At 40.4% G+C, this 72,089-nt stretch overlaps 2 protein-coding genes across 5 annotated transcripts in view; both read right to left on the reverse strand.

Annotated features, from left to right (window-relative positions):
* Nucleotides 1-856: 856 nt before the first annotated feature.
* Nucleotides 857-42,856, reverse strand: TMPRSS7 (transmembrane protease, serine 7). 2 transcript variants are annotated; one of them, XM_021716849.1, is made up of 18 exons: nt 42,436-42,856; nt 39,641-39,890; nt 35,169-35,299; nt 32,568-32,635; nt 30,924-31,117; nt 28,403-28,441; nt 27,425-27,653; nt 25,969-26,099; nt 25,172-25,284; nt 16,986-17,092; nt 13,812-13,948; nt 11,700-11,807; nt 9,443-9,553; nt 8,505-8,621; nt 7,190-7,361; nt 5,105-5,373; nt 2,885-3,021; nt 857-1,087 (listed from the first exon to the last, which is right to left on the reverse strand). In XM_021716849.1, the coding sequence occupies exons 1-18, from the start codon at nt 42,481-42,483 to the stop codon at nt 917-919; spliced, it is 2,532 nt and encodes an 843-aa protein (XP_021572524.1). In that variant the 5' UTR covers nt 42,484-42,856; the 3' UTR covers nt 857-916. The 2 variants fall into 2 exon arrangements, with proteins under 2 accessions (XP_021572524.1, XP_008064775.1); XM_008066584.2 differs by lacking the exons at nt 28,403-28,441; nt 39,641-39,890; nt 42,436-42,856 and adding an exon at nt 38,322-38,454 and having other exon boundaries at nt 30,924-31,114.
* Nucleotides 42,857-63,162: 20,306 nt separating this feature from the next.
* Nucleotides 63,163-72,089, reverse strand: part of TAGLN3 (transgelin 3) — a 15,035-nt gene continuing 6,108 nt past the window's right edge. For all 3 annotated transcript variants that reach the window (XM_021716847.1, XM_021716848.1, XM_021716846.1), the window contains exons 4-5: nt 65,498-65,600; nt 63,163-63,636 (exon numbers count right to left, since the gene is read on the reverse strand). In XM_021716847.1, the coding sequence (XP_021572522.1) occupies nt 63,495-63,636; nt 65,498-65,600 (245 nt within the window). In that variant the 3' untranslated portion in view covers nt 63,163-63,494. The remainder of the gene's footprint in view (nt 63,637-65,497; nt 65,601-72,089) is intronic.

Consider the following 72,089-nt stretch of genomic DNA (forward strand, 5'->3'; position numbering starts at 1 on the left):
TTCTGCTAATGAAAAGTGTATTCTGAGATCAAGTATGAAACCTTCTAAATCAAGGCAAAATAAATCAAGAACCAGGATATACTGAGAGTGTGCTATAGGTTTACAACTATGTAAGGTTTCATAAGACTGAATATAAGAGAACGTTTTGGCCATTGGGGTTTTATAAAAGAACCAGAAGCCAGATGGTAATATTTCTGAAAAATATATCTTTCAAAACAACCACCCAAACGTTCCTTTGCCTTTTCACTGCTGACAGCACTACCACTATTTCTTTGAATCTCATATATGTGCTTTCAGTCCAACTGCCATGATGATTCATTCTAACATTTAGTATGGTTGCTATCAGTTTTGTTGGTTGGTTGATTGGTTTCTCTGTATACAACATTACCACATGCCATGACTGAGGAAGGTCCATTTCACTATGGTTAGACAGAATTGATTGTAAAGCAACAACATTGTTACTTCCTCTGTCAATAACTAAGTTTTGCTTTATTTGTATTTGTGAAGAAGATATTTTGTGCATTTCATTTCATGAGAATGATACTCAGGTATGGTTTTTTACCAGAATTTCTTATTTCAATTAGTCAAATTTGCTTAATTTTTTATAAACATCTGCACCTCAGCAAGGGACATAAACTAAGAACACCTGAACATCTCAATTTCTTGGTTCATGACATTAGCTTAGGTTTCTTCCATCCCTGAATCAATAGCCTTTTGATACTTAAGAATGAATATATATCCTCGGGGCAATTTTTATGGAATACATATTAACCTGTCTGTCTCTCAGTAAATATCAAATGTGTGCAATTTGACATTTCCAGTTGAAAAAAAATTGACTCATTTTTTTGATAACTAATGCGTTATTTTTAAAGTATATTTGTAACATAAATCACAGCTTAAAATCCAACTGTTACAATTACAAAAGAGAAGGGACATATTTATTAATCCAGGGAACAAAGTTTGACACCCTTGTATAAACACCAGGAAAGTTTGGTCTTCCACATCCATGTCCCCAGCTAACAATGCCAGTCAAAATCCATTTTCCATCACTTTTTCTTCGACAAGATAAAGGTCCACCCGAATCTCCCTACAAAAAAAAAAAAAAATAATGCAAGTATGAAGTACATTTCCCATGATGATCAATTTCATAGTTAGTGTATCTAATGAATTGTGTTCAAAAGTCCCTTTGTGACATATTTTTGCTTGGCTAATCACTATGCATCTTGGAAAGTCTCAAAAATAATATGAAACTTCTAATGTCATTTTATAATTATTCCTATCATCAGAAAGTTGTATTCATTACAAGAGTCTTGGCTTTCAAGGTTAAGAATAAAAAGATTCTTGAAGAAGAAAATAATTCTCACATACTCCAAACAAAGAATAAACCTCAGTAGCAGTAACAGTAGCAGTAGCAAAAACAATAAAGACTAACATTTATTAAGTGCTACCTGTGTGTTAAGAACTGTTTGGGGTCATTTAATCTTCACAACAACCTTATGAGGCATGATTATCTTGGGAGATTGACTTCTATCTCCAGGCTATACAACTTCAGCAAGGAGGAAAGAAGAGATGCTATTTAGTTAGCTAGGTCCAATGAAGCAGCCCTCACAACAATAGCCCACAGCTATTGCAGACACTTCACCCTCACTCAGGAGTTCCTTCTGATATCTCAATTCCACAAAGCAAAGACTGAGATAATTCAAAGTTTAAACATCATCTTCACAGTATTAATCCTTTAAATTATAATATTCACGTTTTATTTTTCTATATTGGAAGGTAGATAATGTTGCAACTTACTCAGAGGCCACAAACTACTCCCTGTATTCACCCTCACAATTTTACACCCAATTAGGAAAATTTAGACAACTGGGGAAACTGGGCCCTTTATTTTAATTGTTGCCACACCAACTCTAATATTAAGTCTGATTTAATGAGTAAACCCAGTGGCTATGTGGAACAGCACTATATAACTGACCAGCGAGCTACAGAAGGTACCAAAATAGAGTAATTTTAGCATTAAAGAGGCAACAGTTCAAATCCCAGTTCAGACATTTACACTTACTAGCTGTATGACCTCAGGTAATTTCCTTATCCTCTCTGTGCCCAGTTATCTTGTCTATAAAATGGGGATAAAAGAATGTTTTGAATGAATTTATGTAAAGGAACTAGCACAGTGTTGCCACAAAATAGAAGCTCAAAAGACAACTCATTATTATAAGATGAGTTTTTGTGGCATAATGACTAAGGTTATGGAATGATGTAGGAACAGCTCTCACTCTCCCTCTTGCTCTCTAAGTCTTCTGTTTATTCTTTGGCAATCATGTTGATACCTGTATAGACTGGAATATCAGGCTACGAGCCATGTCCCCCCAAAGGTGACCAGCTTTAGCACCGTCAGGAGCCTACCCATAGGCCTGCATATGAGTACTCTCTGTCACCTCTCCATTCCTCTCCTCTTTCCTCCAGCCTATGCGTCAAAGGCATGTGTAAATCAAACCCTTGTAGTTTCAGAATTTAAACAGTTGCTGCTAAGGAAATAGGTAGTAATCATGAAACATAGTGTGTCTTTGTTTTGCTTTGTGTTTTTTTTTTTTTAGTTTTTGGTTATAAGAAAATCATGGCAGAATGATGAACACTGAATGCCTCATCCTCTAAATGCTGAGGGAAAATACATGAGGACTAGAAAACTGAGTTCTGTAGAACCAGTTCATTCAATACCTTTCCCTTATCTTAGGCAAATGATTTATTATAATTACTGCCTGAGCAACTCAGATGAGTTAAGGGGAATACCTGCCCTAGTTATTTCTCAGTGTTGTATAGATGAAATGGGAAAACACTTATAAATGCACAGCATCTTAGGCAAGAGAAAGATACAACAACTCACTTTGCAGGCATCTCTCTTGCCTGACATTACACCTGCACAGAGCATCCGAGAAGTGATGATCCCATAGGTGGAAACACAGAGCGTTTGATCAATGACCTCTACCTCTGCTTGCTGCAGAACAGGGGAACCTTTATTATCTGGAAAACACATCGGAAGTAGAAATGATGGTAATGGCAATGACTACACTTATTTAGGGCTTCACTTGAACAATTAACTCACATTATCTCCTTTATCCTTATTGCAATTTTTTAAGGTAAATTCTACTATTACGCCCATTTTGCTGATAAAGAAATGGAGGCTTTGAAGATTAAAGAACATGTCCAATGGCACACAACTGGCAAGAAACAGCAGGATTCAGACCCAAGGTCTGACTCAATCACTTGAGTCACTCTGCTGTACCCCTCATGTCCCTCCTGTTTTCAGTAGGATGGTGAGTCAGCATCAGTTATTACTAATATCTGCTAGTCAGGAGGGCCCCTTAAATGAGGCGGCGTTACTGATATATTGGAGTCTCGGAGGAACCATAAAAACTTAACAGCTTGCCTGTAGTTCTTTCACTTCCTCTGTAACCTAAGATGATTCATAAAAATAAACATATACACAATCAATATTCAGGCTTATATACAGAAAACATCTCATGAAAAGTTGGCTGGATAGACTCTTTCATCTTGTGATATATGATAATGGAATTAAAGCACTGAGCATAGTAACCTATTAAGGTTAAAAGTGATCCAATAGCTCCTTCCCTCAGGGGGCTCCTGAGACCTCAATAGACCCCAAATGGTGGAGAATATTATTACTTCAATAACCAAATGAGAGTGGTGAGCATTTGAGAAGCTGCACATGATGAACCTTTAGAGTGTCCAAGTGAGACTACAGGATAAGGTTCAAGAATGACAGACACTGTGTCTGTTCTGGACCCTGGAAAGGACTGCAAAGAAGTCTGAAGTGATTGAAGGACCAAGGGAAAGCATTAGCACTAACCTTTGGGGACATGTTCATGAAGCACTGGATTCTTCCTCTCACTATATAGAGGGTGTCAAAAAACTTATTCACATTTTAAGAAAGGAAAAAATTGAATTAAAATTGTTATACTCCATAAGGTGAATACAAGTCATGTTTGACTTCTGCAACTACAAGAGGTGCTCAAACTGGTTACCATCAGCGTCCAGACACTTCTGATTATGACAAACATCTCTTAAAATGTGTATACTTTTTTTTATATTCAGAAGCAACCATGAATCCCAGAACATGGGAAACATTGGCAGGATAGATGCATAGGACCTTCCTGCTATACAGCTTGACCCTTGTGCGTATTGAAAAAGATATCCCCTCTGGAGAGGAGTTGCAAAAAAGGCATCTCCTCTGGGTGAATCAATTCAGGCCAGTATAACCTCCAGTCCTGATCTGAAGTCTGGGGAACTAAGAGCAGGCTGGAGTACAGCCTTCACTCTCATCCCTCGGTGAGTTGCCCTCGTGCAGGACACACCTGTATAATCCCCCAGTTGGTTATCTATGAGCTGACACAATGGGACATGCATGTGTGTGTCCCTCTCTCCTTTGTAAAAACGAATGACTTCTTCAAATAAAAAGGGAACCTAAAATCAAGAAGGAATCACTCCTCTATAGTAGAAAACATAGCACACCCTTCAGACTTTGAAAAGGAACTGATCTAGTCAATCCTGTCTTGCTAATATATCCTCCTCTCCCCTTTAATGATGCAGACGCTGCTTTCTTGGAGCAGGTGGAAAGCATCATCAAATAGGGATAATAAAACCCTCCTCTGCTCCAATTTTCCAGAAGGATCAAAAGAGATGATGTGCAGGGCTTGGTGGCTCAGCCTGTAATCCCGCGCTTTGGGAGGCCGAGGTGAGTGGATTGCCTGAGCCTGCAGGTTCGAGACCCGCCTGGGCAACTTGGCAAGACCTCATCTCTACAATAAATCAAAAAATTAGCTGGGTGTGGTAGCGCATGCCTGTAATTCCGGCTACTTGGAAGGCTGAGGCGGAAGGATGACCGGAGCCCAGCAGGTCGAGGCTGCGGTGGCTGGGAGCGGCCACTGCACTCCAGTCTGGGTGACGGAGTGAGACTCCAACTCAAAAAAAAAAAAAAGAGATGATGTACCCAAGCCCTCTCTGTGCATGCATCCTAAAGTGCTACATCAACACAAGTTATTCTCCTCTGTAGGGGATGGGTGTGACAGTCCATTCATACACACACCTGCTTCATGCCTTTGCCCCCAACCGGTTACCCAGCACTTCTCCCCGCTGCGCACTTTCTGGCCAGCGGGAGGAATACATATTGGCTGAATGAGTTGCTTCAGGGTCTCAGGCCAGGCGATACTGAGCTGCAGCAAAGCAATATCATAGTCAAATGTCTGACTGTTATAATACTCGTGGACCACAATTCTTCTCACTGGAGAGACAAACTTGGCATTCCCCTGCACATACATCCCGAGGTGAGCAGTCCAAGGGGTGGGATCTGACAGCCTGGTTGAAAATGAATGAAGCACAAAGTTAGTGCTTGGAAAGCCCTATATGGTTTGGAAACAAGCACTCTAGAGAAAGGGGAGGGCTGAGAAAGGAGGCCTGAATTTCAGTGCCCTATTATATAGCCACTAGCTCTGTCCAGAAACATGGTAAGAAGCACTTCTCTTAGCCTTCCTTGTCTCCTTAGCAAAACCAGAGATGAAGTAAGCTATAGCAGCAATGGCAAGTTATAGCTATGTTCCAGAATATTCCCTCAACAATACCCTAAGAAAACACCCGGAAATTTTCTTGCCACTGGTATTTCATGAACCTCACACAAATAAAAAATGTTGGTAACTAGAACTAATCTGTTACATTCTTCCTATTAATGCTGACAATGACACTTGATGGAGATAGATAGAGCCAGTAAGGCAACGGTCTTGAAACTCTACTACCATATCCAAATGATATGTATACCAAGATAGCTTTTAAAAAATCAGTGTTATACAAAAGAATGTCATGAAATCTCTTCTTGCAAACTATCAGAAGCCGTAAAGAGCACTTCCCTGACTATTCAAGTATGATCATTCACAGGGTCACTAACTCCCCTTCCCCTATAAGTCTTTCCAGAATTCTAATCTTAACCCCCATGGCCTTGCATGAGTCACAGAGGGGCATGCAGTTTCCATGTGGGGCTTCCTCACCAGCATAGCTATGGGGGCAAAGAGTAGGGGTAAAGAGAATATGGATATTCTTTAAGAAAAGTATGGTCACTAATCTTCTTCGCTTATGTCTCATGAGTGGCACAAGAAACTGAAAGGAATATTAAAGTTAACATAGTCTTTGGAGCAGTTTCACAGCATAAAGAATTAATTAGATCAAAGAGACTTGAAGGTATTTTTATAATGAACACAAATCCCATAATTTCCAGGAGAAGCAAATACTCAAATTGTATAACTTCATTGAAATACTCCACTTAAAAAAAATTTCAGAGCCGGGCTCGGTGGCTCAGCCTGTAATCCCCGCGCCTTTGGAAGCCTGAAGTGAGTGGATTGCCTGAGCCCGCGGGTTCGAGACCCGCCTGGGCAGTGAGACCTCATCTCTACAATTAAAAAAAAAAAAAATTAGCCGGGTGTGGTAGCGTGTGCCTGTAATTCTGGCTACTCGGAAGGCTGAGGCGGAAGGATCGTGGAGCCCGGCGGGTCGAGGCTGCGGTGGCTGGGAGCGGCCACTGCACTCCAGTCTGGGCGACAGAGTGAGACTCCAACTCAAAAAAAAAATAAAAAATAAATTCAGGAGAAATGAATAATGCTTATTTACCTAAGAATCAGTAGATTCCAAATAAATTTATATTTTAAGTGAGGTTATTTTCTAAGCTCTTTTTTCACCCTTAGCTGGAAGAATATCTGTCCCATAACAATCCCATTGGTAAAGACAGACAAAGCCCCTCCAAAGCCAATCCTAATATCACTTCCCAGTAACTCCCTCCTAATTCAAACTGGAATCCCCACACCCCAGTCATTCTCCAATGCCCATTCTCCACGTTCTCCACACACATAGATTTTCTTCCTCTGACTTGAAAACCCTGACTTGTTTCCTCAGTCTTAGTGAAAGCCTACTCATTCTTGATGTTTTCTTTGTTTTCTTTTTTCTTTATATCAATAATACCTAAAAAAAAAAAAAAGCTTGGCACACAATTGGGAGCCAAAAAAGAAAGAAAAAAGTCCAAATGAATTGACTGAGCATCCAACAGGGAGCTTCTTCCCACAACTTGAGGACAGATGCCTATTGTGTGTTTAGAGAGTGCCACTTGAGACTAAGGATCGTGATGCCCTACCTGTTCCCGTGGAAACAGTGGGCGGCAGAGAGCAGCCACTCCCTGGAGATGACTGAGGCACCACAGTAGGCTGATCCAACAAAGTGGAGACTGACTTGCCACGGCCAGCTCCCCTCCAGGGTGTCAGTACCCCCAATGATGCGGTGAAAGGTAGAGGAACTCCTGCTGCAACCTTTAGTGGAAGAAAGGGCACATGATTTAAAAGTAGACTTGGAAGAAAAACAAGAAATTAAGTCAGGTTTAGTGCTGGTTGGGAAGTGACTCACCAGGAAGCAATCTGAAAATCTCCTGCTTATCTAGAGGAGAGAGAACATGTGGGTCTGTCTGAAACCAGTACCAACAAGTCATACCCTCCTTCCTGAAACACGCTCTGATCCAGAGTCTCTCTATACAACAAGTCATGTGAAGAGGAGGGGGGACACCTGTAGTGACAGCTGGACTGTAGAAACAGCAGCTGTGACGTTAGGTTGTTAGGAAGAGAGGAAAAAGTAAGTTCCAAATGTAACAGAATTGAGAAGGTCTTTGAAGTTGTGCTGATGTGAGAGAAAGCATTTGGGAGAGAATTCCTAAGTCCAAGATAAACGAAAACCTACTAAGAAAAACTATATCAGAGCAATTATTTTCCAGTGTAAACAGTATCAGTAAAAATGTATAATTAACATATTGCCAAAGGTCAATTAGAGGCCACCTGACTAATAAGGACTATGATGGGGCAACCTCTTTCAGATTCTCTCCCACTGTGGGAGTTTCCTGTCTTCTTAATAAATCCTACTTTCAAAAAAAAAAAAAAAAAGAACTATGGCAGATTATTTATTGGGTCTTAGCTAAAGAGAGAACCAGAGCTTAATATTGTTTGTTGCAGAGGATTCGTTATTAACAAAGCCATACATTGAATTCCATATCTATTTCTTTTCTCACAAGTTTTTTATTTAAGATCTTCTCCCTTGATTGGAGTTATAAGAATGTGGAAGTTCTCATTATGAAAAATCTAGTGCACTAGTGCTGTTATCAAGAAGACAGAAGCTACTCTAGTGTTTTTATTTCTGAGAATGAATTTCAGAGTCAGTTCACCAATATTTACTATTCTTCCTTGGCTTGTGGCAAGTGGACTTCCTTCCTACCAAGAAGGAAATGAAAAACAGTTAAACTGAGGAGAGAATACAGGAATCAGAAGGAATGAATTAGGCTGGGTGTGGTGGCTCAAGCCTGTAATCCCAACACTTTGGGAGGCCGAAGCGAGAGAATTGGGCAACAAAGTGAGACTACAAGTAAAAAAAAAAAAAAAAAAAGAAAGAAAGAATGAATCTGTACTCACTGCAGCCTTCTTCATCACTTCCATCTGGACAATCCACCATTCCATCACATTTTGCATTTTGTTTTCTAAAGCAAATATCATTGCTACACTTAAAAGTTCTGTTGTTGCATGGAATACCTAAAAATGAAAAAAAAAAAAAAAAAGAAAGAAAGAAAGAAACAGCTTCTCCTAGCCAGAAACAGATTTGAGTGAATGACCTGGACTACACATACACACACACACACACACACACACAGGTTTATTCACGCGGTTTGTATGTGCTGTTCTGGGGAAAATGGCAGAGAGAAATAGAGCAATTCTACAGTGACCAGTTCCTTCACCTAAGCTGAGTCATTGGAAGGCACATTTGATAAGAGTCATTTCAACCACTTCTCCTTTCTTCTACTATAGGTGAGATGAGTAGGAGTTGTCGACATCAGTAGACTGATGAAAAAATGACTATGTTAGGCTTCAACCTCTTTGCTGTTACCTTGTCTTAATCTCCAAGAAATTTTTTGAGCAAAATTCACTGTCATACTTTTATATCATTAGGCGAGAAAATGGACCAATTTGTGAATTATAGCACATTTATTCACAACCCTGGACGTTTGTGTCTTTGCAGGGGTGGGAATAGAACTTGTGCCATCATGGTTTTGGGCAAATTCCTTTATATCAGGTCCTCAGTATCCTACAATCTTGAGCAGCATTAAAAGCTCTAAAAATCTGCCAATATTCACACATGAACACACACATCTCCCCCAATTTAGAGTGACCAACTGTCCCAATTTATCTGCGAGTAAAGGGGTTCACATGAAAAGGAATTTTCTGTGCTAAAACTGGGACAGTTCTGAGGAAAAAAATAGGACAAATTGATTGCTCTAATCCAGCAGAAGTGTTTCAATTCTGATTGAGTAGCATTTTATAAGAACAACAGCAGAGCGCAGAGAACCCTTCCTCACTTTGAGTGCAGTTCTGCTCATCCCGGCCATTCTCACAGTCCCTGAAGCCATCGCAGACCAGAGGGCCATGTGGCCTGAAGGAGCTGGTATTGCAGGCAGGCTTAAGGCTCACTAGAATGAGAAAATACAGACAGCTCACGAGGCTGTGACATCAGCTGGGCTCTCTAATGACCAGCAGTGTCCTAATAAAGGCACAAATCATTCAGATGATGTACATAAAAGAAAAATTGTATTTTCCTCAAAACTGATAATTCTATGAAGAAAAACAGATGTTTAAACTTTGGTGTAATTTTCCCAGCACTTGAATGAGTTGGAACAGATTTTTTCTTTTTGCTTTTGTATAAATGTATTCAACTCTGGTGGCTTATTTATTTGATCAAAATAAAATGCATCATGGCAATCTATTTTAAAGAAAATAAAAATCATAAGCTGTTATTTCAATTGCCTTTAGATCAGTGACAGGCACAGTATATTAGCTAGCACATTTTAAAAGGTATGATTATTTAGAAACCTATAGTTCTGGTTATGTGAAAAGTTATCAGTTTTATTATCTGCTTCTGTTTATTTCAGAGATATCTCTTATGAAGGCAGATGGGAGAACGTTGCTGCCCTGAAACTGTCCTCTAAGCCTCTGAGCATACCCAACTGACTCCTAGAAACTAGCTCCCCCAAAAAATGGTACAATGAGGACTAGTGATCACAAAAAAACACTCCTTATTATAAAGTATCAATAGTCATTTTTGTTTAGAGCATCAGCACAGAGAATGAAAATGTTTTAAAACACTTCAGTTACTATAAAAAGATCAGTATTTATTTTCTTAGGAACTAGAAGACTATGGCTTTAAATAGTCAACGAACCATAAGTTAAGAAAAATTTTGTTTTGTTTTGTCAATTAAAAAGAATCCCAGGTGATTTTTCATGGATATAATTTTTCAGTTAGTTATAGTATATCAACCATAACATTTTTCCAAGGATATGGAAAAGATTAAATAACATCGCCAGCCGGGCTCGGTGGCTCAGCCTGTAATCCCGCGCCTTTGGGAGGCTGAGGTAAGTGGATTGCCTGAGCCTGCGGGTTTGAGACCCGCCTGGGCAGCGAGACCTCATCTCTACAATAAATCAAAAAATCAGCCGGGTGTGGTAGTGCGTGCCTGTAATTCCGGCTACTCTGAAGGCTGAGGCGTAAGGATCTCCGGAGCCCAGCAGGCGAAGCTGCGGTGGCCGGGAGTGGCCACTGCATTCCAGTCTGGGCGACAGAGTGAGACTCTAACTCAAAAAAATAAAAAATTAAATAAATAAATAAATAAATAACATCGCCATTGTGAGTGTATTTGAATTAAAGACTCTGGACATTTAAGAGAAAGTGTGGCCAATGGTATCACATTGTCCAGTGAATTGTCCTTCTCATTTTGCTCCCTGAAAATAGAAATAGATTCAGGAATGAGGTGCAAATGTCAAAAGAAAAAAAAAAAAAAGACAGAGATTCTCCACCCAAAATAAGAATATCCAGTACTCAACGCCTTAGTCGGTACCAATGTGATGTCAATGCAAACTGTACAGGTTGACAAAACAAAACAAAGCTTTCTCTTTTATTTACAGACAACAGCGGGGCTCCATGAACGAGCATGCTGGAAGAGTTTAATTCTATGCAGACTCTGAACTTCTCACTAGATTGAGAATTTGTGCTTTCAAATGGGATTGTTGTTTTTAAGTTTGTGAAGGATTTGCTATTAGCCATAGACCTCGCTCTCTGTGGTAGTATTATGCTGTGGCCTCAAGGTGTGCAGAGTAAACTTCCCTGACCCTTGACTTTGTCCTCAACTACGTGATTCGCTTTACCAATGGAATATGGCACAGGTGATACATGCCAGTTCCAAGCCCAGGCCTTTAGAGGAACCATGTGTTTCTGTTCACTCCTCCTTTCCTCCTGACTCTGCCTTGACCAGCCTACCGGCTCAGTGAGGAAAAGAGCCAAAAATTGTAGACCAGATTCCAGCCTTGGAAGAACCAAGCTCAGAAGGACCCAATGCTTGAAGCAGAGCCACCTATATGAGCTCAGCCTAGATCAGTAACATCTCAGACAACTCACAGATGCATGATTGTGAATAAATGACTGTTGTAAGCCACTGAGTTTTGAGGTAGTTGATTATGCAGCAGTAAACAACTATAGAGACCAATGATTTACACCAGCAGCAACAGTGGCCCTGAGAAGTTACTTATTCATTAGCAAGTCATATTAAAACCTTGAATACCCACCACAGAAAAGTTCATCACTTTCATCAAAGCAGTCATTTACACCGTCACAACGCTGGGCCTGAGGGATACAAAAACCGGAGGAGCATCTGAAAGATCCAACAGGGCAGGCTACAGGCAATAAAAAATAGAAAATCTTGGGTGGGTCCCTGAAAATAGCCAGACCATATTAGCAAAGAAATACAAGGTGTTAAAGTGGTTCAAAGTTGAATTAAACAGTATCTCCATCAAGTTAAGACTGTCAGTGATTGAAAGACAAAGATGAGCCAGGCGCAGCGGCTCACGCCTGTAATCCCAGTGCTTTGGGAGGCTGAGGTGAAAGGATTGCCTGAGCCTAGGGGTTCAAGACCAGATTGGGCAACTTGGCGAGATCTCATCTCTAGAATAAATCATTAAAAAAAAAGAAAGACAAAAACGGGAACTTAGAAAAGCAAAAAAGAAGTCAATCCACCAGAAGCTCTGAGTGAACACTGCATCCGGGTCAGATGCACAAGCAAACTTTTACTACCTCCATAGCTTTGCCTCAACTCGATGGCTTTTTTCATATGTTTGAAGAACATGAAAGTTTCAAGATACCTAAGAGAACCCAGCTTTCTTAATGTCTTTAAACTTTCCCAGGGAATTATAAATGGGCTTCTGGTTTCTCTGAATCTTCTGTGATCAGATGCATTATTCTACATGTCTCTAATTACATTTTCAAGTGATCTCTGTTCCAAGACATATTAGTAACCACTGATATTATCATGTTGAGCCTGGAAAAATTAGTGACTGGCCTCAAAGCCCAGGACTCTTGCCTTCCACCTCCCTGTCCTTCATTCTTCCCACTTCACCCAGGCCTCTTGTCAATGATCCATTTCCTGCCTAACCTTGAATCATTCAACCTAAGTTTGTAGCTAGATAGTATAGAAATAATAAATCCTTCCTCCCCTGTGCAAAAGAATGGAGGAGAGTGTTTGGTCAGGTCTAACACTGTCTTGATGGCACACGATGGAATGGATGAGCCGCTGGAAAATAGTCATGGTTTGAAAAAACAATTAAAAATAAGATGCCTTGGCTGGGCTTGGTGACTCAGCCTATAATCCCAGCACTTTGGGAGGTTGAGGCGAGTGGATTGCCTGAGCCCGTGGGTTTGAGACCAGCCCGGGCGACTTGGCGAGACCTTGTCTCTACAATAAATAAAAAATTAGCCTGGCGTAGTAACGTGCGCCTGTGGTTCCGGCTACTTGGAAGGCTAAGTCAGAAGGACTGCTGGAGCCCAGCAGATCAACCCTGGGGTGGCCTGCACTCCAACCTGGGTGATGGAGTGAGACTCCAACTCAAAAAAAAATAATAATGAAAAAAAAAAAACCCAGGAAGACATCTTACTTATCTACCAATGACTCCGCTAGTAACTGTAATATTCCAACATTCTGAAGCCAGCAGCAGGGATTGACAAAGAAGAACACAGTCTAAAGGACCTTCCTCTCAAGTCATAGCCTCATAAACTTCTCAGTGGGTAAACTTTACTTTTTACCCTTTTAAAAAGTGGTCAAGGATTTCCTGAGCAGGTCATTATCTCCTCTCTCCAGCTCTAATGACTTCCTTCAAACATTGCCTTTTCTGCTGACTACTTCCTGGCCACTCTTCCAGCAGTTTTCCGTGAACTTCAAGTACAACATTCTGAAGGCTGATATTTGAACTCTCTCCACCAACCAGCTTTTCCTGTGCAGCACAGGCCAAAGTGAGTGACAAGTGTTGGACTCGAATCCACTCTATGTTGGTGTAAGCATCAAACTTACAGAGAATTATGGCAAGCAGGAAGAACAACAAACCAAAAAATGGGCTTGTCTTGTATTTTAGGAATAATGCAAGAAATTATTTTTCAATAGTAAATCAGTAATATCAAAAAGCTATGTTCTTTCTTCTATTGTTTAGAACAGTAATACTAAATATATAATTTATATATATTATGTTTATTTGTATTATATTTATTTATTATTTCTTTAAAAAATAAATATATAAAACCAAGTAGGAATAAAGCAATATTCATTTCTTAAATTCTCTAAGTTTAGAGTTATAGAGTGATGTCCTCATTTATTTATTAAAGTTTTTCTAAGGAGCCGATCCCAGGCTTACGTTGACTGATGTTGTAACTGCCATATTCTACCAAAAGTGGCTTGTCCGAAAGCCTTGAACTACACTGAAGCTGAATGTGAACCAGAGGGCTGGGCACTCGGAAAATCGTCTGGTGATCCATGTAGGAGCCACAGTACCTGAGGAGACAGGAATCAAGAAGACACACACTTCAAGTTTTGTCGACTGCATTTCTGTTTACAGTGAATTCACTAATGCTTTGGTCATTTGGGTCTCAAAAACAGATATGTGTGGTAAAGCTAATGGTAGTTCTTCATTCTTTGCTATGTGACTGTCATCAATGACTTCTGCCCCTCAATTTTCTCCTCTGCTGAATAGAAAAATAATGGTATCATTGACCTGTTGCTTTCCTCACCAGCACTTATGATCAAAAGAAATAGGGATTTAATTCTCCCAGTCCTTTCTCCTTTTACAGGATATAAAACTATGTGACAAACAAGAATTGCCTACTTTTGACCACAAGTCTTTCTGCAGAGCCAAGTGGAATCCATTATTTCAGGTTGAAAATTTGCAAAGAATTCCAGCAACACTAAAAGGAAAAGACATTATTTTAATCTAAATTGAAGTCTCACATGCACTTCAGGGCTTGTTCTTGGTAGCATTTCAATAAATTAATGTCTCTCTATATTCCTACCTTGATTTTTTTTCTTACCTCTCATCAAATATTGCTCCCCAGGTTTCTAGTATCCTTTTGAGAAAATATCCATCCCTTCTGTTAATAATTCTTACTACATTAGCACTGTGGTTAGTGGAGTACTATTACATTGTAGGCACATGACAAGTTAGTGCACTGCCCTGTGTGGGCAAGGCTTCTCTCACAGTGAAACCTACAAGGTCTTGATGGGAGACAGCAGATACAAGGCTTGCAGGTGACAGACTCCACTAGATCCTGTGAATGCCAGTCACTCTAGGCCCCCAAAACTTGGGACCCATGCATGTTCGTGGATCAGACTGGCATTCAGGGGCACAGATAATCTATGATTTTAAGACTTGAAGGGGGAAAGCATTCATGTGTTATTCAGAAAGAGTCTTTCACAATTGGCTGAAGTTCAGGAACTGATGAGTTGATAGGCCAGTTCCTGGAAATGAGGAAGAGACAGCCCCTGCTGGTGGCCACCTGGCCAAGCTTTGTAGGAAGGCCATCTGTCAGTTTCTTCAGAGTTCATATACTGCAATTCAGTTGCCCTGAGCATTCACACCTCACCCCCATGCTCTCTGAATCACTACTGAGGAGATTCTTAGGCTTCTTCCAGTGAGCATTACTTTTTCCTTCTTCCCATTAAAGCTCCAATTCCCTTAGGCTAACTACTCAGCAAGGTGTCTGATTAGGTCAATTGGCGCTTTTCCTTTCTAGATGAAAAGTACTGATAATAGGAAGGGCTGGCATTTTAAATCCTGAAGGTACAACCAGCATCAAATGAATCTGATAGGATTTCAGCCCGTCCACAAGACTAGCAAAGAACTGACTCTTGAGGGAAAGTATCTGGGACAGAGAGCTTTCCTGGTATTGGCTGGGAGGAGACCCTGCTGCTACTTTAGCGGCAAAAAACACATCCTGGGTTGTTGTTATGATTTAGGAATAAAATAGTGCCTCATTTTTATTTTATTTTATTTATTTATTTAGTTATTTATTTTTGAGTTGGAGTCTCACTCTGTCGCCCAGACTGGAGTGCAGTGGCCGCTCCCGGCCACCGCAGCCTCGACCTGCTGAGCTCCGGTGATACTTCCGCCTCAGCCTTCCGAGTAGCCAGAATTACAGGAGCGCGCTACCACGCCCGGCTAATTTTTTTTTTAATTGTAGAGATGAGGTCTCACCCAGTTACTCAGGCGGGTCTCAAGCAACCCACTCACCTCAGCCTCCCAAAGGTGCAGGATTACAGGCTGAGCCATGGAGCCAGGCTGAGCCACGGAGCCCGGTTAGTGCCTCATTTTTAAAGCATAGTCCTGCCATAGACTTATACCTTCACAAAAGGTTTGTAAAGATTTGTTTTCTGGATCTCTATTTTAATTAAATATCAAAATATAGTAGCTTTAAAGCCTTGGGGCACATTCTATAGTATGCATTCATCCAATGTCATTTTGAAAGCAATCTTGCTATTTTTACTAATAATAGCTAATATATTTTGACCTGTAGTATACATTATTTCATTGAATGCTTATCAACAAACAAAAAAACCCTGTTAAGTAGGAATGATTTCATTGGTCTTATTTCACAGACCAAAAATCAAAGAAGTTAAATAATTTGTCCTAGTTAATATAGGGATTAAATGTCAGGGCTGGAATTTGAATTCAGGTCTTCTGACTCTCACATAATAGAGCCTTGATTCAATTATACTCCCAAAGTAGTACAGACTACATTTTAGTAATGAACCCAAGAATGCCTCTGAATCTGATAGGGCCTATTCCAACAAAGACCAATTATTATTTTGCAAGTCTGTCTAAAGAGCTGAAAGAGGGTTGTTCAGGTAAAGCCCTCAGAAAGAGAGAGTTTCATTCATAGGATAATGATAAGCAAAGAAGTAACAGACAAATCCTTTAACCTCACTGGAAACTGAACCGAGAAGCTATTTTGCTGTCAAGATAGGGTATCCTGTATTTCTGAATACCTATTCAACTGAGTGCCTATTGAATACTTATTTTAGATTTAGCAGCAAATAAACAACAACAAGAACTAAAGGACAAATTAAGACTGAGAGTAAGGACCTACTAAGTTGGCTCAGGAAGCCTAAGCACCTAGAGTTCTTTGACTTTATTTCTAATCAACCTCAACCCATTTCCTAGCCAGGCCAATTGAGACTCTCTTGCCACTCAGAATTGACTAATGGTTCCTAACTTTTATACCCCCAGAACCCCAATTTATTGTTTCCCCCTATGGCTCCAGGATTTGAAAACTTTATCTGTCAAATTATTCTGTGAAGTGTAAAATATACACATCTGTAGCCCAGCAACACATTGCAGTGGTGGAGCAGGAGACCTAAGACACGGGTTTGAATTCTGCCTCAATAACTCATGAAATGAGTGACCTTAAGCAAGTTGCTTAACTCCCATATTCCTCAGTTTCCCTATCCATAAATGATAAAATGCAAATTCTTCAAGGACAAGGAACCCACAGCTGTGAACCTGTCATCAGATTCTTCACATATGGAAATCACTTACATGTGTTCATTGATTTCCCACCATCCATGCTCACAGCCTTTCGCACTCTTCTTGGTTATTGAATAGTTATGGAATTTCAGTGCTATGCCAAGAGTTGATAGGGGAGTCTGTGAAAAACAGATGTTAAGGCATTAAAGATTAATTAAAATATTAAGTCAAAATGATTCAATTGAAAGACGTTTGCTAATTTCCTCAGTTTGTTGTTTGTGAAAGACGTTTGCTAATTTCCTCAGTTTGTTGAGCAAACACACACACACAAATACACACACATATACACACACATTATGCAACTGATCTTTTTATTGTGTTGTGTGAGATGCACATGCATTAGGTATATCAAAATTTTAGTTTCTATTTTCACTTAACCTGGAGTTATTTAAGATTTTTTAAAGTTTTTTAAGGTTTTTACATTTGAGAGAGTTGAATTTTGATTTGCCCATTTTCAAGTGTTCTAATGACATCTCAACTGAATAAAACATTATTACTTATACTGCTTTTAATTTTTCAATTTATTTATTCATTTATTTTTTTGAGTTGGAGTCTCACTCTGTCGCCCAGACTGGAGTGCAGTAGCTGTTCCCAGCCACCGCAGCCTTGACCTGCTGGGCTCCGGTGATCCTTCCGCCTCAGCCTTCCAAGTAGCTGGAACTACAGGCGCGCACTACCACGCCTGGCTAATTTTTTTTTTTATTTATTGTAGAGATGAGGTCTCGCCTACCCAGGCAGGTCTCGAACCCGCGGACTCAGGCAATCCACTCACCTCAGCCTCCCAAAGGCGCAGGATTACAGGCTGAGCCACCGAGCCCGGTTAATTTTTCAATTTATTAAGGATTTTTGTTTTACGGTGTTCTACTCTTTGTGCTCTCTTTTGGCTCTTAGTGGGATAGACCAGTTCTCCTGAACAAAGCAGATGAAAAGGAGAGTATGATAGAAAAGGAAGCAGCCAGCTGGGTACTCAAGGGAGCAACTTTGGGCTCCAGGTAGAGCTGGGTGACATGGGATATATCAGCATTTCTGGGTTTCAGTTTGCTCCTATTAGGTGAACTTAAACACCCACGTATGAGTGTAAGCACTTTCCTCTTTTGATGTAAAAAAATGACATGGTTTATTTAAAGCATCATTCAGATTCTTTAGATAAAGGATAAATGAAGCAGCATCCTCTTCACATTAAATCTGGGTATTTCTGAAGGTTGTTACTGAGTTACCTTAGGTCTTCTCAGAATAGATCAAATGAGAAAGAGCTGTCTCCCAGCCACCTAGAGTTCTTTGCATTTGACATTGGATGAATGCTCACACACACAAATACACACACATACCACATATACACACACACTATGCAACTGATCTTTTTATTATGCTGTGTGAGATACACATGCATTAGGTATGATATACTAAAATTTTAGTTTCTATTTTCACTTAACCCGGAGTTATTTAAGAAAGAGATTTTACATTTGAGAGAGTTGAATTTTGATTTGTTCATTTTCAAGTGTGCTAATGACATCTCAACTGAATAAAACATTATTACTTATACTGCTTTTAATTTTTCAATTTATTAAGGATTTTTGTGATCGAGTTTATTAGTGCTTCATGGTCACTTGAAAAAAGGAGTATTCTCTACTCACATACAATATCAAATTTTTTGTATAATTTAATATCCTGCCTAACCTTATGCATTGCCCCTCACTATTTATCATGAACCAAAAGAAGGGAATTAAGATTTCTTATCTAACTACTTAGAAGGCTGAGGTGAGAGAATCACTTGAGCTCAGGAGTTCAAGGCCAGTCTGGGAAAAATAGTGAGACCCTGTCTCTAAAAAAAAAAAGAAAAAAGGTTGGGCTTGGTGGTTCAGCCTGTGATCCCAGCACTTTAGAAGGCCGAAGCGAGTGGATTGCCTAAGCCCACGGGTTCGATACCAGCCCAGGCAACTTGATGAGACCTCATCTCTACAATAAAATACAAAATTAGCCAGGCATGGTAGCGTGCACCTGTAGTTCCAGCTACTTAGAAGGCTGAGGTGGCAGGATCGCCGGAGCCCAGCAGGTTGACACTGGGGTGGCCATGAGTGTGCCACTGCCCTCTAGCCTGGGTGACAGAGTGAGACTCCAACTCAAAAAAAAAGAAAAAGAAAAAAAATACCAAATAAACTCTTATTTGAACATTTCCACTTCTTTGTATTTCCTAGTTTTTGATTGATGGGTATTAATGCTAGTTACTTGCTGCATAAATAATAATAATTAGATCTTGTGAATCACCTTTTATCACTACAGATTTCCTTTCTTCTCTTACTTTCAAATTAAGCATGTCATTGCTCTAGTTTTAGTGTTGCCTGGTAGAAAGATTTTGAAATCTGCTTCCTTTTTATAAAACTTTCTTGGTATAATATTGTCCATTCTTTTTGTTCAGCTTCATGGATTCACTTTGTAGTTTACTTTGTCTTTTAAAAACAACAGAAAGTTAACTTTTAGGTAATACTTTGTAATTCAGTCCTGCCATCTTTTTCTTTGGGTGAATTTTACCCATTGATTTGTATTGCTCGGGCAGACATCTGTTTTGAGTTATGGCATCATATTATATGCTATTCTTTCATGGTGTATGTGTGTGTGTGTGTGTGTGTGTGTGTGTGTGTGTGTGTGTGTGTGTGTGTGTGTTTGCTTCTTTCTAATGTGCAGTTAAAAATAGTAAACCACCCCTCACCACCATCTTTTGAAAGGAAATGAATCAGATACTTTATGTTTTTCATTTCAACATCACAACAAGATTTTTATGTGGGTAGTATGATTCCCACTTTATAGAAGAAGAAACCAAGGCTAACAAAAGATAAGTAACTTTCCCAAGGCTAGGAAATGCAGAGCAGAGATTTTAAGTAGTCCTGCATTTCTTTGAAGGCCACCCTTTCCCCAGAGAGTCGTGTTGCTTGGAAACCAACAAAGGGGACTCAAGAGGAACAGGGTATTCTTACATTCACCAAAAGTCCAGTGCTCACAAGAAGACACAACCCATTTTGTTCCACTCTTGTCATTTGGTTATTCTTCCATAAAATATTTACAAATTGAGAGATAGTATCTTAATAACCAATGTAAATTTTATAGTGTAAGAATGTTTTCCAATACAATCCTCTACCAGGAAACTTGTATAGGCATTTTTACTATGTTCTGCTGTTTCAGCATAAAATGAATTTATATGCACCACCACCCTCCAATCTACAGAATTTCTCCAAAGAAATGAAATAAGTCTCTTTGCACACTGATTCTACTAACACAGACCTGCACACAATTCTATATTTGACACAGATTGGCCAAGAGGCAATACTGGTATTAACCTGCTTGACACATGGAGGGATGAGGTGCAGTTTCACAATGTGTTGCAAGCTACTTTGACAAATGAATGACAGCAAAAAACAAATAAACAAACAGACAAACAAAAAAACAACGCTATTTTCTTATATGCTCTGTATTCTGAGTTTCTGTTCCCTACCCCCTGCCTTTGCATGGCAGGAAATTTAACCAAGTAAAAGAAAGAATTCTCCCAATCTGTAATTTTTAAGTACTTCTCTGGCTAGTAATAGTGACAGGTTGCAGGACACACTTTATCTTTTAGTCACCCCTAATTTTTAATTGGTTGTGCGTAATCAACCTAAGAACCCACCTCAGATGTGCACTGGACATTTCTGAGAGGTACTTACATAATTCCTTCACAGAAGCAGGAAAAGAGGGGCTTCCTTCTAGGGAAGATATGAAGAGATGAAGATATGAAGAGATGACTTCTTGACCCATAGTAATCACTGCTTATGTCTGGTGGACCTAAATTGGATGGTGCTAGGCTGATGACATCTGGGATTAAACAATTCAGAGTACTGTTCCACTTTCTAAGATTCTATAACAAAATGTGTTGGAATACAAAGAGGAGCAAGAGAGGAGAGGTAAATGTTCAGGTGAGTGAGTGTTATGAAACACAGGGAAGCCGAGCATCCTTGGAAACCCAGCAAAGGAAAATAGGCTGAATTTATTTATGGAGGAGGCATGATTCCTTCCAGTCCTCCCTGGGTCACTTTCTATTTGAGTGATCATTTGAGTGATCAAATGATTTGCCTCCAACTCCACTTCCTTATCTATAAAATATGGTAAAAATATCTCTTCCATATCAGAGGTGAGTTTTGAAGAGCAAACAAAAATATGCTGCCACAAACGCTATAGTGCTAAACAAATGTAGACACTATATCATAAATGCAATACTCTTTTTTAAAAATTTTATGTATATGTTCCTTCTTTCCCTATAATCTGTAAACTCCAGGGAAAAAAAGGATTTTATCTTGCTACTAGGTGTCTCCATATGGAGCCTGACACATAGCAGACATTTAATAAGCATTTGTTGAGTGGAATGCCTATTAACTCGAGAGAGGAATCAGGTAGACTTTACACTGGAGCAGGATTTAATCCTTCTCAGACAAATAAGACCTTAAAACTCAACTGAAAATGAGTTTGCAAAGGGAGTTGATTGTGCTTCAGTTCATTTGGAAATGAAACCAGATGCTAAGAAGAACTGAGGAAGAAAGAAGCCAACTTTTGTATATAAAAAAATTTTCTTGTGACTTGAGTCAATATTTTTGTTACTTAGGTCATCTAGTTCCTAATTTATTTTTAATAACTTCAAAGCTATTTTACAGGTGAAGAAATGCAATACTTTTTACACTGCTTTCCATTCATGGAAACACGCTCTCACACTGCTCTGGGTGGCTGTGCAAAGCCTTCTGAGAAAAGAGCAGCTTTATTTCACCTGCACACAGAAGAGGACAAACCCTGCTCTCGGGGAAACAAGTTTGTCCTTGTCCCTGGTGTTTCCTGATTCCTTTTCCCCATTCCTCACTCCTCCAGTGGGAAGTCGTTTTCCTTAAAAAGACTTCTTTTTCTTCAGCATTTCTAACCTTCAATCCTCAGCAAACAGAAAATAATCTGATACTCATTTACACCCTGACTAAAAGTCACAGCAATGTTTAGAGATTTTTGTTTTATGTCTATGGGGTTACTATGGAATCAGCAATTATTTTATCTCAAAGGAATTTCAAGTATTTGACAGAGCTTTTGAGAATGGCACCTTCCTTGTTCTGGTATCATATTAACACAAGAAGATAAATCTGCTTTTGGAGAGATTGAAGAGACAGAGACTTGATGTCTTTCCATCTTCTTTCCCCAAACTTTCCTTTAATTTTCTCTTCCTCTCACCTCCTTACCAACTCTCAGACCCACTGGTTATCTTGTTTCTGCTGCCTTGAAGCCTTGAGAATCTGGAGTGAGCAAGGGCTTAGCACTTCTGTCTTTTAATTAGGAAATGTTTGTGATAATGATTAAAAATAAAGCATGCACAGGATATGGGTAGAGTACTAAAATTATTTTAACTGTTTAACTGTTATGACTATGCACAAAAAAATCATATATGCATCAAATGTCCTCCTGTCTCAGGGTCCTTGCTTCAGCTTTTACTTTTACCTGTAATATTTCCATCCTGTGGTCCATAAGGTTAGCTTCCTCATCTGTCTCAGGTTTCTCTGCAAATGTCCCCTTGTCAGTGAGGCTTTCCTGAGCCATCCTATTTAAGATAACCAACGGCTGACTAGCTACCCCCCACACCCCTCTACCCCTAAGCATGCCATAGAGTCCTCTTCCCTGCTTTATTTTTCTCGGTGGCATTGTATCACCACAAGACATATTACATATTTTTAACTTGTCTGCTTGTTTATCACCTGGGTTCCCCTATTGAAAGGGAAGCTCGATGAGAACAGGGCTCTTTGTTGTTGTTGTTGTCTGACTTCATGGATCCTCAGTGTCTAGAATAGTGCCTAAGTGCCTGGCTCATAACAGTCATTCGATAACATACTGAACAAATGCAAACGACAAACTGATTGCCACTTAGGTCTCTTTACTGTGCCCCACAATCATGATTTTACATGTATATGCTGAATGATCCAAGGTGACACTTTGACCTATCTCTATATCGTACTATAGTTGGAGTAAGAAAAATAGTTTACTGTCTAAGATTTAAAAAAAAAAGGAGAAACGTCTTTTCAAGCACCAGAGGGAGATGTGTATAGTTCATATAAATTTTTTTAAGTAAAACTTGTTTTTATTTGCAGATAACATAATCATTTATGTAGAAATTTCCTTAAAAACCTACAAGAAGATATTAGAACTAATAAAATTATTTATCAAGTTCATAGAAATCAAATGGAGATATGCACACACACACACACACACACACACACACACACACACACACACACACATACACCTAGTTTTTTTGTTTGTTGGTTGGTTTGTTTTTAGGGTCTCACTTTGTCACCCAGACTGGAACTCAGTAGGACAATTACAGCACACCACAACCTTCATCTTCTGGACTGAAGGGGTTCACCCTCCTCAGTCCCTGGAGTAGCTGGGACTACAGGCGAACATGCCCAGCTAATTTTTTATAGAGACAAGTTCTCACTATGTTGCCCAGTTGGTCTTGAACTCCTGGGCTCAAAGGATCCTCCTGCCTCATCCTCCCAATATGCCGAGATTATTGGTGAGAGCCACCATGCCCAGCCAGATATGCTATTTTCATAGACTGCAAAGTTCAGTAGCATTAAGATGTCAGTTCTTCCTAAATTGATCAGCAGATTACACAAAATGCCAATTTAAGATTTCTTCTGGATTTTTAAAAGTAGAAATTGAGAAGCTGATTGTATCATTTATGTGGAAAGGACCTAGAATAATAAAACCAATCTTGACAAGAACAACAGAGTTAGAGGACTTATACTACCTGACCTCAAGACTAACTACAAACTACAGCAATGAAGAGTGCGATACTAGCATAAGGGCTGACAAACAGAGCAATTTAACAGAACAGAATGTTCAGAAATGGGTCTTTAAAGCAACCCAATGAGGAATATAAAGTCTCTTCAAGAAATGGTTTTGAAACTATTGAATATCCACCATGTGAGAAAACAAAAACAAAATAACTTGACCCTTATCTTACAACATACAAAATTTTGAGGCTGAGTGACTTAACTGTGAAAGCTAAAACCAAAAGGCTTGTGGAAGGAGACATAAGAGAATACCTCTGTAACTTGAGGCTAAACAAAGATTGCACAGACAGGATGCAGAACATCAAAACCATGCAGAAAACTAATTATAGACCTCATCAAAAAAAATTTTTTTTGGTACACTCTGGTTTACTTATACAATTGAAATATAATAATTGCCCCTCAGTATCTGCAGGAATTGGTTCCAGGAGCCCCATGGATGCCAAACTCTGAAGATGCTCCAATCCTTTATACAAAATGGTATAGCATGCCTGTAATCCCAGCACTTTGGGAGGCAGAGATGAGAGGATTGTCTGAGGCCAGGGGTTTGAGACCAGCCTGGGCAACTTGGCGAGACCTCATCTCTACAATAAATCAGAAAATTAGCTGGATGTGGTGGCACCCACCTGTGGTACCAGTTATTTGGAAGGCTGAGGTGGAAGGATTGCCTGAGCCCTGCAGGTCAGGGCTGCAGTGGCCGTGAGCATGCCACTGCACTCCAGCCCGGGTAACAGAGTGAGACTCTGACTCAAAAAAAAAAAAGGTGTAGTATTTGCATATAACTTATGCACATCTTCTTGTATACTTTTTAAAATCATCTCTGGATTACTTATAATACCTAATACAATGTAAATGCCATGTCAATAGTTGTCATACTGTATTGTTTTTTATTTGTATTTCTTATTGTGACTTTTTAAAAAATATTTTTGATCCATAATTGGTTGACTCCATAGATGCAAAACCTATGGAAATGGAGAGCTGACTATATCACCTAATTCAATTTATTATTTCTTTATTATTTATATAAGAATGCTGATGATGAAGTAATTAAGAATTGACCAATGTGCTTTCTTATAACAAAATGATGATTTGATCCTTCAACAATGCCTTTTATTACTTAATATAAGCAAAATAAACCCTAGTCTGCTAAGAGCAGTTTATTTGTGGGTAGAGGGTTGAAATTACAGGAAAATTTTGTGTTCAAGATCATATCTTTCAACAACTGTAAAATTAAGCAATATTCCTTCTGTTATTTAAAAAAATTATGGTAATAAAATAAAATTGAAAAATAAAATGCTACTGAAAACAGAACAGCAATATTTTTCTAAGATACTGGTGAAACTAGACTACCTGAAATTTCCAGGTACACTTGCATTTTGGAGGATAGTAGCTCGGGTAATATGGACTTGAAATTTTCCCTTCAAAGCCAGTGATTTCTTTGACCAACACTGTGTTTTCACACTCTGAAAAAGATACCCAGTAGCACATGATGATTGGCAGCTGTGGGATTATGGGAAAATACTCTGTATACACGTCTTGATGACTAATGCACACTTCTTTGTTCAAAAAGTGTATATATTTTTTAAACTTTGTTTTGTTTTTAAAATAGTACCCTACAGATATACAGTTTAAAATAATCTTGCATTCTATATTCATTTTCAAATTATATATTTTGGCTACAGACTTGTAGGATGCTATTCCTTTCTTTTAAAACATAGTTCTGAACCCAGAGATACCAGCAACAGCTGAACAGAACATTTCCTCAGAGGCCTGAGTTCCATTCCACAGACCCCTTCCTTTGAGTTCTAAACTATAATAATTTCAACCTCTCTCCTTTGTTCCCCAGCCTTAAGAGTGATAGTTGCTTCTTACATGTTAACACACCCATGATACCTAACGGTTGTCCTTTTTGCCTTTTGAGTTACATAATTAACACTTTTACTAACTTAACAGTTCTTTATTAAATAAACAGTTCTTTATTAAATTCATTAAAACAACTAATATGATCACTCTCTCCTGACTAGACCTTGATTCAGAGGCCCTGACTAATACAACTAGTATTACAACACAATCTCTAGAAAGATAAGCCTAGAATATCATAATAAATATCTCTAACAGTGACTCCTCTTTACTTGGGAAAGACTTACTTTGTTCTGGAATGATCTCAAAATATGCCCGGATTCCTGATAGCCTCCGTACATGAGGAGACTTGAATGTCATCAACATGAGATTATTTGTAGAAACAAATGACATGAATGTTCTCGTGGGTTCACAAATTCTGAAACAAGATAACAAAAGTACATGAATAAGAGGTTGTTTGAGAAATAGGCCTCCTTTCAATTCTATTCCACGTGTTTCCTGGGCCTCAGTTCTTGTGGATCTGTCTCTGCCAGTCAGGTCTTCATCATTTAGCAACCAGAGGGCACTATGAATGGAACACAGAGCAGAAAAGGGTACAGAAATGTTTATGGAGTAACTACTACCAGAGATTTCTTCTGGATGTATGTCAGTGGACCCTCTTTGCGTGCCAATGAGGTCTAAAGGCAGTGTGTTTAATGGCGAAGGTCCCAGGCTCTGCCCTAAGGAAAACTGAATTCAAAACTCAGTTCTATCACATAACTGGATGAAATATGCCTGGCTTAACACTTTGTAATCTTTCAGTTTCCCTTCTGTAAGATGGTAGTAATAATAATAGTGTGTTCCTCATAGCACTGTGGTGATGATTATATGAGATAATAATTAAATATGTCTAGAAGAATGTAAAGAAAAACTGGTAATAATGATTGAGGAATGAGAGTCAGTGGTAAATTTACTTTTTACTACATACTCTTGTATACTGTTTGAATTTTTAATATGCATATTCTTCACCAAAATATAAATACAAACATATACACACAAAACACTGTTACATACACACATATACACTGCTAAAATATAAGACAATTCATGTACTTTTTTAGCACAGTGAGCAACAAATAATAATTTATTAATAAAACCTAACTCATTATTAGGGTACCAAATATTAAGTACCTGTAACAGATGTCTACTATTAAGTAAAAAATTTAAGGTATGTGTATGTATGTGTGATTACATATATAAATAATAAAAGTATTTATGCTAAAATATAACAGAAATTTGTTCTGGGTAATGAGATTGTAAAGTAATTGACATTGTTTACTCTGACCTAATTTTCTACAATAAACATATATTGCCTTTTTTATAAGAAAATAATTTCAATCGGTTTACTCATATGATGCATTCATCATAGAATATTTATTCTCACACTACTAGAACAGTAGACTTCATCATGATTATGATAAATGTAAAATTAAACAAAAAGTCTGCTATATTTCAGATTATTATCTGAAGCTCTTGCTGTATTGACTTTGAGAATATTGTTTACTACAAGTGAAAGACAAACATCGAATCTGATAGACTCTAGCAAAGATAATGGAGTATAACGTACTAAATAGAGCAGGGTTTGGTCTCTGAGCCCATGAGTGCACACACACATTTTTTTTTAATCCAGAGGAAAGACAGACACTGTAAAACAGAGAGACTGTAAAAACTCTCCACTCACCAATAAGAATGCCTGTGTAATACCTGTACAAGATGCTGCTCCGGATAGGCAAGAGGGAGTCGTAAATGGTCAGAGAGTCGGTGACACAGTTGTCAGCTTCAATTTGAATAGACTCAATTGAGAGACGAATCAGATAGCCCACTATGGCCACCAGCTTGAAATGACACATCAGCCTCCCTGAGGTTGCAGAAATCTCCAGAGGGTAGCGGAGAGACAGATGATCTGCAGAAAAGTACTGAGAGCAGCCTTTTTCTGTGGAGACAGCACCTTTTTTCTTTTCCCTTTTTAATTTTTTTTTATTTTTAGGAATGACTTTTCTAGAAATCTTTGCAGAAAAGTAAAGAGCAAAATAGGTCATGTGGAGGACATTTGATGTCTTTGCCAGCCTAAAGTCCAGTTCCCCCTTTTTTGGCAACAGACTAGGTTTTACCTTGGACAGACTGTCCTTATCCTGTCTATATAGTTTGGTTGGTGTTTAACCAACCCCTAGTTTCACAGGTGGGCACATAACCCAGACTGTCCAGAGTCAGAGAGGTTGGTTTAGGAAGGGACATGCTAGCCAATCCAGACAATGATTTCTGCAAGAAGTCTTCAGTCACAAGACTTCTACAAAAACTGTCAGGAGATTATGGGGGTGGTTTCCACCATGGCTGAGAGAGTTGTAAGTTATAAGCCAGGATCTGCTGCTGGCCATTTTTGCCACCACAGTGGAAGAACACGCTTGATCATGAAGGCTCAACAGGCGTAGCCAGAGATGCAGAGGCCTGGCGATGTTTTATTTTAGAACCTGGACCCAACCACACCTGAAGCCAGAACACCCCATATATATCCCAGTTACAGGAGCCAGTCAAGGCTTTTTTGGTCTTAGGCCAGTATGAATGCATTTCTGTCACTTGCAATTAAGTGGGCATTAACGAATACCATCATTAGAAAAGAAAAATTACAGCCCAAAGGATACTATATGTGTGGGGGGAGGGAGGGAAGCACATGAAAGAATTTACCAGATCCTATGGTTGAAGAATAATCTGAGCGAAGTCCAGCTGCATGGGAAAAAAAACAGAAAAGAGACTGCTAATCCCATCATTTCATTTTGTTAGACTCACTTAGTAAATATTGGTTTCAGTCTTTCTTTAAAACTAATTAAACACATCTGGGATTTACTTTCAAATAATCCATTGAGGTTGGGGGAAGTTGTTGAGGTATTTAGAGGTCAAATAGAACAGTAATGAGTTGAAAGTTGTGGAAGCTAAGTAAAGATGTCTGAGGAATCATTATACTATTCTCTTTACTTTTGTACCCTTGAAATCGTAGCTTCAAGTTTCAAACATTTTTTTAAAGGTAAAAAAGCAGTCTAGCATGGTGGCTCACGCCTGTAACCCCAGCACTTTGGGAGGTGTAGACAAGAGGATTGCCTGAGTCCAGGGGTTCGAGACGAGCAACTTGGCAAAGACTTCGCTTCTACAATAAATCAAAAATTAGCCAGGTATGGTGGCGCCTGCCTATAGTTCCTGCTACTTGGAAAGCTGAGGTAGAAGCATCGCCTGAGCCCAGCAGATCGAGCATGCCACTCCAGTTTGAGTGACAGAATGAGACTCTGACTAAAAAATAAAGGTAAAAAAGCAATCAAACAGATATGATACTAGTCTTATGTCTGAATTAATACACCGGGGTACAGAATTTCCATGAGATTATTAGTTCATTTAATAAATATTGACCAACCAGCCACCATGTCTTGTACACACACACACATATACACATGCACACGGGTCTGACAAATTAAGTTCATGAACTTGCCACCATGCACGTATGTTGGCAGCACTATACAAACAACTTGGTAAGGCTTCATAACCTTGGTACAATGTCTGACAGCTGTGTTTATGTCAATGTATCTTGCTAAGCGGTGTTCATTATTGCTGTTGCATGTTTTTGTGTGCCGTCACAAGACTGTTGGAGTTTGAATTATAGCAATGAACAAACATTAAATTTCTTGGTAAACTTGGCAAGAGTGGAAGTGAAATCAAGGACATGTTAGTCCAAGCTTATGGGGATAATGCCATGAAGAAAATGACAGTGCACAAATAAATTAAATTTTTTTAGTTGATAGGCTCATGCCTAGAAACCCAGCACTTTGGAAGGCCGACATGAAAGGATTGCCTGAGCCCATGGGTTCGAGACCAGCCTGGGCAACTTGGCGAGACCTCATCTCTACAATAAATCAAAAAATTGGCCGGGTGTGGTGGTAAGCGCCTGTAGTTCCAGCTACTTGGAAGGCTGAGGCTGAAGGATCGCCGGAGCCCAGCAGGTTGAGGCTGCGGTGGCCATGAGCATGCCACTGCACTCCAGTTTGGGTGACAGAGTGAGACTCCAACCCCCCCAAAAAAAAGCTTTTCTGAGGTGAGAGAAAGTGTCACTAATGAAGAAAGGTCAGGATGACCAGTAACAAGCAAAACTAATGAAAACATTACATAAATTCATCAAATTATGTGTCAAAAACATCGACTAACTATGACTAAATAAACATCAATAGAGAAACAGGAAAATCTTAACTTAGCAGACCAAATAAGCATCAATAGAGAAATAGGAAAATCTTAACTGAAAATCTTGGCATGAGAAAGGTATGTGCAAAAATGATTCCAAAGGTACTCTTGCATCACAATGATGCACCAACTCACACAGCACCGTGAGGGAGTTTTTATCTGGTGAACAAATAACTGTATTAGAACACATTCCCTACTCACCTGATCTGGCCCCCAATGACTTTTTTCTCTACCAAAATAAAGAAAATATTGAAAGGAAGACATTTTGATGTCATTCAGGATATCAAGGGCAATAAGACGACAGCTCTGATGGCCATTCCAGAAAAAGAGTTCCAAAATTGCTTTGACGGGTGGACTAGGTGCTGGTGTTGGTACATAGCTTCCCAAGCGGAGTACTTCGAAAGTGACCACAGTGAAATTCAGCAGTGAGGCACTTGTTCTAAGATGAGTTCGTGAACATAATTGTCAGATTCATATATATATATTTATACATATTTATAGACAAATAGGGGGTTACACAATAATTAAACCATTTCACTGTCAAGAGAAACAGTGAAATTTGCATTTTGACAGGGCTATAAGGCAAGCAGTTTTTGGAGCACTGAGCAACACTACACAATACAGGTGCAGTTCTGAGTTCTGTCAGGACAAGGAAAAGACAAAATAAACCTCAGCAAAATTCTTTCTTCTCCGGAACTTTATTCCTTGGGAACTTAGTTTAAAGATGCATGAGTTGAATAAATGTAGAGAAGAGTATATTTTAATTAGTTCAATTTCATGTGTATTTTGTCCCCAAATCTATTGTTCAATCACTGTATATAACATTCCGCAATTTCTTTTACTAACATAGCTCCAGTGTCTTTCATTAATCCCGTGCTACTGGGATTGTGGAAGAGAATACTTCATTACCGCGTGGACTATGACCATGGCAAGTATCAGAAGTGCTGCAGGAAGGAATACTAAAGGAGAATTACCCCACAATCACCATTTAGTACCACAGAGTCCATGTCCACAGCCAGACCCTGCAAGCTCCCCACGGAGGTCCGGTTTATGATGCTTGTCTGGATGGAGTCCTTCAAGATGGCCGCCACACAGTCCTCACAGAAGATGTGGCCCTTGGCACGTGGCATGACAAACACAATCCAAAAGTGGACAAGGAGGCCACCTTTGTTGTTGCTGCTATAATGAAAGAAGAGAAGTGTTCAGAAATATCTCTTAGGGAGCAGACTTTATAGGGAGGTGGCGACCCAAGGGACAGATTCAAGGTAAGGCCAGTGAGCATGCCCTTCAACTGAACCTAACTCCCTTCTTCATATAGTCATTGATTCCTCTTATGGAAATTGGAAAGAGAAAGCATCGTGTTATGTGCATTCTGACTACTGTGTTTGATTCAGATCGAGAACCATGACTATGGAGTTGCATTTTTATGGAGAATGTACTATTTCTATGGATATCAATCAGTATTTACTGCCATTAAAAATAACAACAGTAAGCCGGGCTCGGTGGCTCAGCCTGTAATCCCGTGCCTTTGGGAGGCTGAGATGAGTGGATTGCCTGAGCCTGAGGGTTCGAGACCCGCCTGGGCAGGGAGACCTCATCTCTACAATAAATCAAAAAATCAGCCGGGTGTGGTAGCGCATGCCTGTAATTCCGGCTACTTGGAAGGCTGAGACGGAAGGATCGCCGGAGCCCAGCAGGTCGAGGCTGTGGTGGCCGGGAGCGGCCACTGCACTCCAGTCTGGGCGACAGAGTGAGAGTCCAACTCAAAAAAAATAAATAAATAAAAATAACAACAGTTACACATTGCATGATACTTGACCATGTCCAGACACTGTGCTAAATATGCTTTATCCTGCTTAATCTAATGAGAAAGGTATTATTGTTGTTATTATTCCAGTTTTACAGATGAGGAAATTGAGGCCAATACAACTCAAAGTCACACAGCTAATAAGTAGGATCCAGGAATCAAGCCCACTTTGGTTTTCAGTCAGACCTCAAAGACTAAGTTCCTAACTGCATACATACTGCCATATATTATGAAAGAAATATAGGATAGTATTCTGCAGTAAATAACCTGGGAAATGGAGGGTTAAAGAAAGCAATCTAGTTGCTTTACTCCAACACTGCTCAGTGCCTTTAATATGACAAAGTGGATTGTGAATCTCTACTGATATACTTGTATTAGGAGCGGGTGGAGGTGGGATATTTTAATAGTATACAGTACACAATTTCTACTAAAAATTACTTGACCACAAATTCCATTTTTTTCCCAGAAAATCTCTAGTGACCAGTTTTTCACTGAACACTGAGAAGCAGTGGTCTGTGCTTTATTTTTGCCTTTACCCTCCACCCAATGTAATAGCCATGTTTGTGGTCATTTTGCCTAGTAACACCGATATAGGGCTCCATGACTCCAGCTACGGGGAGAAGGTGAGAATTTGGTAGATAAAAAGCAAAAGCACAGCATGCCAGCAGGGCAGAGAGTTGGGTCATTAGTTGCGCTAGTAGGCTATTAACCGGCAACCATCCCTGAGATGTTACTTGAGAATGGTGGAATCTCAGCCCCTCTGCCTTATGTGGAATCTACAGCAGTGAACACAGAAATCCCAAAACAAGGGACATACATTACCTGACATCTGCAACGACAGACTGCTTATAAAATCTGGAGAAGGCAGATGTTGTATAAACCAAGTTTAGCTGAAAAAGAATTAAGGTGTCTTAAGTGTTTGAAACTTGGCTTCCTTTCACAGTATCTCACAGGTTGTAGGTCCCAGTTCTGACAGCCAACAAGAAGAAGAGAAAGCCTCAAACTAAAGGCCTCTGACTCCAATCCCGGACGTTATTTCTTGAATTCGAATAAATTCTAACTTCCTGCAGCAATTCTTGGTTTACTTACTTTCATTCTGCTATCTGAACAATCAGTTAATCTCATTCATTTACTGCCTTATGTAAAGACTCTAGTTAAGCTTAACTTCTGTAGTCTGCCCACTCCAAAGATTAATTTTCTCTACAGTTAACAGATCAAGTTCATTTAAGCACATTTTCATAGTACAGTATTTGACCCAACTTTTCTATCTGTGCTCCCAGCGCTATTTATATTCCTAAGGACACATTCTCATACAGCCACCAGGTGGCGAGTGGTGCCCACGGCCCCCTTCAGACCTCCGGGGAAAGGCCCTACCCTTTTAAAACTCCATAATTGAATCTCAAAGAGGGGCTCTTTCAATTTACTTTCGTCGCCCTCACTTAGCATTTCTAAAACCAAATTCACTTTCTTCTCCCAAGTCTTCTACTCCTCTGGTATTTCCCTTTCTACATAATTGGAAAACCATCGACCTAATAGCCCAGGATTAATTTTTTTTTTTTTTTAAGTAAGCCTTAGAAACTATAAAGAATAGTGGAGGCCGGCCTCAGTGGCTCAGCCTGTAATCCCGCGCTTTGGAAGGCCGAGGTGAGTGAATTGCCTGAGCCAGCGGGTTCGAGACCCGCCTGGGCAAATTGGCGAGACCTCATCTCTACAATAAATCAAAAAATTAGCCAGGCGTGGCGGTGCACGCCTTTAGTTCCAGCTACTTGGAAGGCTGAGGCGAAAGGATCTCTGGAGCCCAGCAGGTCGAGGCTGCAGTGGCCGGGAGCAGCCACTGCACTCCGGTCTGGGCGACTGAGTGAGACTCCAACTCAAAAAAAAAAAAAAAAAAGTGAAAAAATATGAGCGATGAAGTCTAAATTCATTATGCAACACAGAACATGTTGCCTAAACTCATTATGCAACACAGAATATGTTGCTGAGCCCTCATTTTTGTTTGTTTTTTTGTCATCCATAAAGTGGCAATCAAAATTCCTACCCCCTTGGGATAATTTGAGGATTACTTAGCGTACTCATATGCCACATAACAATGTTTCAGTCAGTGACAGACCACATATAAGATGATGATCTCATAAGGTTATGATGGAACCGAGAAATTCCTGTCTTCTAGTGATTTGTGTTACAATTACCAATGGTATTCTGTACAGTCACATGCTGTCCAGGTTTGTAGCCTAGGAGCAATCAGCTGTACCATATAGCCTACTAGGCTATGCCATCTGGGTCTGTGTAAGTGCACTCTATGATTATTCACACAATGGTATCCCCGTTGTTGAGTGACGCATAACTGTACCTTATTAGCGGTAAAGGGCTTAGTGGCGTACCTGGTATATAGAAGGTATTTAATACATAAGAGCACTGTTGTCTTTGACTTGCCCTCTCTCTCAACACCCTTCCTCATTCTACACTGCATCAAGGTCACCACCGTGGCAACCTTCTCCATTACTGCGGAAATACAAATTGGCAGAACTTTCTAGCTGGTAATGTGTGCCAAGAGCCATGAATAGATATTTTTCTGTTTGGCCGAGTGATTATACTTTTAGGAAACCACCTAAGGCAGTATCAGAGATACACACAATTATGTGACAGTTTTGCTGTAACATTATCCATAGTAGCAAAAATCAGAAACAGCTTAAATATCCAGTTAAATGAGATTTGCAAGCTTTCAAATTATTCTTTCAAATATTTTTAAAAGAGATTGATTTTAAATGATTATTTTATATTGATTTTAAATGATTCTTTGATATTGATTTTAAATACTCTTTCACATATTATTAAAAGAATATTTACTGCCATGGAAGCATGCAATATCATGTTAAGAGAACATAAATGTTTGTAAAGGTGAATAAATACTCCAATATTGCACTATTATCTATGTCTATGTAGTCCAGAATAAAAAGGAGCTTTATTGCCAATGATGGTGTTTTAAAAGACTTCAACATTTTTCAAATAATTTTCTGGAATTTTGCTTTTGCAATAAATATTATTAGTTCTACAGTGAAACAATTATTTTTAAAAGTGAAGAGATTGTCAGTGAATCAAGGATGAAATAAATATGTATGATCACAGAATTAATCAGTAGGCATGGAATTCCAGAAGCATTTTAAACGTCATCTGATTTCTTTATTTCACAGATGAAAAAACTGAAGCTGTGAGAGCCATTTCTTTTTATGTTAGAAAACACTGCAATTCAATCTTATGGCTCTGATTAACTAAATCCATGTTTCCTTCCTTGACAGCTTCTTTCACCCCACCCACCCTCTACTTCCCTAAACCCTGCTCACCTGTGACCCTGGTGGCCCCTCCACCACCGTTTCCCAGTATCCCTCGACTCTGCCCTAACCTCTTCTTCCCCCCTGGCCTCACCACTTGCTGCACAGTCCGTGCCACTGAAAGAAATTCCCTGGACTCCTTTTGTCGGTGTTCAGGAAGAAATTCGATGTTGGTTATGCGAAACATCCCAGCAAAGTAAAAAGCATCTTTGCTTTCTGTCTTATCTGTAAAATAGGAGAGAAGGTGATTAGGAGACTTTCCTCTCTGTGTAGCAGTAAGGCATTGTCTGAGCAATGCCAGTATCATGCTCCTAAAATGGCTTTATTTTAGACAGCTACATATCTAACTGGTCCATAGCCTGGAAAGCTCTAAATATACTTAACAACACTCTTCCATCATCAGCAAATAGCCATATATTTTAGAATATTCTATTCTCTCTGCTCTGGCAAATACTTAAGAGCAAGATTAAAAGGCTCTCATGACCTTCGTGCATTCCTTTCTTGTGTCCATAATTTATTATATCATAACATCTGTCTGCTTGTTTGTCTCTTTTTTGAGCTCTCTAAAGGAATAAACAGTAATTAATTTTTTCCCCGCAACTCCTAATGTAGCCAGTGCCTGGCTTAGCTTTGAAGCTCAATAAATTTTGAGAGAGAGAGAGAGAGAGAGAGAGAGAGAGAGAGAGAGAGAGAGAATATTGCTGCTTAGCACAAGACCCAGCACATGGAAATGCTAAATAAACAATGGCTGAATTTAAAAGAAGTTGCAATGTATGTAAGTGACCCATCCAGGGTCACATTAGCCCCAGTAGAGTACTGAGGCTGTGGAGGGAATGGGGAGCACAGAATAAGGACAGGAGTCCTGAGCTACTGTCCTAGATTTGTTCTTTCAGGCTATGTGACCTTGGATAGATTCCCTTGCCTCTAGGCCTCCCCTGTGAAGCAACAGTTGTTTCTGGTTTGGGTTTTTTTGTTTGTTTGTTTTTACCAGGGAAGTGCTTTTTAGATTTTTGTTGTTGTTGTTGCAGACTCTTTAAAATTTGAGTGAAAACTATGACTTCCTTCTAGAAGCTCACACTTCTTTCTCGTATCAGTATGTAGGCTGGAGTCAGAAAACAGCAATACAAGGGAGACCAATTTAGCATTCAATCAAGTTATATTTACCTAACTCTTCAGCTCAGCCTAATGTACCAGATCCTCTATGGTCTCCCAGATTAGCTGTCAACCTCGTTTCTCAAGGCCACCTTTGTGTCCACATTTCACGTGTCCAAACTGGCCTTTTTTTGCAGAACAAACTTTCTTTTTCATACCAGCTTCCCTTTGCTCATACTGATCTGTCTCCAATGAAATGCCCTCTTTCTGATTTTTACACAGCCAACAGCCTACTTCTGCACAAGGATGTTCTAAAACGTTTTACAAAAATGCTAGGGCAATGCAAATGTATCAACTGAGGTACAGCAGAGAAATGATGGGGAAATACATTGCTTTGTTTTGGGTTGGGGTTATGTGTGCTGGTCTTCATTGCCCTTTGAAAGGACATAAGATAGAGTCAATATACCCAATGAGCAGCCATTTTAACATTGCTTAGCTTTGTCTTATTTTTCTAGCAGTTCACTTTAATTTGCCCCCTAATCACTAGTAAGGACAGAACCAGTTTCCCAGAGGTAGCTATTGATAATTGTTTTACATCCTCCTCCACGGCTTGTTTTGTAAACAAGTTAACCTAATCAGCCCTTCATGACACAGACCCAATGAACATAGCAACATTCATGTAACTGGCCCACTCATCTGCCTGCCATCTCACCTGACGTCAGTACCTGTGTGTACCTGTCCCCTTCATGATGACATGAAAAAGACCACCACCCAATTACCTTAACAACCTGTCCTCATCAAAGAGAAGGTTTAAAAGCAATCAATCAGCCAGGCTCAGTGGCTCAGCCTGTAATCCCAGCACTTTGGGAGGCTGAGGCGAATGGATTGCCTGAGCCTGAGGGTTTGAGACCAGCCCCGGCAACTTGGTGAGACCTCATCTCCACAATAAATACAAAAAAAAAAAAAAATTAGCTGGGCGTGGTAGCACGCACCTGTAGTTCTGGCCACTTGGAAGACTGAGGCAGAAGGATCACCAGAGCCCAGGAGGTTGACACTTGTGTGGTCATGGGTGTGCCACTGCACTCTAGCCTGGGCTAGACTCCAACTCAGAAAAAAAAAAAGCAATCAACCTCAAGCAGTCATTCACCATTGTTTTGTTAAGTGCTGGCCAGGCCATGTGTTCTTTGAGCTGTGACTGTCATGTTTTCTTAGCTTTGGTCCCCTCCCCTACCTTGGGGAGGTGAATCTCCTCTCTCTATATATCTCTCTAATTTACTTTCTAAATAACTATATTTTCCAATCTAACCTCTGTGCAATTTTTTGCATCTTTTGCGTGTCTCTGGATTGCAGACGAGACATCCATCCCAACAGTTCTGGCCTAACATTTGGAGGCCCTGCTGGGATTTTTGACCTAACACTCATTGACTTGACTCCCTAACCATCAGCTCCTTTAGGACAGAGATCATATCATGGACTGTCCTCATGCCTATCACTGGACCCAATATATGGCGGACACACTCAGGTGTGTCAAATGGCGGACACACTCAGGTGTGTCTCTGGCCTCCACTCCTGGGCAGGCTGAATGCCTCTCTTTTGTGATCACAAGATAATCACTTAAGCAAAAAAAAAAATCAACTCATACTCTCTCTCCAGCACTAAACTGTGAGCTTTTCAAAAGTAGAAAATGTATCTGTGAGCTTTTTGAGGGTAGAAGATGTATCTTGGTATGTGTGATGCCCTACATTGTGTCATGCAATTTATAGGACTGTTCAAGACAATATTCATTCATTTTTTGGCTATAAATCTTGCCCTCCAATCCAATTTTAATATTCTTGAGAGTACATCTAGGAAAACTGTTTCTCTACTCACACTTCCAACACCAAGCAATTCTTCAATTCTCTGTAGATGCTAACTGGATGTTCAATGACTCAATTCAATTCTGACACCAGCTATCCACCGTTAGTGTCCAACCTTGCAAGCTAAGGGCTTATTCCCACAAAATTGCACCCCCACATTGCAGGTGTCAATCAAAAGTAGTAGGTTCCCAGGTCACCCACACTACTGTCTGATTTGGCTACAAATTGGGGGTTCCCATGTCCCCTTTGGGTTTGATAATTTGCAATAATGGCTCATAGAACTCAGGAAAACACCCCGCTACTACTGGTTTATTATAAAAGACACAAATGAACAGCCAGATGAAGAGGTATAATAGGCCAAGGTCCAGAAGGGTCTTGAGCACAGAAACTTCTGTCCCTGTGGAGTCAGGACATGCCATCCTCCCAGTAACTGTATATGTTTACCAACCTGGAAGTTCCCTGAATCCTGACATTTAGGACATTTCTAGAAATTCTGTCACTTAGGCATGATTGACTAAATCATTAACCATTGGTGAATGAGCTCAATCTTCAGCTCCCTCCTGAAAGTTACAGCCTTCTAATCGCCTGGTTGGTTCCTCTGGCTACCTGAGTGCTTTTAGCTACCAGTCCCTCCAATAGCATACAAAAATCACTTTTAAAAGCTCTGTGTTAGGAACCAAGGACTAAGACGAAATATTATTATTATTACTATTCTATTTATTTATTTTTTGTGAGACAAGTTCTCACTATGTTGCCCAGGTTGGTCTCAAACTCCTGGGTTCAAGCAATCCTCCTGCCTCGGTCTCCCAAAGTGCTAAGATTACAGGTGTGAGCCCAGCCTAAAATCAAATATTATAGCAAAACATATATATATCTGTATTATGACAAAAAATGTTCCTCTTACTCTTATTACTCAGGAAGTTAGAGTGTTAGAAGCCTTGTGCCAGAAATCTGGGGCAGAGGCTAAATATATATTTCACATTATGTCACAGTGCATGTACTTTGTATTAAATATATTAAGGTGTATAGGTTGGGAACTCCAATATAAGACAATAATGCTACACTCATGGAGTTGCATGAGTAAGTACTCTGCAAGAAAGAGCTTGGTTATGACACCTGTCCAAAAGGATCAATCAGATCAACAAAAAATAATAGCAGGGGGAAGAAATGCATGTGCAAAATGGAGCCCAGGGAGCCGGAAATATGAGGTTGCCTAGAAACAGAAACAGGCAGTGGGTGGAATGAGGAAATGAAATAGCTTAGCATTCCATTAATTTTTTTTAAAGCTGCAAATGCATTACATTTCTGAACTAGTCAAAATCCCCTGAGCACCCTCCTCAGCTCTTCCCATCCTATTCCCCATCTCCTCCTCTTGCTTTCCTACAGGGGGGAAAAAAACACAGAGGTAAAATAAGACATGGGAAAGGCAATTCTGGTTTCTTTCCCCTTAAAACATCCACACATTTTCCAGTTTTGGGCATCCATCTCTGAAAGAGGAAAATCCCATCAGAAACACCCAAGGCAGGTCAGGCCTGTGTGGCTAATGCTGGACCCATGCAGCTAATGCTGGACTCATGCCGCAAGGCCTAACCCCAAAGAAACACCGATTTTAACTTACTGATATAGAGCCACAGAAGTGTCCAGGCTATGACAGCCAGGATGAATAAAAATACTGTGAAGAGAATAATTTTATTTTGGACATTCCAAAAGGGAGCTTTCTTCCTGGATTGCTTCTTGGGTTTGACCTTGCTGATGGGTTTTCGCGGTGGTCGTCTCCCTGGCAATGGTGGTCGTCTCCCTGGCAATGGTGGCCGTCTCCCTGGAAACTTTCCCTGGGCACTGACCACCTGAACTGAGATATTGGATATCTTAAACACAAAAAGATATATAATCAGTTAGAAGTAGTCCAAAGCTTGAATGAAACTACCCAGTCAGGAGACCTTGATGCTAAGAGACCTGAATATATCAAATTATTGATGTAAGTATAATAAATTGATTTGCATCAAGTCACAAAATTAATATTTTGAAGTAGACATTACTGTATATGAACTCATTAAATGGCTTCCAGACCCCCCCCTCAACTCTCCAACTCTGCTGAATAGATGCTGTGGAGGAGCGGCCTGAATTTAATGGAGTAGACTAGAGGATGTGAAGGTTAGGAGGTTAAGGTTAAGGTTCTATGTGGGTAGATTCATGTGCAGACATGGGTCTGCATGGTGTGTGTGTGTGTGTGTGTGTGTGTGTGTGTGTGTGTGTGTGTGTGTGTGTTTCAAATGTTTTTATAATATTGCTTTTCTCTTGAAAGGTTGTAATGTCAAAATGGAATGATTTAATGAAATAATCAGCCACCATTTTGACACTGCCTAGTTCTGTCATATTTTCTGAGCAAAAGTACCTAATTTGCTCATAATCACAAGCCAAGGGCAGGCCGGTTTCTCGGAGGTAGCTATTGATAATTGTTTTACAACCTCCCCACCCATCTTGTTTTGTACTAGTAGCTTTTCTATTCCAAGTATTTGTCTCCAGTCATAAGAAACCAAGTTAAGCTAATCAGCCCTTCGTGACCTTCATGACACAAACAGACCCTATTTACAACAGTCATGTGACTAGCCTATTGGCAACAGCCTATACAACAGCCTACAAACTAGCCTATTGTTACCCTATGGGCAACAGTCATGTGACTAGCCCACCCATCTGCCTGCTGTCCACCACTTGATGTCAATACCTGTGCTTACCCACCCCTTCATGTTGATGTGAAACAGACCACCACCCAATCACCTTAGCAGCCTGCCTCCACCAAAGGAAAAGTTTAAAAAACTTTCAACCTCAAACAGCAGTGGCCACTGTTTTTGTTAAGCACCAGCCAGGCCATGTGTTCATTGAGCTATGGCTGCCATGTTTTTCTAAGCTTTGGCTCCCTCCCCTACCTTGGGGAGGTGAATCTCCTCTCTCTTTCTCCAATTTACTTTCTAAATAAACCATATTTTTCGATCTAACTTCTGTGCAATTCTTTGCATCTTTTGCGTGATCCCGAATCACAGACACCCTCCTCCTCCCCACCCCCCGCCCCACGCACCCCTTCCTTCCCCTTCCTTCCCCGTATAGCCTAACATTTTGGAGGCATCACTGGGATTCTGACCCAATATCTCTCACAATAAATTCTTCCTGGACTGAGATAGGATTGAAAATGAGAATGTGAGTTCCTCACAGAAATGAATTGATTTCCAAATTCTGGCTTCATGACTGGGTAGTAGGAAGAAAAAGTTAAGGTATTGTGATGATTTGCATAGGGTTGTGGGATAGAAACCAAATATGCTTGTTTCACCATTGCCAGCCACTGAATCAATTAGTGGCTCGGCTTCTCAGTCATAAATGAAAGAATAATTTAAAGATACATCAAATAGTGAAATAGAAGATTCATTCAGTTAGAAAATTGTTGGTTTCATTGTATTGATGTGCAAAGTGTTACGTGCAAGAGGAAAAAAATACATTATTTAACTGTTTCCCCTCCTCCTCTTTTATTTTCTTCTCTACCCTCTGCCATTTGATGCTGTGAATTCTTTAATAATGTATTCTAGAGTTTAGCTTCTTTGAAGGAGAGATTTATACATGTCAGGGTAACTAAACTCCAGTGATGAAATAACTTTTAACCACACATTCTTTTAAAGGCAACGATAAAGAATACCAGTTCCAGAGAAATAATCTCTCTTTTGCGTTGTCCTTAAGAGGTCTCTCGTTCCCTTTCACTTCTTCCCTCTTCCCTTCAAAATTCTTGCCTTCCAGTCCTTAATCCTACCAACTAATGGGATAATATGTGGCCAAGTACACTCTGAATTATTCATGGCTCCCTCATTCTTTTTGCCAAACACCCTTGTCAGCCCTTGGAGTGAAATGTCACTTGTATCTTTCTGAGTGAAATTAAACTAGACCAGACTTTGTTTAATGTGAATCCTGAAGGAGTGGGGTTGATGTTTCTGAGGAGAAAAGCATTCTATTGTGGAATCAATTGACTGTGGTGCCAAGCTACTTTTAAGTACACCCCTCAAAGAAGCAAAAGAAAGAAACACACAGAAATGCCAGTACATGGAGAACTGACAAAGCCAAGGTTGGATCTTTAAGTGCAGAAGCACATTATAGGCAGTCTCAGTTAGCACTGATTAAATTTTAAAATGGAATTTCTGAAGAGAGTAGTACACTTTCCCTAGAGTTTTGGAAAAACAGCTATAAATCAATCACCAAGTACAGCACTTTTAAACAAGCTCTCATTTGTAATATCCATTAAGTACCATAAGAAGATAAGGTATTTTATTATGTTCTCTTTATTTTTATGAGGCCACACAATCTCATTTTACTAACAGGGTCAACAACAAATGGCATTCAAGTAAGAGAGAAGGTTTTTTGCACTGTACTTACTTTCAGGTCAGCAGGTGAGGATGAAGCATCACTGTTTTCTTTGTCCATGATTAGGTGTTCTCTATGTGACCATCCAGGGGACTCTCAAAGCCAGTTTTTACCCCATTACTTGCTCTCTTGAGAAGAAATGAGGGAACGGTTGTTGCATGAAAGCTACCTCTCAGAGGAGTGGAATCAATTTACCTTCACCGGGTCCAGTTCAGAAACTGAAGCTGCCTCATCACTATATTGTCAATGTTAAAGGGACCTAGCACCCAGCTTTGCACCCCAAACCAGAAGCGTCTTCATGTAACTCTAAGATGAGTCAGACCTCTCAGAGTACAACCAGACTTAAGGCAAGGTTTTCTTACAAAAAACACAGTCCAGAAACCCCAAAATATTTACATGTCATTATGATTTTTGCCTGCCTCTACTAAAGCATATGAAGTGGTCTAACTTATGACTCTCAGCACATACCCTAGAAACATCCTTACAGCCCATTTCTCCTGCTTGGCATCTCTTGCATACTCCAGAAGTTGCTCTCCAGTCCTGTTCTCAATTGCCCAACCACACTCTCTGAAAACCCCCATCCAGAGGGTTTTTGGTTGTTATTATTATTATTATTTTCATTTATCTTTCTGCATTTAGTCCTCAGTAAATTCAGATTTCATTCTGATGTAAATCCCCTATTCCCATCTCTCTTACTCTTCCCAATGTCAATCTGAATTTGATCCAAGTGTGGGAAGAGCAACCCTGAGGGGCAACGTCAGAATATTTTTTAGTCAAATGGGAGAAAAAGATGGGAATTGCTGGAATACCCTGGCCCTGTGGGCACTGGGCGTCAGTGGAAAGCTGATCTGTGGCCCTTCCAAGGAGTAACACTGCTCTGCTGATCCAGATATAAACTCCAGTATCATTCCAGGGCTGCGCACATAGCAAGTGAGAAACTGCCTACTGAAAGTGGTAGAAGATTAGTTGAGTTGCCTCATACTTGAAATGTGATCTAACATGAAGAAAATAAAGCAGAATGACAAAAAAATCATGTCATGTTATACAAATTTTCTCACAGGATTTTGTTATTTATTAGTCACACTAATAAAATAACTAATAATGATTTAGATTTTATAAGATTAGGACATTTAAAAATAAGGCCTCTGTAATGGGTCAACCTTTCTGTATTATTCCGCTCCTTATTTCTAGAACTAACTCTTATTACACCACTATGTTTACTTAGCAGTGGCCACTAACAAAGGCTTTCCTTGACCAAAGTTTCATCAGGCTTCTCTGGCCTCTCTTTTCAGCTAGATCTTGTCCTTGGGCCCTGAGCTTTCTTTTGACCTATACCTCTGTCCTTAGGACAGCCTAAACCAATTGTAGCAAGAATCCCATTAATTCAGTTTAGCAGGAATCCCCCACCCTTGATATCCACTCACCTTTTATTTTTTTATTTTTTCACTGAAGAATGACCTTGAGACACTCCTGATATTTGATCAAGTGCTTTATCTCCTACCCTTGATGTCCTTGGCTTGCCTTTAGCAAGAATCCCCCTACCCTTAATGTCTTTTCTTGGTAATTTTCCATCTTCTGATCCCCACTCTGCTCATTGGCTACAGATCCCCAGCTGTATTTGCCGTGTTTGGAATTAAGCTCAGTTTCATAGAGAATTCTTTTTCTCCTATTATAATAGTACTGAATACAATATGTCTTTACTGCCTTTAACTAGTGCCTCCTGCTGTTTTTTGTTTTTGTTTTTTGACACCAGCAAGAGTGGAAAGTGGCAGCAAATAATAATAGGTTGCAATGTATGTACAGACTTTTAAAGTAATCATAAAACCAACTAAAGGCTATTGCTGATTATCATCGCGCCAGCAATGCTAAACAATGTCAGTGACAAAATACTCCTCCCTGAAAAAAGTCTTTAGTGTAAATTCTAAGCAATTCATGACATTACAACTAAGTTTTAATTATTGAGGTATTTATAGTTTCAAATGAGCACAGCCTTATTTTAATAAATAGTGCCATGTAGAAGTTGATTTGGAGAATTCTCAGTTGTACAGTTGGTCTAAAGCACAAGAGGAGAGGCCAGAGTAGCTAAGGTTGCCTCCCCACTGGCTCAGGGCAGATCTACACGCCCAGGGGAATCCACCATCCCCCATTGAAGCTGTGCCCGAACTCCTAGGCCAGTGGGAAGACATGGTGTCTGCAGGCCCAGCAGGCAAATGAGAGTGTGGGTGATGGAGGGTTCCTCAGGGCGCTGACCCAACAGGATAGTCTGTGACACATGTTCGTTTCAAGAATAAGTCTCTAATAGTCTGGAATCAATTGATCTGACTTAGGGCAGAGTCCTTGTCTCCAACATAACCCTGTGAGATTACATATCCCTGCTTTTAAACAGAAGATTCCAAGAAAGCAATAACAACACAATGATTGTAAAGACAAAGAAACAGAACTTCAATTATTTCATTTCTGTTCTTCCATGTGACCATTCAGAGTTAATTTATATTTAAAATGTAACACAGTTATACAGAGTGTGAACTGCAAGGTATAATATTTTTATATGTAATATTTTAAATGCAGTACTTGTCTTCCTGATTTGATTTTTACTAGCATATACACAAAGTTGAGCAACATTTTTTTCTAGGCATTATTATTATTAATTTCATATCATGATTCTTACTGAAAACAATTTCATTGTATAGAGGAAGAGATTGTTAAGAAATGATCCACTCCAGGAAGGCACATCTGTTGGGTCAGTGCCCTGAAGAACCCTCCATCACCCACACTCTCATCTTCCTGCTGGGCCTGCAGACACCATGTCTTCCATGCCTAGGAGTTCGGGCACAGCTTCAGTGGGAGATGGTGGATTCCCCTGGGCATGCAGATCTGCCCTGAGCCAGCGGGGAGGCAACCTTAGGCTACTCTGGCCTCTCCTCTTGCACTGGGGCCCTTCTGTCCCACAAGGTTTGGGACTTTGGCTGAGGCCCTAAGCAGCTAGGCATCCCACAGCTCACTAACCTGAACAAGTAGTAGATACAGCAAGTCCCCTATATATGAACCTTCACGATGCAAACTTTTTTTTTGAGTCGGCATCTCACTCTGTCATCCAGCCTGGAGGGCAGTGGCACACTCATGACCACCCCAGTATCCACCTGGTGGGCTCTGGCGATCCTTCAGCCTCAATCTTCCAAGGAGCCGGAACTACAAGTGCAAGCTACCACAACCGGCTAAGTTTTTATCTTTTTATTGTAGAAACGAGGTCTCACCAAGTTGCCCGGGCTGGTCTCAGACCCACAGGCTCAGGCAATCCACTCGCCTCGGCCTCCCAAAGTGCTGGGATTACAAGAGGAGCCACCAAGTTCGGCCAAGCTGCAAACTTTCAAAAATGCAAACGCGCATTCACATGGCCAATCATGTAAGTTAGTTCACATGTCTGGCATACATTGTCTCGAGTGTGTCTCCTCTACAAGTGGTTGTACTTTTGTGTACTTTACTGTACAGTACTGTATAGAGTACAGTAGTACAGTATCTTTATTTCAAGCCCAGGATGTCCAGAAGCAAGCATAAAAGCAGTGGTGATGTAGTTGGTACAGTACTGTATAGACAATTGTGTTAGTTGGGTACCTAGGCTAATTTTGTTGGACTTATGAACAAATGGGACTTAGGAATACACTCTCGGAATGGAATTCGTTCATATGTAGGGGACTTACTGTAATCTTCCAACTGGCATATTCACTGGCATGTATCATGGTTGGGCAAGAGCCGGAAGTGAAGCTATCCATAGATGGTGGTCAGCACAGGGTGGAACCCAGACTACAAGAATAGGAGAAAATCCATGGAAACCCCATCATGTATGTATTGTAAGAGGACTCCTACCGGGACTTCCCGAATGTGGCCATTGTTGGCTACCACAGACCAAAAAGGAACTTTGTCTTTAGAGTCATTTATTTCAGCAAATCAAGGTGATGATGTGGAAGCTAAGAAATTAAGAAATGACTAGGTTTACCAGAACATTTGAAACTCAAAGACAATTTCTTCCTGAAAGCAAAATAAGGAATGGCCACCCATGAGAAATCGTTATATTTATTCATTCAGTTTTCTAGTATTTCATTTTTCATCTTGGTTATATTTTTAAAATGAAACATTTTCTACAGCTGTGAATTAGGTTAAACAGGACAATGTAGTTTCCATTTTATGCTTCAGTTGTTATATTAAACCCCATCATGTCACAGAACTAAAAAAATCATTTAAAAGTCAAGGATTTTTTTTCTGTGATATGTTGGTTAAAATGTAGAAAGATATTAAGTGTCTTATAGAAATAAAATGTAAGTATAGGTCAAAAGGCAAGTCACTAGTCAGAGAGGAAAACTATAATTCTCATGGTAAAACACCAGTACAAACATACTTGTACAGCATTTACCGCTAAACAGAGAGTGCTTATAAATCCAAATGCATTAAACAGAAGTTTAATCGTTTATTATAGTCCTAAGAAGAAAAATCTAGCCTTTTAAATATTTTGTGCTTGAATATATTACTATAAACATAAAGACATTTGTGAAATCTTGTTTTAGTCATTTTCTTTATAAGGTCACAGCACTGTACTGTCTTCATTTTTGGACAAAGCTGCCTCAATTCTAAGTGGTCTAGATTCCATCTGCCTATCATTTTTTTGGTTTATAAATACTAAAATCAGTAAAATAAGTGTTTTTCAAATCTGCAGTTCTCATTTTTGTGTTAGAGAATGCTTCTTCTTTAAAAGAGTAGGTATTTCTGTTCTGCAACTTTTTTTTCTACTTTAGTTCTTTAAAAAAAAAAAAAGATTTATCCCAGTTTATCCCAGTTAGAACATCCTACCATTGTGTGCTTAAAAGAGATTACGGTTGTCCATAATATTCTATCTTTTCAATATATAAACTATGACTAAGTGCATGAATGTGTTGCATTTTTAGAAAAAATAAAACAAACTTCATCTTTAGTTTTCCTCAGGATTTAAATGAACACGTAGCTGTTCGTTTACACGTACCAGTTTTTTTAAAGAACGCAAAATGCTTTCACCCCAACAAAACTATTTAAGAGCCAATGAAACAATGAAAGGGTTAGAAAGCTATTTATTTTTAATGTAAATGTATGTGCTGGAGCATATTTAAGCTATTGTAGTTGCATGTGCACAATGTAATTTAACGCTAGTCTAAAGAGTGCTTGTAACTTGAGGGGGAGGCATAAGGTTTTACTTAAGTAATCTGTGTACTATGGATTTTTCCTCCTTCTAAGTGTATGATTTCTGGCTACTTGAGTAGTTTTTGTTGATATTGGCAGAAAGTTGAAACTTCGGATGATTAGGAAATTGAGATTATGGGCTGCTTTGGGCCCCCTCAAACAGCCCATTGCATCATTGTTCATATTAGCAACATATTTGGTGGTGATGGGGAAATATAAGGGTGAAGTATGTAGAAGGTAGTTTAAAGATAACTCATGCATAATTTTCCCTAAACTGCATAGATGAATTAGAACTGATTTCAATAAAAAATATTTATAAAGTATATACAAAGACATCTATGTTAGAAAAGAGGGAAGCATATATAAATTCAGTTGGATTGTGTTTTACTTTTTGGTGTGGAAATTTAAGACAAACAATGCTGCTTGTGGGTTTTTTAATTTCTTTATAAAAAACATTTAGAAAATAGAAGTGTGAATGTCAAAAATTCTGCATTTGAAAGACGTCTCAGCGGGGCACGGTGGCTCAGCCTGTAATCCCGCGCCTTTGGGAGGCTGAGGTGAGTGGATTGCCTGAGCCCGCGGGTTCGAGACCCACCTGGGCAGCGAGACTTCATCTCTACAATAAATAAAAAAAATCAGCCAGGCGTGGTAGCGCATGCCTGTAATCCCGGCTACTTGGAAGGCTGAGGCGGAAGAATTGCCGGAGCCCAGCAGGTCTAGGCTGCGGTGGCCGGGAGCGGCCACTGCACTCCAGTCTGGGTGACAGAGTGAGACTCCAATTCAAAAAAAAAAAGAAAGAAGTCTCATTTGTCAGTGGCTTCACGAAACAAAGTCAAAAACAACTATGGAAAGTGTGTTTGTTTTGTCTGAATAACTTGCTGCGAATTATGTTCTCTTTTAGGTGTGTGAAAGCTCTCTGCTATTTTATTATCATCTTTCATTTTGTTAAATCAGTATGTTGTTTAGGGGCTAGTTAATTATGCCAGCATTTTTCAAGTTTATGTTTCTGTATTATGAGAAGTTACAGTAGTACCATTTTTATTAGTTTGAATGACATCAGACCTTGAAATAAATCTTGACTAAGTGGTTAAAAAAAAAAAATCCACTATAGCTGTGTGCTGTGGCTCATGTCTACAATTCTATTACTTTGGGAGGCTGAGGCAGAAGGATGGTTGAGCCCAGGAATTCCAGACCAGCCTAGGCAACATAGCGAGACCTCATCTCTACAAAAGTAAAAAAATAAAAAATTAGTCTGGTGTGATGGCATATACCTGTAGTCCCAGCTACTCAAGAGGCTGAGACAGAGGGATTGCCTGAGCCCAGGAGGTCAAGGCTGAGGTGAGCCGTGATTGTGCCACTGCATTTGAACCAGGGTGACAGAGTGAGATTCTTGACCCCAAAAATAGAATAAAATAAAATAAACTCTAAATGAACAAATAGATGATAAAGCAAGTATAGCAAAATGTTAATGATAGAATCTAGGTATGGGTATAAGCATTTACACTATAAAATTCCTTCAACTGTATGTTCAAAATTTTTTTTGATGAAATATTAGGGGAGAGCAATGATCGTTGCTGGGAGTCAAAAGCACTAGATAAGTCACTGGTTTTGAGTAATAATGAAAAAAAAGCTGAGGTGTAAGATAAATAATCTTTCAACAAACTTGGTGATCATGCGTTGATCTCCTTGTTGCTTTTACTGAAATGGAAGTTCTGGTACAGAGTTCCTTCAATCCCTGAACATATGACCAAAGACAATCACAACAGCCAGCTCTATGTTGGTGTTTTTTCCATCATAACCAGCTTTAGAGATAGTGGAGAGATTTCTACTTCTTTCCCAGGAGACCCCTGTGGTAAGTCAAGTGGGATAGGTGTCTGCAAGCTGGCCAGCTAAGCAGATGGTGCACTATGACCTGGATCAAAGGAACAGTGTCTATCCATTGGATGCAGTGATTACTGGAGACACATACCTCAGCAATACATGAATTCAACACATGAAAACATTTTAAACGTTTCAACCTTCTATCCCAGGTCTGAGACCAGTGCATCCTGAAGACTAGAGGTAGGATCAAGTTATCTATCTAACACGAACAAAGTTCTGTGCTCCTGCCAGAGAAGACACTTAATGGGAGGTGATGCTTTCGTCTTTGCCTAACCGGAGGAGAGGCCAGCTCTTCAGCAACTGAGAAATGAATTTCTACTACCTAGGAACCACTTCCCTCTATTATGATAAATGGCCACATGCAAAGTTGCCATCTGATCACCACTCTCCACTGAGCTCTCTGCAGAGGGGGAGTAAATCCCCAGAAATCCCAAGGTTGTACAGGATGCTGGGAAGTAAGCCAGACATGATACACTATATCACCCTTAGTGTCCTGTAATAAAGTAGTATGACAATGATCCTGACTCCCCTTTCTCTGCTGACTCACAGGAAGCATGATCCTAATCTTTTGGGTCATACCACATGGATCTTTTTAAAAAGTGATGATCGTAGTCTGGCATCCAAAATCTGGATTATTTTAATATCCCCCTAACTGGTTTTCTTCCTCTGGGCTCATCCCTCAGCCTGAAAGTGACCCATGAGCACATCACTGCTAAATAAATCTTAAAATGTCTCTAATGGCACTTCCTTTCTTGACAAATGGCAGGCCTTTTATCCAGTCGCCCTAGCCTGGCATTCAAGGTCTTCCTCAGTGTGGTACCAGGCTACCTTTCTGACTGTGTCCTCCTGTCACATATACTAGCTCTGTTCTATTATTACGTATTTTCTATCTTTATTTTTCCATTGATTTCCTCCATCTGTTTACTGAATAGTTTTATTACATACTAACCATGTGACAGTTATCAAATATTTTTTTAAATGAATACACATAAAGCTGCCCTTAAGAAACTGTCAGCAGAAGGGGCAGACATGTAGGCTACTGATTATAACATTATCTAGTAAGTACCATCACAGAGATATGAACACACACTCTAGAACTGTAAAGGAAGCCTTTTTCCCGGAATCTTGTGCCCCTAATCTATGCTAGTATTCAAATCCTAACCACTTTCCACACCCTGCTTGTAACTCTCCTATGAGCCTTTACACCCCAGTGCATAACACTCTCTTCTTCCTCCTAAATCAAAACTCCTGTAGTACATACCAATACTTGAGGCCTTAAATAATATTATAATTCATCAAGCACTACTTTGTAGCATCTCTAACATTGTCTGGTTGATTACTTAGCTTGTCATATGTAAGAGGGAGCCCTAAAAAACTGGAGTTTATTTATAAAAAATTGTGTTGCATGTTTAAACTTCAGTCACCTTCACAGTACTTTCCATTTGAGGCAATACACCTATGGAGATGCTTTTTTCACTGCTCAAAACAGTTTTTGAAATTCTGGTACCTTTTAGTCCTTCTGGCCAGATTTTGTTTCACTTCTTTCACACTGGCAAAATGTTTCCCTTTGAGAATTTTTTTCATCCAGAAACAAACAAACAAACAAAAAAGTCACTTGGGGTTAGATTGGGTAAATAAGGAGAGTGGGACACGGGGGTCATGCAGTTTTTGGTCAAAAAACCACTGAACACTCACCCCGGTGAGAGCGAGTTTTTTGTGTAAATCACTCATCATGAAATGGGCAAATATATTGAAAGGATCTCCCCAAAAAATTCACTGAAGCTGAACGCAGCCTCCCACAACAAAGTTAGCTGGTACACTGATGCTAATAAGTTCCTATAACACCTACCTAGTGGAGGAAGCCTGTACTACAAAAAATAATTCCAATTTTTTTGAGTGTTCCCCTTGTATATCCTATCTCCAACAAAACTCCAAGCCTCTTGAAGACTAGGTTCTTGTATTCTGCCCTTCCATGTAATAGCCTTGGGAAGGGTACAGGGATTGATAGCCCCCTTGGGAATTAGTTGTGTCTTGGATTTGGTTTCACCTTATTTACAAACTAATAAACTAGCCTATTACTATTTCATAGGTGCTGGAAAAGCATGTGAGATTCATGGCTCAGCAAGAGACATGATTTCACTGGGTTCTCTTTTCCCCTCAAGTCCCACAGGGGTGATAAGTGTGGTCCAGATGGACGCCACACACACAGTGGGTTTTCATCACAGCTATGGAACGCTGAGCTTGGAGAATCCACCATTGTTACAGTAAACAATAAGCAAGTCTGCTCATTGTTCAAGATGGAGATATTACCACCTCCCCCAAGGTTGATCCCACAAACACACCCTAAGAAATGGTCAAGATAGAGAAAACATGGGTCCTGGCATTCCTGGCATACATGGTATATTTGTTTCCCCTGGATGCCAAAAACTCGAGGGCTCAAAACATCAGAAATGTACTGTCTCGCAGTTCTAGAGGCTAAAAGACCAAAATCAAGCTGTTGGCAAGGTCAGTTGTCCTTGGAAGCCAGTAGGGCAGAATTTTTCCTCGTGTCTTCCTAGTGGCTTGTGGTTTACCAGCAACCCTTGGTGCTCCTTGGTTTGCAGCTGTTGCACTTCAATCTTTGCCTCTGACATCACGTGGCATTCTCCCCTTATGTGTTTCTGTGTGTCTTCTCTTATAAGGATGCCAGCTCTGTTAGATTAAGGACCCACACTACTCTAGTAGACTTCACTTTCACCAATTAATTACATCTGCTAACCCTATTCCAGAAAGGTCACATTCTGAGGTAGTGGAAGTTAGACTTCAGCATTTTATTTTTTGGGAGACACAATTAAACCTATAACACTCAGCAAAGCCTGTAGGAGTATGAGAGACCCTTGGAGAATTGTCTCTCTCAACAGAGTTAACTTGCTTCTAATAGCTCTGCAAAAATTCCAAAGTCTGGTCCTATTCTAACATAGCTGCAGGTGGCATTCTTACCATTTTATCCAGATGTTATCCTGAAACTCTACCCTACTCCTCTGATGCTTCCTCTGTGGTGGACAGCAGGGAGGATGGTGACTTAGTCTGGTCCAGAACAAGCCGTGAGTACACAGTCCATAGTCAGTCATGTTAATCGCAAGAAGAGAAGGTTCAGACAAGAGTGGCCTGCCATTAAACTAGACCAGTAATGGAAGAGTAAGGAGGTGGATGACTAATGCCTCTCTTCTTTGTGGTTCAGCAGCCCTTCTCAAGATCTCTTTTTCCTTTTTTAATTGCCTAATATGAGACGGGCTCAATTCCACATAAACATGAGATTGGGCTAAGGGACTTTGGGTAAACGAGCCCAGAAGCTATGCCACTTCACAAACCTAACCATACAAACCTAACCATACAAACCCGAGGAGGCCCAGATGGGCCCAAGTTGGTAAACAACACTCTCACAGAAAGCCATCACCTTATGGGCTAACGTAGCATCTGGCTCACAGCAGGCGCTAAATCTGATTTATGTTGGAGGAAGAAATGAACTTGTTCTACTAAAAAGTATTGACTTTGGAAATTATACAAAGGTCACTAGATCACAAAGGAATGCTTTAAAAAATGACTTTGAAAATCAGAATGGCAGGATAGAACTGGAGAAAGAGCAGAATGATGGAAAATGAGAGCAATTATGACAGAAAGGATGACATAAAACAAATGAATCAGAATGAACTTTGGCACAGAGAAGTATGGAGGAAAATGAGGACTAGAAATGAGTGGAGGAGAAAGCAAAAATATGGAACAATTAAATACTTTTAAATGTATACCCATGGCTTAAATTGCCTGGGAAGTCTTTCACTCCCTGGCAGCCAAGGGTCAAGTCCTGTCCCACTCTGGCAGAGTTAGCTTCCCTACCAAGTTCATCTCAGTCATGTCGTTCAGTGCTTCCAGTTTCTCTGGTGTTTAGAACTTTCTTCATACCAACTTTTCTATAGACCATGTACACATTCTGGCATCTGAAATAATACTATTCAACTGTTTGCTCATTATCCTAAATAATTCCCAATTAGAGTCCCCAAAAGCCTAGCTGTAACTTAATAATGGCAAACGAGAGAAATGCCCGAGTATGTGTTCTGGTAATTTCTATCAAAAGCTCAGGTGTGGCTGGATGTGGTGGCTTATGCCTGTAATCCCAGCACTTTGAGACGCTGAGGAAGGAGGATTGCTTGAGCTCAAGAGTTTGAGATCAGCCCAGGCAACATAGCGAGATCTTGTCTCTAAAAAAATAAAAAATAAATAGGCCTGACAAGCCTGGCGTGGTGGTGTGCACCTGCAGTCCCAACTTCTTGGGAGACTGAGGATCTGAGGAGAAAGGATTGTCTGAGCCTGGGAGGTCAGGACTGTGGTGAGCTGTGAGTGGTGCCACTGCTCTCCAGCCTGTGTGACAAAGTAAGACCCTTACTCAAAAGAAAGAAAGAAAGAAAGAAAGAAAGAGAGAGAGAGAGAGAGAGAGAGAGAGAGAGAGAGAGAGAGAGAGAGAGAGAAAGGGAGAAAGAAAGGGAGAAAGAAAGGGAGGGAGGAAGGAAAAAAGAAAAGAAAAAAGCTTGGGAGCATAGCCAAAAACCAAAATAAAAACATCAGTGAAACAAATGCTACCCTACTCCTCCCCTCAATAAATAAATAAATAAATAAATAAATAAATAAATAAATAGATAAATAAAATAAGTATTTCAGAATGGAACTAGACCCTTTCTACTAAAAATGATTTTGACTTTCCCACATTTCCTATCCTGATAGAGGAAGTCACATGGGTACTGGAACAGTTGCTTTTTTTATTTTTTATTTTTCTTTTTTCCAATTTGCTGCCATAGGTTCAGTTTTGTTCCAGTCAATATGTACAATGTATCTGTGTGGTCCTTGCAACGTTAACTGATAAGTTACTTTTTATTCATTTTCACTGACATTTCCATTTGATTAGGTTTATTTAAAACCAAAGGGTATCTGAGATAGGTGTTTATTTACCACATAGTCCCCCAGCTGTCACACTGATATGCATCTCCTTTGAGAATTCTAAAATATGGTTGGTTAAGTTCAGGGGCCTAGCAACAGGATGCAGGATTTGTCCAGTGGAATTTTACAGCTTCTCCAGCAGGCTAAGTGCCTCTGGCTTTCCGAGGGTACTTGCTGGCATTCTCTCACTGTGTCTTCAAGCATGAAGGGCATGTAAGTAGATGTCTCTGCTAAGCAATCATTCAGTACATCAATTTGCTCCAATGGGCCCGAAGGAGCTTTATCTTAAATGGTACTTTTGCACTTCTTTCATAAATTAAATTTCACTAGAAGTTTTTGATAGCACCCCCCACAGTTAGACACAGCTACCAAATCCCCTTACTCAGAGATGCAAGCTCTGCAGACTCACTTATAAAATGGTTTGGGGTTTTAGCAAACCAGTGGAGGATAGTATCTGTTCACAGGGCTGGTGTCAAAATGTGACAGTCATTGTTCTCCATAGTAATCCAAAGTCACGAAATACGACTGCACAGCTGGTGGGCTTTGCTTCCTGGCTTTTTTTTTTTAAAGGTGGGGTCTTATTCTGTTACCCAGGCTGGGGTGCGGTAGCAAAATCATGACTCACTGTAGCCTCCACCTGCTGGGCTCAGGCGATCGATCCTTCTGCCTCAGCCTCCCCAGTAGCTGGGATTACAGGCATGCACCACCATGCCTGGCAAATTGTTGTGATTTTTGTAGAGATGAGGTCTTGCTATGTTGCTGAGGCTGATCTTGAACTTCTGGGCTCAAGCAATTCTTTTGCCATGGCTTCCCAAAGTTCTAGTATTACAGGCATTAACCACCACACTTGGCCTCTTCCTGACCCTTCTTATAATCAACCTACATCAGCTGAGGGAGTCTGTGTCCTGTACAATACCCTGAGGGTAGTATGCTGCCTGATTATAGCCGGTGATCAGTAAATTTTGGCTGGTGTGTTAATTAAATATTAAATAATAACATCTATTAATTACTATGAGGTAATGAATGCACCATTGCCAAAGACCTACTTTCACCATCCTTTTTTCTTTTACTACAGAAAGGAGTATTACAGACTAGTTTTCTTCTCAAAATTAAAATTTGCTCTCAAAGAGAATGTCTCACTCATCTTACCCTAGTCCTGGCTCTAATTGAAAGACTCTAAAGGAAAAACAATTACATAACATCTGCACAACTTTGCAAGAATAACTATGATCAAGAATCATATGTTAAACTTTCTTTTTTTTTTTGAGTTGGAGTCTCACTCGGTCGCCCAGACTGGAGTGCAGTGGCCGCTCTCGGCCACCGCAGCCTCGATCTGCTGGGCTCTGGCGATCCTTCCTCCTCAGTCTTCCGAGTAGCTGGAATTACAGGCATGCGCTACCACGCCTGGCTGATTTTTTTTTTTTTTTTTTTAATTGTAGACACGAGGTCTCGCTGCCCAGGCGGGTCTCGAACCCACGGGTTTAGGCAATCCACTCACCTCAGCCTCCCAAAGGCACGGGATTACAGGCTGAGCCACCGAACCCAGCTGTTAAACTTTCAAATGTAAAACAAGCTACCCAAATATCTGTTATTTACAACGGACCCCCCTCAAAACAACTTATTTATTTTAAAATGTGTATTTATTTTTACATGTTTAAGCTTCAGTCATCTTCAAAGTACTCTCCATTTGTTGCAATAAAACATTTCCCTCTGAGAACTTTTTTCACTGGGGAAACAAAAAATGTCTCTCGGGGCAAAACTGAGTGAATGGGGAGGGTGGGGCTTGGGGGTCATGCTGGTTTTGATCAAAAATTGTTGAACACTCAGCATGGTGTAGACAGGTTGTTCATGTAAATCACCAATTAGAAAATGGGCAAACATGTTGAGAGAATAAAAAAAAATTCACTGAAGCCAAACTCAATCTCTTACGGCACTAGCTGATACACTGATGCCGATGGATTCCTAGAACACTTACCCAGCAGAAGTCTGTACTATGAAGGGCTCACACTCCAAAAACTGATTCCTTTTTTTTTTTTTTGAGAGCCCCCTCAGATATACATAATGATTCTGGAAATAATTAAAAACATCTTTAAGATGGGTCCAGAGAACCACACATATCTGTGCTTTTCTGAATTATAGACAGGTGAGCTCCACTTCATGTTCCTGCTAGGGAAAGTGCTAGTAAGTGCAAGGACTACATCTTGACCTTTTTATCTTGTAGAGCCCAGCATTGTGTCTGAAATGTAGAAGGCACATTGTATAATAGAATTCAAGACTCTGGAATCATAATGTCCAGAGTTCAAATTTCAGTTCCCTCTCTTACAATCTTTGGGACCTTGGACAATTCTTTAATCATTCTAATCCTTTCCTTATTTGGAAAATTATGTAAATACTCGCCTTGCAGACTTGTTATAAGCATTAAAGGAGATGGATTAGATCGGTGCCTGACATTTAGTAGGCACTTAATATGGTTTGAATGTATGTGTTTCTCCAAAATTTTTATGTCAAAACTTAAACTCCAAGAAGATGGTGTTAAGAGATGAGACCTTAAGAAAAAAAAAAAAAAAGAGGTGAGACCTTCAGGAGGTAATTAGGCCATGAGGGCTCTGTCCTCATGAATGGGATTAATGCCCTTATAAAAGGGGCTTCAGAGAGCTGCCTATTTATTCTGCCATGTGAGGATATAGTGTTTGTCCCCGCTGGAGGATGCAGCAACAAGGTGCCATCTTAGAAGAACAGAGCGAGATTTCACTAGAAACCAAATCTGCTGATGCCTTGGTCTTGGACTTCCCAGCTCCAGAACAGTGAGAAATATATTTCTATTATTTATAAATTACCCAGTCTAAGGTATTTTCTTGCAGCAGCCCAATGGACTAAGATAATTCTTCTTGAGTGATATTCTCATAGGTCATTATTTTTCTCTTCAGTTTGTCCTGAAATGGGATTTCTTCTCATGCAGAGTTTCTATGTGAGCTAAGCTCATTCCATTATAAGACTGATGCAATGTTCTCCCAAAGAGTTATTGATCCAAGAATGTGGAACCAGAATGGACCTTTAGCTGTATCCTACAGAAGGCCATTCAATATCTGTTTCATTAAAATAAAGGTCAGTAAGACAATATTTTCCCTAAGCTCATTAGAACCATAGGGAGATTTATCCTTGCCCTTCAAAATTGCTTTACTTTCTCAGCTGAGGGCTATAAAAGTTGACATATTTATTTTGATAATATATTATAGGCTCACAGCCACATCAGATCTTTGATTTCTCTGAATGATAAATCAATTAACCATGTTTCACTTTAGCTTTCTTGCCTAAGACATTAAAGTAGAATTCTGGAAACAATTTCTGTTCTGGTGCAATATTTTTCAATAATTCTTACCAGACAAACTTTCTGTCTCAAGCAACTCCTTCATAGTGTCATTAACACGCATGAATTGTTTACAGATTCAATGTGCTCTGTGGCAGAAATGAAAAATGCTGGGATTTGGGACAGGGTACCTAGCCATCATAACATTCCTTTGCAACTGCCCAGGAAGAACACCAAATCCCACTAACAATCTAGTATGTAGATGATGTCTTTCAAAATAGCCACAAAAATTTTAAAAAGTGATAATACTAATGAGAATGTAGAGAAATAGCCATATTTACACTTTGCAGGTGAGGCTCTAAACTGGTAGTGTGGATGGTAATTTGACAATGTTAATCAAAAATGGCTATTTAACATCTAGGAAATTATCTTAAGGTCATTACTGCAAAGGCTATGAGGATTTTTCTTCTAGCACTAATTTTAATGATACAAATTGGAAAACATTCTGAAATCCAGCAATAAAAGATTAATAAGATGAAAGATAACATCCATTTAAGGGATTTTTCAATGAAAAATTATTCAGTCATTTCCATGTGGAAAAACTTTCCAGGTAGAAAAAACCAGCCTCCTCTTTTGATCTTGTTGGGGCATCTCCATTAATCACATCCTCCTCTTTCCTGAGACAATATCTACCCTCCCTTTTCTAGGAAGCTTTAACAATGAATGAGTTGCAGCTGAGCGAAACTACTTTACTACCAAGGAATCATAAAGATGAAGGTATTCTAAGCACGCTACACTGATTACATATGCATTTTAACAAGCTAGGATGATATGCACTAAATTGTGGAGGATGAGATTAAAGAGGGTTGTTCACATTCCCTGAACTGTTTGAATATTTTACAAAGTTTTACCAAGGGGAAAAAAAATCTATCTATTTTGAAATTTAATATAAGGGAAAATTATCAAACTGGCCCATTGCACAAATACCTTGAAGCTAGAGTTACAGTCAATAAATTATGTGAAACACTAAGATACATGTTATTAATAAAGCAGTAGCAAGATAATAAAATGGGGACAAGCCAATGTCTAGATTCACTGTGTGTTTTCCAAAAAGCACTGCCCTGGAGACTCATCTATTATGGATTATGTCCCAACTGCTGATTGCAGTGCAAGGCAATTTTGACTTAATCATGTCTTGATGAAAAGATTAATGTTTAAAAATATGCAATTATCTTTCTTTTATTTACTGGGTGCGCTTGTTGGCAAAAAAACTAGATATGAAAATTCCCATTACAATTTATAACATGCCAACATAGAGAACAGCTGAGCAACTGAGGCCCAGAAGAATCCTAACTCAACTGATCCCATAGTCAGGGTTTTAATGGTACAGTGGGAGTATTACTGACATAGCGTTTGCATAATGATTATTCAGAATTTACTCTCCCTCAATCACCAACATCTGCAATTAGAAAAAATACATAGCATGCTAAGTAGGTTCATAATTTAGGAAGGGAGAAAAAAAATACATGACTATACTTTGGATCCAATCAAGCTATTGGATTATTCTGTGAAGCTGAAATGAGTAAATAAACTATGAAGGATTGGCACCTACCCTTTGAAGTGGTTCTTACACAATGCTTGGGGATAGAGACTCTTATGTTACTCAGAGGATAGAGTAGCCTTAAGCTTGTTCATCATATGTACATGGTGAGGGCATTACCTTGCCCATGTGAAAGATGGCCTAGGATCTACATTATTCAAGAAGCTGGCCTTGGCTTGCTTATTTATTTATATTTTTTTGAGTTGGGGTCTCACTCTGTCACTCAGGCTGTAGTTCAGTGGCACAATCATGGCTCACCAGTCTTGACTTCCTGGATTCAGGTAATCCTTCCACCTCAGACTCCGGGACTATAGGCACGTGCCATCACGCCCAGCTAATTTTTTTTTTTTTAAGAGATGAGGTCTCACTATTCTGCCCAAGCTCATCTTGAACTCCTGGCCTCAAGTCATCCTCCCTCCTTGGCTTCCTAAAGTACTAAGATTATAAGCGTGAGCCACCGCGACCGGTCAACCTTAGTTTAAATGTGGAAAATTTGTTTTCAAACTGTACAAGGGAACTAGGCTTAAAAAGCACTTGTAAGAATGATGTTCTCATTTCTGTCAATAATGCTACCATAATTTAAAATTTTCTTTTTGCTGTACAGTTACCATAGCAGTGAAAGATTGGTAGTCAACAGAATTATTTTCATTTCAATGACTGAGTAAATTAGCAGTTTTGCTAATTTGAGGCCACTGCAATTACATTTACTATCAACAATAGTGCTGCGATCTATTATGCCATTAAATCTTTCTGAAAATGGTAATAAAATGGCAGAATGCCTGCAAATGAAAAACAAGATCTCAAATGCAAATGCAAAACGGGGAAAGAGGAAAATAAGTTTCAGGCCCTAGTTTGGATCACTTCTGGTGATTTGGGGAGCTAAACATATATTGAGACAATTTATTCTTTGACCTGATACACTGGGCTCTCATTCTCTGTTATCGTCTACCCTAATCTCCACCACTCTGCGTAAACCTCTGCCCTAGGGCCCCCAATTTTTCAAAAGCCTCCTCTTTAGGTTGCAATGCTCAGATAGGTCTGACGGGGTGAGAGTCTAAGGGCCAGGTGGGATGGTGTTGGGAGGAGAAAATGCCCAGGTGCTGGGGAGGCTACCATTATCCCTACTGCTTGCCCCTCACCCCAGCTGGGCTCTAGCACTACCCTGGATTTTGCAGTCTGCTTCCTGCTGGCTCTTGATTGTGCTGTTTTCCTGTCTCTCAGGGTCACTGGTACAGCAATGAGACAGCCAGAATGTGGTGGAAGACAGAATAGGCCACACTCTGAAAGCTCTCTTCCAGCCCATCTCCTTCCTGATGGAAGCTATGTCCCAGGCCCCTACCCCCGATCCCGAACAGGGAAAGAAAACACCTTGTATCTTTCCAGGAATTTCCTCCCAGTTTAATTTCACTTTTTGGGATCCATCAACTTCCTTCTCTTCTTCCTGCTCTTACTCTTGTGGCAACTCCAAGGTAAAGTTTAAGGAAAGGATTCAGCTGCTGTGTTTGGGTGACATCTTTCCAGGAATGGGCAGTTCACCAATGGCTGTCAAAGGGTTATTACAGCTCCTACAGGATACATTAAGCATTGACCTACAGGCCAATTTTTGTTAGCATAAGCTTTTTTTCCTTTTTACATTAAATGTCTGTGTAAAATGGTATGGTGAATCCTAATATGCAAAATTGACAATATTACAGTTGCTCTGGTTGAAGCAGGAGCGGCAACTCAGGTTTCTACTGTCTAAGCAGCCCTTTCTCCATGGAGACCCCATAGGAACCTCGGGGGAAGCGGTGAGGTATTTGTTCAGACATAGATCCTCTTCCCCCCAAGTATTTGGCTTCTTTCTGCCCCCTCCCACAGGGAGCATTCTCTGGCCAAGACTGGTCTCTGCAGAATATGCACATTCCCAGTAAGGAGTTACAGGGTACAGGTAATTAAGCAGAGCTGAGAACCATGTGGGTGGCACCCTTACTCACTGTGATTGTAACCACTGCTTAGCAAGTTGAATAATTAACTTGCTTGACTATAAAACTGCTTGCTGTTCTGAGGTGTGGATTCTTTCTTCACTAGGTGCTTCTTTCTTCAACCAACCAGCTGCCATCAGTGCCTCCTGTAAGTTCTAATAAACTAATGACTTTCCCACTGGACCTCCAGTGACTTCTTTGGAATTTGTAAAGGACCTTATGTGTGAACCCTCTCAGACTTGGGGCTACCACATTACAGAAGCCTAGAATTACAGAAGACAGTCTGAAAAACTACCACCCAAACATTTAGACAATGTCTGTAGTTCCATTTCTTCATTTTTGTGTTAATTTATGATTCATTATATGGATAAAAGACCTTACTTTTTTCTTACTAGATGTATCTTTTGTTTGTTTCTACTGATAAGAAATAATAAGATGAATCAGTAGTCCTCAGATTTGTTTGTACTTTTAATTTTTTTTTTTTTTTTTTGAGCCAGAGTCTCATTGTATTGCCCAGGCTGGAGTATAGTGGCATGCTCATGGCCACTGCAGCCTCGACCTGCTGGGCTCAGGTGATCCTTCCGCCTCAGCCTTCCAAGTAGCTGGAACCACAGGCATGTGCCACCATACCCGACTGATTTTTTTGTTTATTGTAGAGTCGAGGCCTCGCCATGTTGCTTAGGCTGGTCTTGAAACCCTGAGCACAGATAATCCTCTCACCTTGCCCTCCCAAAGTGCTGGGATTACAGGCGTGAGCCACTGTACCCGGCCTTAATGTTTTCTAGCCATGCAAAAAGAATCGTGAAAACTTGTCCATCTTGGGCAGATCTCAATCTCGGGTAATATCCAAGGGTTTTAGAGGTTTAGAGCCTTTAAATAACTTTAGAAGAGCAAGCTATATTGCCTACAATTCCTGGATGATGAAAAAAAAAAAAAAGAAAAACAGTATAGATATCAGCATCAGACCCGGGGTCAGGCCTGTAGGAGAAGTGAATGCTAGAGAAGTAAAACCCCCTGTCCTTCATTCAACCCCCTATCTACCTATTCATTCAGCAAAACCAGCCATCTATCCATCCATCCACCCATCAGACAAGTCCTGGACACCTGTACAAGAGCTCCTCAAGAATGGGTGCCTTGTCTTGTTCAATCTTGTGTTCTCTATAGGCCTAGCATAATAAGCACAAAGTACACACTGTGGGTCAAAGACCTTGTTCTTGAACTCCTGGCTGTAGGCTCTCAAAGTGGGCAAAACAATTCCTAAACATTCTACTACAATTGCCAAGACAAGCATTATAATCTTGAAAGAGCTTCCTCATAGCTAACCTATATATCCCAGCTATAGCTTACGCTTAATTCCATTTTGCTATCCTTTGAATGAAAGTGAAACCAGCCCCGGCTGGGCATGGTGGCTTACACCTACAATCTCAGCACTTTGAGAGGCTAAGGCAGGAGGATTGTTTGAGACCAGGAGTTTGAGACAAGCCTGGATAGCACAGTGAGATTCCATCTCTACAAAAAAAATGTTCTTAAATTATCTGGGCTTGGGGGGGCACACCCATAGTCCTAGTTACTTAGGAGGCTGATGTGGGACGATCGCTTGAACCCAGGAAATCATGGCTACAGTGAGCTATAACTGTGTTACTGCACTCCAGCCTGGACTGGGCAACAGAGCAAGACTCTGTCTAAAAAAAATTAAAATAAAATAAATACAGTATAATAAAAGCTATTAGCTCGTTATTTGAGAGAGAGAGAGAGAGAGAGAGAGGAACCAGTCCAGGCCTGCGAAGTCCCTAAGAAAATGAATGAATTTTATACACTTTAAGACACAAGACTAATTTGTTTATTAGGTGCGTTCTATCAGTTGAGGAGGAAAATTTTTGGCAAATAAATAAATAAATAATCAAACAGATTTTAGAGCAAAGAAAAGAGCTCAGGAGGAGGAAAGCGGAGTCTTTGCATAGTTCTAAATGAACAGAAGGTGGCAGCAGTAGGCAACGTGGATTCTCAGCAGAAATGCAGCACTTGGAAAACCAGGGACAGGAGGCTTTGAGAAAGAGGAGAAGGTCAGAAGGTGACTAACTATTTCTTTTTCATAGAGACCATGTGTGGAACATTCGTCCTCTCTACTGTGGGGTGGGGATGCGGCATCTTACATGATCTGCCTGGGCATCCCGTACCCGGTCATGCCTGCCTGGGAGGCTCCCTTGTTGCTGCCCATCTGCAGGCCTATTACGTTCTGGCCCTGGCGAAGCTGTTCCTCAGAAAATCCTCTCCGATTCTGCTGGGCTTTCCTGGACAAGGGGAGTGAGATGGAATAATGTCATTATCACAGTTTTCCAACCTCTCTTAAGACATGCAGTTAGACAAGCTCTATGACCAGCAGGCCACTATAAGCTTTGACCCTACCCTGAGCCATAAACCTACCATGAGCCATGACCCTACCATGAGCCATGGTCCTACCCTAAGCTGTGGTCCCACCATGAGCCATTACCCTACCCTAAGCTATGGCCCTACCATGAACCATGGCCCTACCCTGAGCTATGACCCTACCATGAGACATGACTCTACTGTGAACCATGGTCCTACCATGAACCATGGGCCTACCCTAAGCTATGGCCCTACCATGAGCCATGACCCTACCCTAAAGTTATGGCCCTACCAACAGCCATGGCTCTACCCAGAGGTATATCCCTACTGTGAGCCATGGCCCTACCCTGAGCTATGGTCCTACCCAGAGCTATGGCCCTATCCTGAACTATGATCTTATCCTGGGCTATGACCCTACAATGAGCCATGACACTATCTTGAACTATGACCCTATCATGAGTTACAGCACTACCCTGAGCTATGGCCTTACTCTGTGCTATGGCCCTAACCTGAGCCATGACCCTACCCTGAGCTATGGCCCTACCATGAGCCATGACCCTACCTTAAGTTATGACCCTTCTTTGAGGTATGACTCTACCCTGAGCCATGGTCTTACCCTGAGCTATGAGCCTGCCCTGGGCCATGACTCTACCCTGATATGACCCTACCTTAAGCCATGACCCAACTTTGAGCTATGGCTCTCCCCTGAGCTATGGCCCTAACCTGAGTTATGATCCTACCTTAAGCTATGACCCTACTTTGAGCTATGACTCCACCCTGAGCTATGGCCCTACCATGAACTATGGTCCTACCAAGATGCATGAGCTCCCTGTCCCTCAGAAGTCCAGATTTTTTTTTTCCAGAATTTCCAACAAAGGGGACAGAAGAATCAGTGACCATCTTTCTGGAGAGTTCACTCTAGCATGCCTTCTTCCTCTCCCACTCTCTCTTCTTCCTCCAGCACTTTGGGCCATCTCAATCTGCTTCTCCTTACCCTTTCTCTCAGAGCTACCTCAAACCTTTGTGAAAATTAAATCAGCTCTTTTTACAAAGCATGTCATTAATCCCATTCCACCCTTCCCTATATAGGACCAAGATTAATATTCCATTTTAGAGCTGAGGTACCTAGGAATTAATGAGGGGAGTTTCTCATTCTAGATGAAATGTTAGCAAGCTTTGATATAAAGCTAGGTAGTAAATAATTTTGGTTTTGCAGCCACACAGAACGTGGGAGGTCACTAATACTGCTGGGACTAACATAGGGTTTCAACTGGCCAACATTTAGGAGGTTTTCAGATAAAGTTCATTTAAAGTGACACAAGTTGCCACTTCTTATAACAGTTAAGGTGAAGAAAGGGAATCTGGGAAATGAGTAATCAATTATCTGCTATAAGGTGCTCTTTTCATCTATCACTAAGCTGTCCAATTTAAGCCTCCTAACTCCCCTTGCCCCCATTTAAAAAAAATCACTTTGGGAAAAGACTCTTTACTGAGATGATCATATAATTTATCATCCAGACTAGGATACTGTTGAGGGTGAAAGAGGGTGCTATTAATAAATACACCGGGACAACACGTATTAACCAGGACTGTGCCAGGCAGATAGGACATATTTACCCTTCAGTAAATGCAAAAAGAAAAAGAAAGCAAGAAAAGAGAAGAAGGGAGAGGGGAATAAAGGAAGGGGCTTTGCACATAAATAGCCTCTGTGGAGCTCCAAGCCTTCAGACCCTTCCTCTGGTTAAAATCATCTTCTGGACCAGTGGGCAGGGAAGGGACTTTTACCTGTGAAACCAGGATGGCTCCCCCCGATAGCAGCCATCATCTTTGGTGACTGCAACACTGCCTAGAGCCATCAGGGTCCTCTGCACAGCCGCCATGTCCTTCCCTGGAAGCCAACAAAGAGACTGAGGCTAAGCATGCGTCAGGGCCAAAGAATTCTGGATACAGATGGACACACCAGGGTCGTTCTCATAGAAGGCTGTGGGTGACAGTCAAGAAGAATCAAACACTTTCCAAAGTTGCCCTAAGACAACCATACCTAAATTTCTCAGAAAGGAACAAAAGATAACTTGGCTAATTATTTCTATGTGGTATATACCAGAGATACCCAGTTTCCAATCTATTCATAGTCGCTATTTGAGTAAAATATCCCAAACACTTGGCAGCTCAGATACAGATAGGTCTCCCTGCTAAGTAGAGGACCTTGTCTCAGTGGGTTCTACAGTGTGTGGTGAGGAGATTTCATGTGGGTGGGCTGGTGTGGTGGTCTGCAGAAGAGGACCTTCCTCAGGAGTATAAAGAGAAGAGGAAACTGGAGAGAAGTTGGTTGGATGGAGTAATTCTAGGTCAAACCCCGGGTGGCTTCTCTCATCTACTTTATCTGGGTTAAAAGGGTCTGAAACCATCCATGTGCATCAAATTGAGTATTCATTTGGCTTCTTGGGCCAGAGGCCTTGCAAGCGAAGAAACGTAGATCAACAAGAAAGCACTCAATGTGACACAAGTGATTGACCCTTTAGTTTGTGCTGCTTGAAAGGAGCTAAATAGGGACAATAAACAACTGGCTTGCGTGAGAGAGGGAGAACAGAGCAAGGGAGAGAGGTGTGGGTGCAGCCCCTGACAGTGGGATCAGGGCCACTGGTCCCTGAGAATCCAGTGATCCTTCACCTAGGAAGAAGGCAACTGGGTCCTACGAGTCAGCCTGCTCCTCCCAGCCTTTCTCTCTTCCAGTTGACTGGTGTGTCTGGACCAGGAAAGATGCTACTGTGTGGGTAGCCTGCCATCGAAGACCAGATCAAGGGTCCATGCAAGGCACCAGTGTTAAGTACAAAAGTGAAAAGACACGGGGTTATAAAGGAAGGCAGCATTCAGTCTGGTGGGGAGCTGTGAAAGTGAAGGGCAAATATTAGGCCCAGCGAACCATCTGTGGTTTTTCTGGCCCCGCTGCTGCAGCCCAGTCACTGGGGAATACAGAATTACAAGGGACAGGCAGATGGAAAGTGAGAATGGAGCACGAACTGTAATAAAGTAAACAATTAGGGCCCTCAGAGGAAGTCCAGTTCAGGATGTCAATTTCTTCATAGAGGAGAGAGAGAGAACAAATCTTCCTCCTTTGCTCACCTCTCCCCTCTGCCCTCACCACCCATATGAGTCACAGGGTGACCGCTTGAATTCTCAGGCCCTGTGGGATTGGCTGAGGGATACAGGGGGGAGCTCTCAATGGAGTGTGCCCTAGACTTAAGGAACAGCTGGGTAGTGGAGAATGAAGTATTTGGGCAGCAGATGGAGGGGGAGGGAACAAGGAATACTAAGAATTAAGAGAAAAGAAATACAGGGATGGTTGTTAGAAAGACTTCTCCTTCACAGATGAAAGCATTTCTGTATTTGTCACTGTATTACAGGATACTTAAGAAAAAAATAAAAGAAGTGTAGTAATGATTCTGAAGGCTCATTCTGGGAAAAGACAAGGAGCAGATTTGCTCCTAAGCAGAAAGCCATTAAAGAGCACTTTAAAGCAATAATTAAACACAGGAAGACTTAAGTTAGGGTATATCCCTCATCTCTGCTTTGTATAAAGAGCACACAGGATGTCTGTTTCTGACGTTTGGAAAAAGCTGGCCTGATATGCCCAGGATCTGGGGAAATGAGGGGCCTGACACCCAGCATCTCAGCTATAGACAACACCCTCAAACAATGGGTGAAGAGTAAGCTTTGTTAAACCACAGACCCATCCTCCTTCACACATAGCTAGCTAATCTCTGCTGTTTCTGCAGTTAGAAAATTTCTAACACCGGCCAGGTGTTACATGAACCAAGAAAGGACAGAGGAAACTAAATTGTAGGCAAGAATAAGATATCCAGGGATCTAAAACTATCAATACAACCCCACCCTCACAGGAGAGTGGAAAAGAATGTGATTGCACAATTGAGGCAGAAGCCACCAAGGAAGGAGGCCTTGTTTCACAAGAGCAAATTAGAAATTTTTTCCTTAAGATCAGCAAATAAAGTATAGACTAGACATTATATTATATGTTATCTCAACACCCAATGAATTGGGATTATTTCTTACCCTGTATGGATGGAAAAACTAATTCAAGGAGGTTAATTAATGTGCCCAATCACCCAAAAAGTAACCAGAGCACAGCTCTAGCTATGACCTGTCTGAATGCAAAGCACAGGAACAGTCCACCAGGCCACAATGCCATTCCTCAGCAGGTGCCAGTGATCAGGAATGAGCTGAAGGGGTCACTTGGCTGCTTCCTAGCCAGGCCAGAGAGAATGTACTGGGTAGTGGGGGGAATGAAGGGGTGAATAAAATTGGGGCCTGATATGCCCAGGTTTTGGGTCCTATAGGATCAAGGCCATAAGTCTTTGAGTATTTTGTCTTCATCCAAATAAGATTAAAGCAAAGAAAAGCAGTTGAGGCTTCGCCATGGGTGTGTTGACCAAGCTAACTATTGTCAAGAGTCTAAATAACATTATGGCCAGAAATCTGCCTTCATAACCAACTGGTTCACATCTAACTCATTTTCTTGTCATGTCTAGTATTTTTTTTTTTTTGAGTTGGAGTCTCACTCTGTTGCCTAGGTTGGTGTGCAGTGGCATGCTCATGGCCACTGCAGCCTCAACCTGCTGGGCTCAGGTGATCCTTCTGCTTCAGCCTTCCAAGTAGCTGGAACTTCAGGCGCATGCCACCATGACTGGTTAATTTTTTAGAAATGTATTTATTGTAGAGACAAGGTCTTGCCAAGTTGCCTAGGCTGGCCTCGATCCCCTGGGCTCAGATAGTACTCTCGCCTCTGCCTCCCAAAGTTCTGGGATTACAGGTGTGAACCACTGCACCTAGCAGGTATGCTTTTAAATAGAGGTTCCTTGTGAAGAATTCCACCACTCGGAGGCTAATGAGATGAAAAGAGGCCTTTTTTCCGGTTTCTCCTTCTTGCTTTACCAGTTCAGAAGCCTAGATCAAGTACCATTGGAGAGGAGAGGCATGCAGAAGGAGCCAGGGTCACTTGTGGAAGCTGATTCCTGTAACTAGGGGTCAAAAATGTGAATGTGTAAAGCAGCACTGAGGTTCAGAAAGCTCTATGAAGTGTGCTGGGAATACAACAACAAAAGCTAAACTGCTTATATCACAACCAAGTATAACATCTGCCTAGTGATGGAGCCTTCAGAACTGTACAAGTATAAAAATGGCCACACACAGCTGCTTCAGAGCAGGGTTTCCCAAGCTTCTTGAATTATTTATGGGAGTTGTAGTGGGGAAGGGAAGGCAACTCTTTAAAAATATAAATTTTGAGGTCATTCTCCTGAGAGACTGATTGGACAGGCCCCGGGAGCCTGTCTTTTTAATAGGCTCCCCAGGTGATTCATACCCTCAGGAAGTTTGAGAAGCATGGGTTTTGCCTGGTGACTTCCAAACTAAACTGATCATCAGAATGACTCAAGAATCTTAAATATTCAGATTGGAGGGCAGTCTTCTGGGATGATTCTGATGTGGCTAGTTGGACAGTAGGCATTGCAGTAAACCTTGGATGGATTCTTGGGACTCCTCAAGTCAGCTGGAGAACTAATGCTCCAAGCCACTCTTCCAAGACAAAAAGAAGAAAAATAGCCCTAAATGAAGGACCAATGAAGTTTTGGGAATTGTCTAGATGTGGCGATAAGAGAGATGAGACTGAGTCATGGTGGTGATCTAAGAATGGACCACATGGATCTTAAGAAGTTAAATGACATAAAAAAGAGGATGAGCCCAATTTACACTAACAGCGCAAAAATTTAATTGGGCTATCTGCATTCAGAAAGCTGTTTACCATGGAGGAAGCTAGTATAAGACTAGAAGTTTTTAAAAGAGCTAGTAGAATCTGAATATCGTACATAACATATGATTCCAACTGTATGACATTCTGGAAAAGGCAAAACTATGGAAGCAATAAAAAGATCAGTGGTTGCCATGGATTGAGGGTGGGTAGGAGTTTTAGGGCAGTGAAAATATTCTTTATGATCCTACAATGATGAATACATGTCATCAGACATTTGTCCAGAATCATTGAATGTACAACACCAAGAGTGAACCCTAATATGAACTATGGACTTTTTGTGATAATGATGAGCAAATGCAGGTTCATCAATTATACAACACATGTGCCACTCTGTTAGAGGATGTTGATAAGGGAGAAAGCTATGGTGTGAGGGGACAAAGAGAATATGGAAGATCTCTGTACCTTCCTTTCAATTTTGCTGTGAACCTAAAACTGCTAGAAAAAAATAGTCTTAAAAAAAAAGAACTGGCCGGGCTCGGTGGCTCAGCTTGTAATCCCGTACTTTGGGAGGCTGAGGTGAGTGGATTGCCTGAGCCCGCGGGTTTGAGACCCGCCTGGGCAACTTGGCGAGACCTCATCTCTACAATAAATCAAAAAAATTAGCTGGACATGGTAGCGCGTGCCCTGTAGTTCCAGCTACTTGGAAGGCTGAGGTGGAAGGATTGCCGGAGCCCAGCAGGTCGAGGCTGCAGTGGCTGGGAGCAGCCACTGCATTCCAGTCTGGGCGACAGAGTGAGACTCAAACTCGGAAAAAAAGAGAGAGAGAAAAAAAAAAGAACTAATGGCATGGTAGCTTTCTCTGTCTTACCTGAAAAGCTTTTCCAGAACGAGTCTCGGCTAGCAACTGACTTCTTTACTTGACAATAGAGTGCTTCCTGTTTCCTACATTATCAGAAAGTAGTGTTCCCTTAGTGTGGGCCTGTACCGTAAACTACTAAATTATAATCTTGGAAAGTGTGACTAGAGGTTCTGCATTGTAAGTACCCAAATCAGAGATTCTCGATGCCAGTAAAGTTTAAGTACTAAGATATGTTCTTTTAAATTCTTTTTTAAAAAAACATTTCCAAGATATCTGATGCATGTCTTTGGAAAGAAAACTATAAAGAAAAAGGAAAAAGAGAAAGAAAAAAGGTAAGAGAGAAGCTACCTAAGTGGGTAAAGTTGAGTTGAACATTCTTTACTTTCTATTTGTACTTTTAATCCAAAAAAAATCAGTCTTACAGTTAAAGCTTTTTGTTTCAGAGTTACTTCTATTTTATGTCAGTCTTGACTCAGTTTTACAAGTCTTGTAATACTGGCGTTTTTCATCTTTGTTGGACTGAAAAGAAATTAAGCAGTGGAATCAGAAATCAATTCTTATTTCCTTACATAACTTGGACCTTGCCCCAAATTCTCCATTCAAGGTAGAGAAAATATTGCTATAATCAAGAGAGAAGTGGCAGAGGATAGGTTGAGTTTGCTCTGTGGGTTTATGTATTTTTGTTTCTTTACTCCCTGACTTGAAGAAGGAAAACTCTGTAAGGCAGTGGTTCTCAAAGTTCTCAGACCAGCAGAATCAGTATGGCCTCTGAATTGGTAAGACATGAAAATTCTTGGACCTCACCAAGACTTAATACCACAGAAACCCTGGGGCTGGGGCTCAGCAATCTGTATTTTAACAAGCCTACCAGATGATTCTGTTGCATGCTGGAGTTTGAGAGCCATTGCTAATCAATAGTCAGTTGCCACTTGGAGTGCAGTGAAGGCTGCTCTGATAGAAAAGGAGGTTTCAAGCTGCTGGCATTTGTGATATCTCAAATTGCTCCAAGTACCTTACTTACAATTTCCCAAAATATCTCTGAAACTGGGTGAAACATCTCTTCGCTCTTGCTGTTGAGGAATGGCGCATATAGTGACACCTCACCAGAGAATATATTTGGACCTCTAGGCCCTCCCAATGTAAACCACACCTTTGTGACTCCCAATCATCAAGAGAAAAACCACGTGTCCAGGAGTCTCATCAGTACGATTACTATGAAGAGTAATCAGATTGATTGGTTTTTGAGTCTTGCCCGTGCTGACATTCTAGAATTCTGTGTGTTTAATGCTCGCCGAGTGGTTTTGCAAATGACCAAAAAGGTCAGTTGCTGATGGGTTAATAGGAGGAGAAAAGAAGCCAGCATGCATAAGGTGTCTAGTAGCCAGGCCCTGTGCCAGGCATTTTATACATTTGATCTGTACAAGAATCTGACAAGGGAGGCATAGGACCTGTTTACTAAGAAGGGAATTGAGGCTCTGAGAGGCTAAGCTACTTAAACAAGGTTGCACAGCTAGTATGTAGCTTAAGAGAGATTTTTAACCCATCTGCCTGACTTTAAAACTCATGCTCTTTCCTCTGTACCAGGGTCTTTTGGGTCTGGAATTGGCAGTGCAATATATTATGGGGACAGACATAAGAGAGTAAGACCACTAAGTAGGAAAAAAGTCAGTAAAGTGGCCCCTAAAGCTGGCCCCTTTGTATTAGAGAATGGTTGATGAAACAAAGTATCTCTAGCTGGCAGAGGGGGGCACAGG

Source organism: Carlito syrichta, unplaced genomic scaffold (assembly GCF_000164805.1).
Source record: "Carlito syrichta isolate Samal-C Ts95f unplaced genomic scaffold, Tarsius_syrichta-2.0.1 Scaffold309017, whole genome shotgun sequence".
NCBI classification, from domain to species: domain Eukaryota; kingdom Metazoa; phylum Chordata; class Mammalia; order Primates; family Tarsiidae; genus Carlito; species Carlito syrichta.

What these genes read in the sequence shown, in the direction of transcription:
- TMPRSS7 (XM_021716849.1), bottom strand. Translation starts at nt 42,483, where the DNA reads ATGGACAAAGAAAACAGTGATGCTTCATCCTCACCTGCTGACCTGAAA. An exon ending in TGAGCAGAACTGCACTCAAA is followed by an intron (nt 8,622 to 9,442) that starts GTGAGGAAGGGT and finishes TTTCATTTTTAG; the next exon opens with GTATTCCATGCAACAACAGA. An exon ending in GGGGCAAAGGCATGAAGCAG is followed by an intron (nt 3,022 to 5,104) that starts GTGTGTGTATGA and finishes TGTGTTTTCCAG; the next exon opens with ATAATAAAGGTTCCCCTGTT.